At 33.7% G+C, this 72,089-nt stretch overlaps 6 protein-coding genes across 7 annotated transcripts; 1 reads left to right on the forward strand and 5 right to left on the reverse strand.

Annotated features, from left to right (window-relative positions):
- Positions 1-12,718: 12,718 nt before the first annotated feature.
- On the reverse strand, positions 12,719-17,834 carry LOC131594297 (casein kinase 1-like protein 3). Of its 2 annotated transcripts, XR_009281327.1 has the most exons (18): positions 17,575-17,834; positions 17,438-17,478; positions 17,257-17,326; positions 16,524-16,672; positions 16,251-16,346; positions 16,072-16,142; positions 15,774-15,835; positions 15,625-15,688; positions 15,425-15,509; positions 15,208-15,334; positions 14,651-14,733; positions 14,504-14,561; positions 14,302-14,417; positions 14,008-14,196; positions 13,802-13,896; positions 13,277-13,370; positions 12,986-13,041; positions 12,719-12,891 (listed from the first exon to the last, which is right to left on the reverse strand). XR_009281327.1 is itself a non-coding variant. In XM_058866387.1 (15 exons), the coding sequence occupies exons 1-14, from the start codon at positions 17,648-17,650 to the stop codon at positions 14,020-14,022; spliced, it is 1,275 nt and encodes a 424-aa protein (XP_058722370.1). In that variant the 5' UTR covers positions 17,651-17,834; the 3' UTR covers positions 13,489-13,896; positions 14,008-14,019. The 2 variants fall into 2 exon arrangements, 1 of the variants encoding a protein (XP_058722370.1); XM_058866387.1 differs by lacking the exons at positions 12,719-12,891; positions 12,986-13,041; positions 13,277-13,370 and having other exon boundaries at positions 13,489-13,896.
- A 12,590-nt stretch (positions 17,835-30,424) lies between these two features.
- On the reverse strand, positions 30,425-32,319 carry LOC131598688 (probable xyloglucan endotransglucosylase/hydrolase protein 26). The gene is made up of 4 exons (XM_058871274.1): positions 32,157-32,319; positions 31,724-31,824; positions 31,388-31,581; positions 30,425-30,833 (listed from the first exon to the last, which is right to left on the reverse strand). The coding sequence occupies exons 1-4, from the start codon at positions 32,317-32,319 to the stop codon at positions 30,425-30,427; spliced, it is 867 nt and encodes a 288-aa protein (XP_058727257.1).
- Positions 32,320-36,108: 3,789 nt separating this feature from the next.
- LOC131598689 (probable xyloglucan endotransglucosylase/hydrolase protein 26) lies at positions 36,109-38,126 on the reverse strand. The gene is made up of 4 exons (XM_058871275.1): positions 37,964-38,126; positions 37,416-37,516; positions 37,081-37,274; positions 36,109-36,517 (listed from the first exon to the last, which is right to left on the reverse strand). The coding sequence occupies exons 1-4, from the start codon at positions 38,124-38,126 to the stop codon at positions 36,109-36,111; spliced, it is 867 nt and encodes a 288-aa protein (XP_058727258.1).
- A 1,539-nt stretch (positions 38,127-39,665) lies between these two features.
- LOC131594689 (uncharacterized) lies at positions 39,666-40,364 on the forward strand. Its single transcript, XM_058866880.1, has one exon. It carries the CDS (start codon positions 39,666-39,668, stop codon positions 40,362-40,364), a length of 699 nt encoding a protein of 232 aa, XP_058722863.1.
- A 692-nt stretch (positions 40,365-41,056) lies between these two features.
- LOC131598690 (probable xyloglucan endotransglucosylase/hydrolase protein 26) lies at positions 41,057-43,355 on the reverse strand. Its single transcript, XM_058871276.1, has 4 exons — positions 43,140-43,355; positions 42,449-42,549; positions 42,155-42,348; positions 41,057-41,546 (listed from the first exon to the last, which is right to left on the reverse strand). Exons 1-4 carry the CDS (start codon positions 43,303-43,305, stop codon positions 41,138-41,140), a joined length of 870 nt encoding a protein of 289 aa, XP_058727259.1. The 5' UTR covers positions 43,306-43,355; the 3' UTR covers positions 41,057-41,137.
- A 2,942-nt stretch (positions 43,356-46,297) lies between these two features.
- LOC131598691 (aldehyde oxidase GLOX1-like) lies at positions 46,298-49,118 on the reverse strand. Its single transcript, XM_058871277.1, has 4 exons — positions 48,555-49,118; positions 48,276-48,448; positions 47,478-47,936; positions 46,298-47,387 (listed from the first exon to the last, which is right to left on the reverse strand). The coding sequence occupies exons 1-4, from the start codon at positions 48,954-48,956 to the stop codon at positions 46,658-46,660; spliced, it is 1,764 nt and encodes a 587-aa protein (XP_058727260.1). The 5' UTR covers positions 48,957-49,118; the 3' UTR covers positions 46,298-46,657.
- Between the last annotated feature and the right edge of the window lie 22,971 nt (positions 49,119-72,089).

Genomic DNA, 72,089 nt, shown 5'->3' on the forward strand with positions numbered 1-72,089 from the left:
AAGGATTTGATTTTTCATATTCTCGAGGTTATTATTAATTATTCTAAGAAGAGTAATTAGTGCTTTTGATTGTGTGTGAGTTTAGACAAAACGACTGTGGTTGAGTTTTTCTAACACATTTTCATTATTGGAATTTTAACAGATTTTATGGAGATAATTTATTTTGTTTCTTTATTTGTTTAAAAGATGATTAGAGCATAAAGGATTTTCAATTAGAAGTTAAGATATAGAGGCAACATTGATAAACACATTACTACAAACCTAGACTTAACTAATACTTCTTCCACTTGAGTCCGAGATTAAGCACCTTGTGTGACTCAATCAGAATTTCTGAGTGAATTTCTCCGTAAGAGAAATTAGTCCTCGAGTTCTTCAATCTTTTTCACCGGGTCACACCTTTCTTAATGTTTGATTTCATATCTGAGCCGGTTTCTGATGTAGTCAGTGTACCCTTTTTCTGATGAATCCTGTATAGGACTTATAGTATCTGCACACTAAATGAAACCATTAGTAATAAAATTGTTACTCACAAAAAATATGCTTGTTATCATCAAATCCAGATTCTGAACATAGATTCTCAATCTTGTTCTAGCACACGTTTTTGGAAAAGGGAAATATGTTTCTAGAAATTGCATATGATAATTCATGTTTTTGGAAAACGTAAATAAATTCTAGAAATTGCATATGATGGTCCATGTTATGGAGAAGGGAAAAAATTTGAAGAAACTGCATATGATATACTACGTTTTTGGAGAAGGGAAAGAAATTCCTGAAATTGCATATGATAGTCCATGTTTTTGGAGAAGGGATAGAAACTTGCAGAATTTGCATATGATAGACCACGTTTTTGAAGAAAGGAAAGAAATTCCTGAAAATGAATATGATAGTCCACGTTTTTGGAGAAGGAAAATAAATTCCAAAAATTGAATATGATAGTCCACGTTTTTAGAGAAGGGAAAGAAATTCCAGAAATTCCATACGATAGTCCATGTTTTTGGAGAAGGGAAAGAAATTCCTAAAATTGCATATGATAGTCCACGTTTTTGGATAAGAGAAAATAAATTCCAAAAATCGCATATGATAGTCCATGTTTTTAGAGAAGGGGAAGAAATACCAGAAATTGCATATGAAAGTCCACGTTTTTGGATAAGGGAAAGAAATTTCAGGAATTGCATATGATAGACCATATTTTTTGGAAAAGTCAAAGAAATTTTAGAAATTGCATATGATAGTCCACGTTATTGGAGAAGGGAAAGAAATTTGTAGAAATTGCATATGATAGACCACATTTTTTAGAGAAGGGAAAGAAATTCTAGAAATTGCATATGATAGTTAACGTTTTTGGAGAAGGGAAAGAAATTCCATAAATCACATATGATAGACCATGTTTTTTGAGAAGGGAAAGAAATTCCTGAAATTGCATATGATAGTCCACATTTTTTGAGAAGGGGAAAAATTCCATAAATTGCATATGATAGTCCTCGTTTTTGGAAAAGGGAAAGGAATTCCTGAAATAGCATATGATAGTCCACATTTTTGGAGAAGGGAAAATAAATTCCAGAAATCGCATATGATAGTCCATGTTTTTAGAGAAGGGAAAGAAATTCCACAAATTGCATATGAAAGTCCACGTTTGTAATACCCCAGTTCTCCGACACCGGATAGTATCAATTGAATTGGTTAAACGGGGACTAAAGAACACTTTACTCTTGTTCCAACTAAATGAGTAGCATGTATATCTATAAGCTAAGAATGATTGAAAAGGGAGTTAGTGGAGTAATTGGAATAAAAGTTACTAGTTGGAATTGGACAAGATGGCAAACTAGTAATATTGGTTTAGTTGAAGGATATTTTGGACCTTAAAAACAAGTTGCATGTACTTTAAGCCATGTTTGGTGGTTGGACTTTGCATAACCCGAATTTGGAGAAGGGGTGACTTAGAAGCAAAGGAAATGAAGGAAGAACTCATCTTCATGTTTCCATTTTCGCAACATTGATACAGCCTTCACTAAACAGGTCATAACTTTCTGCTCATAACTCGGATTTAAGAAATTCTCGAAGTTATGGAATCTACACGATATTCCCTTCAATTTTCACATAAATTTTGTGTCAGGGAGGTCTATATTGAAGGAGATAGACATGTTTGAAGATGAAGAGCTCATGCTGATTTTTAGGAAAAACATGCATACGGGTTTGACACTTTTGGTGGTAGAGTTTTGATCAAAGGAGATCCTTGAGAGCACCATTATCATCCTCTTAACCTCTTCAAGTCAGAATCTTCAAGCTTGAGGTGAGTTCCATTAGATAGAACTTGGGTAGGAAGTTGAGAACTATTGCATGTTGGGATTGGGTTGAGTTTGATGGTTTGCACGCTTGATCAATTGATATAAATGTGTTCTTATGATGCTTCCTTATGCCTTAGATGATTAGTATAAGCCTTGGGCCGTCATTGTATGTTAGGGTTTCATTTGGGGTGGATTGGGATGCAAAGAATAGATGTTATAACCCAAATTTCGTATTCTGCACTGTCAGGTTCGCTACAGTGAACTCTGTGTTTGCTGCTGCAAATGCCTGCATACTGCATAATTGTGTTTTCACTAAAACGGCCATAACTTGAGTTCTACAACTCGAAATGGAGCGCCGTCAGAAGCGTTGGAAAGGTCTTTCAATGTTCTATGTGATATTTCTTAGATAACATGCTTTTGATGCATATATAAATTATGGCACATGATTAGTTGTTGCTTGGTATTAGAATGAGCACAATTAGCCTTGAGTTTATGTCAATAAGATGTTATCCTTGTGATGAACTTAGACCAGGATGTTACCTTAACTATTAGACTGTATAATGTCATCCTAAACTGAGCATTGAACCCTTGGTCGCAATTTAGGATTTAGACGAACTATAGAAATTCTGGCTTTTCCTTGAGTTGAGAACTTTGCTGTAGCGAACTTTGGCACGTTGTAGTGAACTAATAGCGAATAAGTCTGAGAGTTGAGTTGATTTGCTCGCTGGAGCTCGCTACTGGTCGTTGTAGCGAATCGGGGCTTCGCTGGCAGTTCGCGTAACGAACTGGCTTGATGCAGAATTTATATTTTTCCCTATTGAGTGCAGTTTCGTTCCGAATTGGGAACCGAAAGCCTCTTGTTTTGGATTGAGAATTATCATGGAATTGTTTGAGTAAATATGTGTTTCTATGATGATTAAACGCATGATTACACAATGGTTATGATATTGATATGCATGTTTGATGAGTTATGAATCACATGTAATGTTATGTATGATTATGCATTGTTTTCCGTTTGTTCCGGTTGAACATTCGGATGTGATTGCCTGTGTGATGGCTGATACTGTGCTGTGTGTTCTCGGTGATGTGTATATGGCTTTTTGAGCATGATGTTATGTATGCTTGAATCGGAGTAAGCTTAAGCTACTAGGTGGTAAGTCCTGTTTATGTACTTAGTTCCATCATTACCGTTGCGATGTGCTTGTGAGGGCCTACGGGGCGTATCCTACTCGACGTTAACTCATCTGCATTCTCGGTATGTTTTGCACACCTCAGCTACCATTGCGATATGCTTGTGAGGTCCTACGGGGCGTATCCCACTCGACGTTAATATATCAGCGTGCTTGGTATGGTGGAGAAGTAATGCCACGTAGGTAATATTACTTCTGATTCACCTGTAGTGATGCCACGTAGGCAAGATCACTAGGCTTTCGCCCGGTGGGCTCGTATTGTCAAGATGGCGTATTTGCACTCGATGTTAACTCATCTGCGTATGGATAGTGATGGGGTCGGACGCCACTTAGGCAATGTCACGGTTGTAACTCATCTCGGATGGATTCCATTTAGGAAGAGTATCCGATTAGTCTTGCGATGTGCTTGTGCAAGTCTCTTGATGCGATGTACGGGTGTAACTCACCGAGGGTATGGTTTGGCAGCCTAGGTAGACAGGAAGATTCTACTCCTGGATTCATCGTACACGGGTACGGGTCTGCATACTTGTTTGTGATGGCGATGAGCCTGTTGTTGTTTGTTGTTGTTGCCTCATTGGATAGTTATAGGACTTCTAATGATGGTGTACCCTTGTTTGTACTTGTACTTAGCCGTGAGGTAACCCGGATTCTCAGTGAATCCGTTTTATTGCATGTTCCCTGTAGAACCGAACGAACCCATAAGATAGGGGAACTCACTGAGATTTAGTAATCTCACCCCAATCCTCTTAATATTTTCAAGAACAGGTTAGAAGTAGACGGATTGCTTTGAAGACGGTGAACAAGCAGTTGGCAGGAATACCTCGTCAAACGTTATTTTTCCGCTGTGCATTGTTGAAGACAAGCCGATTGTATAAATCTTAGTTGCAAACTTGAATTGTATATGATTTTAATTTCTTCTCTTTACCGCTTATGTATGTTTCTTGTACCATTTATAGCATCACTACATATTATTCTAGACATATATGTATAGGGTGTTACAACGTTTTTGGAGAAGGGAAAGAAATTTCAAAAATTGCATATGATAGACCATATTTTTTTCGAAAAGGGAAAGAAATTCTAGAAATTGCATAGGATAGTCCGCGTTTTTGAAGAAGGGAAAGAAATTTGTAGAAATTGCATATGATAGACCATATTATTTAGAAATGAAAAGAAGTTCTAGAAATAGCATATGATAGTCCACGTTTTATGAGAAGGGAAAGATATTTCTGGAAATTTTATATGATAGACCACGTTTTTGGAAACGGGAAAGAAATTCTAGAAATTTCATATAATAGTCCATGTTTTTTGAGAAGGGGATGAAATTTGCATAAATTGCATATGATAGGTCACGTTTTTTAAGAAAGGAAAGAAATTCCTAAAATTGTATATGATAGTCCACGTTTTTGGAGAAGGGAAAAAATTCCATAAATTGCATATGATAGTCCTCATTATTTGGGAAGGGAAGGTAATTCTAGAAATTGCATATTATAGTTCATGTTTTTTAAGAAATGAAAAAATTCCTGAAATTGTATATGATAGTCCACGTTTTCTGAGAAGGGAAATAAATTCCAGAAATTGCATATGATAGTCCATGTTTTTAGAGAAGGGAAAGAAATTCCAAAAATTACATATAATAGTCCACGTTTTTGGAGAAGGGAAAGAAATTTCATAAATTGCATATGATAGACCATATCCTTTGGAAAAGGGAACGAAATTCCAGAAATTGCATATGATTGTCCACGTTTTTGGAGAAGGGAACGAAATTTGCAAATGATAGACCACGTTTTTGGTGAAGGGGAAAATTCTAGAAATTGAATAGTATAGTACATGTTTTTGGAGAAGGGAAAGAAATTTGTAGAAATTGCATATGATAGACCGCGTTTTTTTATAAGGGAAAGAAATCAAAAAAATTGCATAGGATAGTCCACGTTTTTGGAGAATGGAAAGAAATTTGTAGAAATTGCATATGATAGACCATGTTTTTTGGAAAAGAGAAAGAAACTATAGAAATTGCATTTGATAGTCCTCGTTGTTGGAAAAGAGAAAGCAATTCTTGAAATTGCATATGATAGTCCATGTTTTTTGAGAAGGGGAAGAAATTTGCATAAATTGCATATGCTAGACCACGTTTTTTGAAGAAGGGGTAGAATTTCCAGAAATTGCATATGATAGTCCATGTTTTTACAGAAAGGAAAAAAATTCTTAAAATTGTATATGATAGTCCATGTTTTTGAAGAAAGGAAAGAAATTCATAAAATTGTATATGATAGTCCACTTTTATGGAGAAGGGTAATAAATTACAGAAATTGCATATGATAGTCCTCGTTATTGGAGAAGGGAAAAGAAGTCCTGAAATTACATATGTTAGTTTACGTTTTTTGAGAAGGGAAAGAAATTTGCAGAAATTGCATATGCTAAACCACGTTTTTGGATAAGGGAGAGAAATTTCTGAAATTATATATGATAGTCCACGTTTTTGGAGAAAGGAAATAAATTCCATAAATTGCATATGATAGTCCACGTTTTTAGAGAAGGGGAAGAAATTCCAGAAATTACATATAATAGTCCACATTTTTGGAGAAGGGATAGAAATTTGCAGAATTTGCAAATGATAGACCACATTTTCTAAGAAAGGAAAGAAATTCCTGAAATTGTATATGATAGTCCACATTTTTGGAGAAGGGAAATAAATTCCATAAATTGAATATGATAATCCACGTTTTTAGAGAATGGAAAGAATTTCCTGAAATTGCATATGATAGTCCATGTTTTTGGAGAAGGGAAAGAAATTTCAAACATCGCATATGATAAACCATACTTTTTGGAAAACGGAAAAAATTCCAGAAATTGCATATGATAGTCCACGTTTTTGGAAAAGGGAAAGATATTTCTAGAAATTGCATATGATAGTTCACGTTTTTGGAAAACGAAAATAAATTCTAGAAATTGCATATGATAGTCCTGTTTTTGGAAAAGGGAAAGAAATTTGAAGAAATTGCATATGATAGACCATGTATTTATAGAAAGGAAATAAATTCCTAAAAATGCATATGATAGTCCACGTTTTTCAAGAATGGGAAAAATTCCAAAAATTGCATATGATAGTCCTCGTTTTTGGAGAAGGGAAACGAATTCGTGAAATAATATATGATAGTCCACATTTTTGGAGAAGGGGAAATAAATTCCAGAAATCGCATATGATAGTCCATGTTTTTAGAGAAGGGAAAGAAATTTCACAAAATGCATATGAAAGTCCATGTTTTTTGGAGAAGAGAAAGAAATTTCACATGATAGACCATATTTTTTGGAAAAGGAAAAGAAATTGCGGAAATTGCAAATGATAGTCCACGTTTTTGGAGAAGGGAAAGAAATTTGTAGGGATTGCATATGAGAGACCACATTTTTTGGAGAACGGAAAGAAATTCTAGAAATTGCATATGAAAGTCCACGTTTTAGGAGAAGGGAAAGATATTCCAAATATTGCATATGATAGTCCACGTTTTTGGAGAAGGGAAAGAAATTTCAGAAATTTACGTATGATACACCATATTTTTTGGAAAAGGGAAAGAAATTCTAGCACTTGCATATGGTAGTCCAGGTTTTTGGAGAAGGGAAAGAAATTTGTAGAAATTGCATATGATAGACCACTTTTTGGAGAAGGGAAAGGATTCCTGAAAATGCATATGATAGGCAAAAAAAATTGAAAAAGGGAAATAAATTCTAGATATCGCATATGATAGTCCATGTTTTTGGAGAAGGAAAAGAAATTCCAGAAATTGCATATGATAGACCATGTTTTTGAAAAAGGCAAAGATATTTCTAGAAATTGCATATGATAGGCCACGTTTTTGGAGAAGGGAAAGAAATTTGCAGAAATTTAAATATGATAGGCCATGTTTTTGGAGAAGGGAAAAAATTTATAAATTGCATCGTATAGTACATGTTTTTGGAGAAGGGAAAATAATTTGTAGAAATTGCATATGATAGTCCACGTTATTTAATAAGGGAAAGAAATTTAAAAAATTGCATATGATAGTCCACGTTTTTGGAGAAGAGAAAGAAATTTTAGAAATTGCATATTATAGACCATATTTTTTGGAAAAAGGGAAAGAAATTCTAGATATTGCATATAATAGTCCACGTTTATGGAGAAGCGAAAGAAATTTGTAGAAATTGCATATTATAGACCATGTTTTCTGTAGAAGGGAAAGAAATTATAGAAACTGCATTTGATAGTCCTCGTTATTGGAAAAGGGAATGCAATTCCTGAAACTGCATATGACAGTCCATGTTTTTTGAGATGGGAAACAAATTTGCAGAAATTGCATATGCTAGACCACGTTTTTATAGAAGGGAAAGAAATTCAGGAAATTGCATATGATAGTCCATGTTTTTGCAGAAAGGAAAGAAATTCCTAAAATTGTATATGATAGTCCATGTCTTTGAAGTAAGGAAAAAATTCCTGAAATTCTATATAATTGTCCACTTTTTTGGAGAAGGGAAATAAATTCTAAAAATTGCATATGATAGTCCTCGTTATTGGAGAAAGGAAAGGAATTCCTGAAATTAAATATGATAGTTTACGTTTTTTGAGATGGGACAGCGATTTGCAGAAATTGCATATGCTAGACCACGTTTTTGGAGAAGGGAAAGAAATTCATGAAATTGTATATCATAGTCAACATTTTTTAGAAGGGAAATAAATTCCATAAATTGCATATGATAGTCCATACTTTTAGAGAAAGGAAAAAATTCCAGAAATTGCATATGATATACCATACTTTTGGAAAAGGGAAAAAAATTCCAGAAATTGCATATGATAGTCCACGTTTTTGGAAAAGGGAAAGATATTTCTAGAAATTGCATATGATAATTCATGTTATTGCAAAATGAAAATAAATTCTAGAAATTGCATATGATATCCACATTTTTGGAGAATGGAAAGAAATTTGAAGAAATTGCATATGATAGATCACGTTTTCGGAGAAGGGAAAGGAATTTCTAAAATTGCCAATGATAGTCCACATTTATGGAGAAGGGGAAATAAATTCCATAAATCACATATGATAGTCCATGTTTTTAGAGAAGGGAAAGAGATTCCAGAAATTGCATATGATTGTCCACGTTTTTGGAGAAGGGAAAGAAATTTTAGAAATTGAATATGATAGACCATTTTTTTGGAAAAAGGAAAGAAATTCAATAAATTGTATATGATAGTCCACGTTTTTGGAGAAGGGAAAGAAATTTCTAGAAATTGCATATGATAGACCATATTTTTTGGAAAAGGGAAAGAAATTCTAGATATTGCATATTATAGTCCACGTTTTTGGAGAAGGGAGAGATATTTCTTGAAATTGCATATGATAGACCACGTATTTTAAAACGGGAAAGAAATTGGAGAAATTTCATATGATAGTCCACGTTTTTTGAGAAGGGAGAGAAATTCGCAGAAATTGCATATGATAGACCACGTATTAGAAACTGCATATGATAGACCACGTTTTTGGAGACGGAAAAAAATTCCAGAAATTGCATATGATAGTCCTTATTATTGGAGAAGGAAATGGACTTCCGAAAATTGCATATGATAGTTCATGTTTTTGAAGAAATGAAAAAAGTTCATGAAATTGTATATGAAAGTCCACGTTTTCTGAGAAGGGAAATAAATTCCAGAAATTGCATATGATTGTGCATGCTTTTAGAGAAGGGAAAGAAATTCCAAAAATTACATATAATAGTCCATTTTTTTGGAGGGAAAGAAATTTCAAAAATTGCATATGATAGACCATATTCTTTGGAAAAGGGGACGTAATTCTTGAAATTGCATATGATAGTCCACGTTTTTGGAGAAGGGAAAGAAATTTGCAGAAATTTGCATATGATAGACCACATTTTTAGAGAAGGGGAAAAATTCTAGAAATTGCATAGTATAGTACATGTTTTTGGAGAAGGGAAAGAAATTTGTAGAAATTGCATATGATCGACCATATTTTTTAAGATGGGAAAGAAATTTAAAAAATTGCAAATGATAGTCCACGTTTTTTTAGAAGGGAAAGAAATTTCAAAAATTGCATATGATAGACCATATTTTTTCGAAAAGGGAAAGAAATTTTAGAAATTGCATATGATAGTCCGCGTTTTTGAAGAAGGAAAAGAAATGTGTAGAAATTGCATATAATAGACCACGTTTTTGGAGAAGAAAAAAAATTCCAGAAATTTCTTATGATAGTTATGGTTTTTGGAGAAGGGAAAGGACTTCCTGAATTTGCATATGATAGTCAACATTTTTTTAAGAATGGAAATAAATTCCTGATATCGCATATGATAGTCCATGTTTATAGAGAAGGGAAATAAATTCCAAAAATTGCACGTTTTGTAAGAAGTGAAGGAAATTTTAAAAATTGCATATGATACACCATATTTTTTGGAAAAGGGAAAGAAATTCTAGAAATTGCATATCATAGTCCACGTTTTTGGAGAAGGGAAAGAAATTTGCATATGATAGACCATGTTTTTGGAAAAGGGAAAAAATTCTAGAAATTGCATAGTATAGTCCATATTTTTGGAGAAGGGGAAGAAATTTGTAGAAATTGCATATGATAGACCACATTTTTTGGAGAAGGGAAGAAATTCCAAAAATTGCATATGATAGTCCACGTTTTTGGAGAAGGGAAAGAAATTTCATATGATAGACCATATATTTTTTAAAAATGGGAAGGAAATTTGTAGAAATTGCATATGATAGACCATGTTTTTGAAGATAGGAAAGAAATTCATAAAATTGTATATGATAGTCCACATTTTTTCAAAAGGGAAAAAATTCCAGAAATTGCATATGATAATCCTCGTTATTAGTGAATTGAAAGGAATTCCTGAAATTGCATATGATAGTCCATATTTTTGGAGAAGGGAAAAAAATTCCAGAAATTGCATATGATAGTCCATGTTTTTGAAGAAAGGAAAGAAATTGTTGAAATTGTATATGATAGTCCACGTTTTTGGAAAAGGGATGGAAATTCCAGAAATTGCATATGATAGTCCACGTTTTTGGAGAAGGGAAAGAAATTTTAGAAATTGTATATGAAGGATTATATTTTTTGGAAAAGGGAAAGAAATTCTAGAAATTGCATATGATAGTCCATGTTTTTGGGAAAGGGAAAGATATTTCTAGAAATTGCATATGATAGATCACGTTTTTTGAAAACGGAAATAAATTCCAGGAATTGCATATGATAGTCCATATTCTTAGAGAAGGGAAAGAAATTTGAAGAAATTGCATATGATAATCAATGTTGTAACGCCCTATACTACTTTCGGGATGATCGACTGGCCCCACAAATCAACACGGGTCTTTTCTGCATGCTTTGACCGCACTCACACGCTAGATGGGAAACTTCCTAGAAGCCATCCCATAATTTTTCCAAGTCGAGCACGCTTAACTGTGGAGTTCTTGTAGAACGGGCTACCGAAAAGAAGATGCATCTTGTTGGTATAGGTAGTACCCATCAATCCTTATAAGCTTTCCTTCAACAATGCAGTCTCATACCTGCACGGCCTTAGGATCCCTCTCATTCTGATGTGGCGACCACTCCTTGCCATATTCATCCTCGAGTCTTACATGCGGTGTAACCACCCATCGCCCTCTTCGGCCTCGGGTGTTACAGCAAGTACAAGATAGTAAGAGTATGAATATTGAATACTTGACCCTCTAGTGAAAGAGGGTGTTTATAGCCCCCAACGATGCGCCAAGGTCTCCGTATTAGACTGGATGTGCAAGCCCAAGTTGGAGATTGCTAGGGTCTACGTGTGTAGTGGAGACTAGCATGTTGTCTCCAACCGGTTTCAATTGCCCTGAAATATCTGGAAGTGGAAGACGCGGTCTTTTCGGGGTAGGATGACTTCGTAACGTTCGGAGAGGCGTTGCGACAAACCCTACAAGGAGGTGTTGTCATCGGCACGTGCGAGGAATGTAGTTGTTCGAGAGGCACGAGACACTGCCTTCGTGTGACAGCTGTTGTTCGAATAACCTCATTGTCTTCGTCTGTCAGACAGGTGTTCTTTGGGCCTTTCACCCAGTAGCTTCGGACTGGAGCTTAGATTATGATTGGGCCAAGTGTAGGCCCAGTCCAGAACAAGTTTTGATATTTACATATTAAAATTTTTTTTAAAAATGGCTAATTTGATGGAATTTTTTTTAACCGGGCAGTTTTATAAAACCGACTCTGGTTTTATGATTCGAATGATTTCGGGCGATTCAATTCGATTTTTCTAGTTCTACTCTAGTTTTTACCCACTAGCAGTTTTGAAAGATTGACCCAACCGAATTCATCTCTGGTTCACGGTCCAACTGAATGAACCGGCCGGTTCAATTCGATTTTTAAAACATTGATTAAAACTTACGATTTTGATTCAAAAATATTTTGGTTCGAGTGTGGCAAAAACTTTTTCTTTTTTTCGAAAAAGTGTGACACAAACTTGTCTCATTTTAATGTTTTTATTCATTATTTTGATTCAGGCATATAAAAAGAGTCAATTATTTTGATTCAAGCATATGAAAAGAAAGATTCAATTAGTTTGATTCAAGCATATGAAAAGATTCCAGTATTTTGATTCAAGCATACGAAAAGATTCAATTATTTTGAATCAATTACATGTTGTCTCATTTTAATGTTTATATTCAATTGTTATAATAAAATGTGCTATGGAATAAATTGCATCAAGTATTACTTTTTCTAGTTCACAAAAAGAAAAAGACTGGAGCACCCCTTCTTTTTCATAAATTTCTGTTTTTAAATTTTCTTTTTTCCGATTATACCCTAATTCAAATACAGGTTTAAATTTGGTGACTCTTACTCAATTTTATCACAACAATTCACAATAATTAATTTATGATTTAATTTTAAATTAATTAGCATTACTTTTCATCTACGTATGTTACTAAAACAATGTTTTTAACAATTTTAAAAGATAAAGTACATCTTAAAGTTAGTAAAATAATATTACCCTACCTAGTCTATCAAAATTAACACAATCCTTTTTACTTTTTATATAAGGTTGTATCTTTAATATTCTTAATGATATCTAATTATGATCCTAAGTGGTAAATATTCTTAAAAATATATACCATTAAATAATCATATTCACAAATTTATAACAGGTTAAAGTAAGAAAATTGACTTAATGTTGGTCAAAATTCTAGTGATCAATGAGATCAAACATTAGAGTTATGACAATCATCTATATGTAGAAGTGTGTTCAATTGATGGCATTCAAAGAAATGTCTTTTACTCTTTCATTCTTAACTCATAGATTTTATAAAAAAAAATCCTGAAACAAGACAATGTTGGTAGCATCCATATTAATGCTAATAGGCCACATATTTCATCCTTCAGCCAATAGAGATTAAAAGAGAGACCCTGCAAAATAAAAATGTAAACCAATAGTGGCATCACTCATTTGGAATTAATTTTACTAAGGAACATCATCAAATGTATTGCAGTTTGTCCACACCTTGATAACATTGAAATATAACCAGATGGAATCTGGCTGTCTTTCAAATAGAAAACCTACAGATCAAGAAATGTTTGAAGATCAAGGTCAAACTAAAAAATTAAACAAAACATTGATATAATTTACATATTTTATTTTTGTCCTAACTACAAATTCAATAAAATTTGAAATTGGAAGGACACTGAAAATGCTTCTTGAATAACTAAGATTTAAATCTAAAGTTAAAATATGAAGATTGAAAACTTCATGTTGGAATTTTTGGAAGGGTTGAAAAGATACCACCAAAACTACCTTTGATGTCTGATGAAACCGTTATTTTGGGAGTCATTCGCCAAAACTTTTGCTTCTGATTCGGACAAGCTGCTTACCATTTCATAGACGGATGCTTCAAAACATGATATATACACAAACATAACTACAAGTGCACTATTTCTTATGTAGGCAGTCAAAATACAACAAGATAAAATAAATAAGCGACAAAAATGCTAAGTTGTGATCAAATGTATCTTAACAACTGAAAACGCACCTGCAATTTGTAATATTATCAAACAATTTAAAACAAACTATGTTACCACTTATTATACGGGACAAATCACAAGTGGCAAAAGGGGCAAATGCTGCCACACCACACATTAATTTTACATAAAAACATAGATACACAAGATTATTGTGTGCCATATTTGAAATTTATCTACAGTGAAGAAGCCAATCCTGTGAAGTCTGTATTTTATACCAAACAATCATTTGCAGAGTCACCTTAGGGAGGAATGAGCAACATAAATTGGCCTCAAAAGAGGAGCTAAGAAATTTATCAACCTTGTAGTACATTTGTAATATCTCCATTGGCAGCAATACTCCATAAATATGCAGGCTCCATGTGTGTATGTAGGGCATCTCGATCACATTCACACCTAGAAACATAGCACAACATAAACAGTGGTCAATGATATGAGTGGGCCATATATAGACATTAGACAATAGTACTCAATGCAGCATACACTCAATACAAACCAGAAAATTACCATATTAGGCATTCACTTAGCAGAACTTAAGTGCAGAACATTCATCCGACTACTTGAAGGACCAATTTTACTACTCCCTTGCCCATGTCTATGGTTTGCAGCTTCAGTGGATGGGGAAGGCTTCAAGGAGTTCCTTCTTGATGCCTCGAAAGAGTATGAAGTAGAAGGGACGGTTGCTTCACCAAAAATCTACAAAAATAATAAACAGATTAAACATTGCTCATTAAACACTAGTCTATTTCACAAGTTTGAAACATAGTCAATAGCAAAGAATGAGAACTTAAAACGACTTACATTTTTGCCAAGAGGGTTTTCAGAAGCTACATTTTTACCAACGGATGATTTAAATTGAAACTTAACGCCAGAAGTAGTAGCATTGTCGGATTTAATTTGCTCGGCTGAGACATCCCCTGAATATTAATCATTGTCTATTAGTAATAGTGAACAACACATTTTATTATGTCGAACAACAAAATGGTGTTCAAGAAGCACCAACCTTGTCGGTTATCAACATCCATGGGCATTGCCCGATTGTTGCTCGTTACAGGAACCGGCTGCAATATGACAAAACATGAATATTTTCAGATGCAAGGGAAAGACCCAAATCCCAATCTTCTTACAAAAATATAGAAGATATACTTACAGATATGTGGGACTGGACTCTACTCTTTTGAGACTGCTGGTACTTTAAAATTGTCCAATCAAATACATAATCAAATTTGTAACCTGTCATACACAAAAGGGAAGAAATGTATGGGGAAGTTACATGTAAGCATAGATATGAAAACAAGGACAAATATAGCTAACTTTACCACAACGAAATATAAATTTTGCATAATGGAGGACGTATATTAATTTTTAAAAATGTCCACATAACACCAGATTTTTTTATGATTTGGCCTTGATTTATAAAATAAAATTTAGGTGAGTTGAGTCCTAGAGGCTCATCAGTCATCAGGGTCATAGAAATCTCCAAGACTCGAAGAGCTTACAGAAGAACTACAGCTTCCATATTACCCACCAACAAAGTTCTTATATCAGAAGTGTAGGATTCGAATCCCCATCTTTGTGAAATGAATTATCAACTGAGCCAACCTTTGGTTGCTTATGATTCGGACATTGAACATGGCTAGTGTTGCACAACACTAAACATGCAAATAAGTAGAATATAAAGACAACTTAATGAACATTTATAATCACCTTCACGAGCAAATAACTCTCGAAATAGGCGTCTCAAGAATCCATAATCAGGTCGCTGATCAAAGGTCAAAGAATGGCAGTAATGAAAGTATGAAGCAAACTCTACAGGATGAGATTTGCATAAAACCTACATAAAACAGCAGACAAATTTGATGGTGATAAAAAATAAAAAATAAAAAATAAAACCATAAGAATAGATATATGGGCAAATTTTTACCTCAATAGGAGTTGATACTTTCTTTTCACATATTTTATCATACTTTTGCTTCTTTGTTGCAGCCTTTAGATTTTGCCAAGGAAGGCTAAACACAAATATTTAGTAAGACAGAAGTCAGAACATAGAATTATGTTGCTCTCAATAGGTAAATGCAAAAACTATTTCTGGAGGCAAAATAGCTATAGATAAGAGTGACATACCTTCCTCTGAGGAAGTACAAAAGCACATACCCTAGCGACTCCAAATCATCCCGCCGGCTTTGCTCTACAAATAAAATAGACAGTAAACATAAAGAAAATAATTGCATTTAGTTTGTTGTGAAAGGTTAAAATAATTTCTTCCGACTTACCAATGCCAAGATGAGTATTGCAGCTTGCATACCGTGCAGTACCTGTTAAGTTTTTGTTCTCCCTGTGTGGTACAGTTAAGTATTAATTTTGGGTATCTCTAGGGAATGAGAAGAAAAGAGATAAAGGAGAGATATCCATACACAAAATATAATGTGTTAATTTAAACTGATTACAAATCTGGTTGGAATATGATAATAACTCAGAATCAGAAGAAATAAATTTTCAACATAAATATCAAACCCAGTAAAAAAGAAGGAAACAAAGAGAATGAATTAACAATGGTAGAAAGTTAAAAACCTGTAGGGGATGTGGCGATTGGTTGTGGAGTCCCGATATCGTTTTGCAAGACCAAAATCAATTACATAAACCTGACATGTACAAAATAATCACTTCAGTTTGATGCAACAAATAGTTTGGGGAATGACAGGATCAGTCAACTCTAAATGTAGGGAAACCATTAAAAACAGGATATTCACCAGGTTTGCCTTCCGACCAAGTCCCATGAGAAAGTTATCCGGTTTGATATCCCTATGTAGGAATCCTTTAGAATGCACATACTCTATTCTGGTCATCTGCACCCGAATAAAAAACATGTAACCATTACAAATGCACACTTCCCTCACTTGGCATCATAACCCCGCAAGACATAAAACGCAGAGGCACCAATAACATATTCTCTGTGGGACAGACAAAACTAAGAAACATCTGAAAGAAACAAAAAATCTGGAACTAAAAGTGATGAGGGTTACCATTTGATCAGCCAACATCAAGACAGTTTTGAGAGAGAACTTCCTCCCACAGTAAACAAAAAGATCCTCTAGACTAGGCCCCAATAAATCCATAACAAGCACATTATCTTCCCCGTCTACACCACTCCATCTTATGCTTGGAATACCACCTGCATTAAACAAAATTCCAACATGTTCAATTTAAGTCTCCCCAATATCATAACAATACCAATTCACCCACTCCCTCCTAACAACAAAGGCGAGAATAAACATATCACTTAAAGTTGTTATTAAAACACAAACACCATTGGAGTAATACTCAAACAGGTCTCCTTTAAACCACAGAGACCTATTTGATGCTACAATAATACCTCATATATAGATCAAATTAATACTTGACACAAACTAAATATCCCAAAAAAACTAATTTGACTGATAATCAAGATATTGTAGCATCAAACTAACACTTTTCACTTCTCCAAAACCAAATATATCACCGTGTTATATCTCCAAAAACCAAATATATCACTGTGTTATATCTCAATGACAAGTTCAAACCTATACAATACTCTTATATGGCTATAATAATCTATGTAGCACTGACACCGACACTTGCAAATTACCTTTAATTTATTATTTTTTCAAATTATTATCAGTGTCTACGTGTCAATGTCAGTGTTGATATGTCAGTGTCGTGTTGCTTCATACATATTGATACACACAAAAAATGAAGAAAAAAACACAGGAACCATACTTCCTCCTTGAAGAATATTATACAGTTTGGCTTCATAGAGCAACTGCGGATGCTTCGTTTTACCAGTCTCCTACAATAAACACAACCAGCAAACAACGAATTCAACAACCAAATCCAAAACTACAAACACTTCAATTTATTCATCAAATTCAAAAAAAAAAAATGTTTAAATCAAACGTACGATCTTCACAGCGACGATCTCGAACGTATCAATATGAGTAGCTACAGAATCAAATCGAATCAAAATCAGAACAAGTAGTAATAACAACAAAAACAAAAACAGTTTGAAAATCGATTGGATTGAAGAAAAGGACGCACCGAGATAGATTTCACCGAAGGATCCGCTTCCGATCTTACGACCTAGCTTGAACTTGTCGCCGATGATTCGATCCATTATCGGAATTCTGAATGAATCTGATGATAGTGTGTTGCTTACAAACAGAATGAAACCCTAAGCTATAGTTACATAGATAGATACAGAAGAATATAGATACAACAAGAAGAAGAAACGCTAAACCAAGTAGCCGGTAGCCACCGCAAATGGAACTATGAATTCAACACGCGGACTAGTTTTGTCTCTTTATCAATCTCTTATTACATCTTCTTCCTTTTTCTTTTCTTTTTTTTTTTACTTTATTTTATTTAATTAAAAGTAAAATTAAATATTTATTTGGTCATATTAAAAAAAATTAAATATACTTTTAATTTTTTTACTTTTTTAAAAAAATCAATTTTTTGGTCTCCCTTATTTATGTTTCTTTTTTTTTTTTTGTGGTCCTCGATCATACAATCGACTTTTAATGACGTGTCAAACACACTATTATGTGTTACATATATTATATACTCCCTCCGTTTTTTATTATAAGTCGTTTTAGACTTTTCACACAGTTTAAGAAAAATAATAATTGTTGTATGAAAATAAGAAATTATGAAAGTTTTTACAAAATTATCATTCATTAATGACATATGGAAGATAAATTTATATAACTGAAAGGAGAGAATAATAAATATTTAAGGATATAATAGGAAAAGTAGCATTAATTATTCATTGGAATTGTAAAGCGACTTATATTTAAATACAATTTGTTTTTCAAAACGACTTATAATAAAAAACGGAGGGAGTATGATATAATAATGTAATGTCATGTTATTATTTATTATTATTAATTGGAATTTGATAAATATTTTTATGAATAAAAAATACATTGAATTAATTCAATGTTTCATTTTGCATAAGAATCCTAATTTCTTACATTGTTGATCAGAGGGTGAAGTATCGGTTTCTTCTAATTTCTCAACCTCGTTCTTTTATTAATTAATGTCGTTCTTTAGTTCGAAGCATAATCACCTTTTTTTCGTCTCGCTTGCAGTGACACATTTCTCAAATGAAGAACAACCCACGACATTCATGGAAAAGAGACAAAGAGGTTAAGTTTTGTCTTAGGTATGTGTATCATTCTTCCCTCTTTTAGATACCTAGGTAACTGTTATTGTTTCTTAATATGGTCCATATGCAAGAACCTTAATTTTCTGTCAGTTGTATGTGGTCCAAACGATATTTCCCATTTTTCGTATTTGTTTAATCTAAGATGTTGACCATATGGTTAGCTAGTGGGCCCTTGATTTCCCGTGTAGTGGACCCATGTGTTTAATCTAATATGCATGCTAAAAATGATTTACAGGCCAGCAGATATTCACAGTATTAGATTAAGATTACATCACAGGGGTGAACTTGTACACTTCTCTATTAAATGGTATATGGGTGGGGTAGTGACATAAATGAGTTGGAAGACGGATGTTGACTATATATCATATATGGATTTGGAGTATTTGATTAAAAGTGAGGATTATTTTAACATGAAATGTTTATGGTATATTGGAACTATAGGTTTAGCTATAGTAAATGACTTAGACCCCTAAAATGTGATGTCGGTGCGTTGAAACTCATAGAAGATCTTAGTGGATTCGACTTGGTTGATCTGTGTGTGGAACACAAGGTTGATAACCCTGACATAATATATGAGGCTAAGGCAATCCATGGATTTGATGTTGATGATGATGTTGAAGTTAACAATGATAAGGAGGATAATGTTGAAGTTGATAATGATGTTTGAAGTTAACAATGATAAGGAGGATAATGTTGAAGTTGATGATGATCTTGAAGTTAACAATGATAAGGAGGATAATGTTATAGTTGAAGATGATATTTAAGTTAACAATGATAAGGATGATAATGTTGTAGTTCATGATGATGTTGAAGTTAACAATGATAAGGAAGATAGCGATGGTACAAATGTTGACTATGTTGGAAGTGAAGGTTCATCTGAAAGTGATATTTGATATCAATGAAGATTCTATTGAATTGGTGTTAAGTTCCAAAATGTAGTTATTTTGTGTTTGTAAATAGTGGCACTTATCGATACTTTTTGTTAATATCGTTGAATAATTCCCCATTTTGTGCATAAATACGTATTATTTGTGAATAGATATATTTTCATACACTTTTATACTTTTTGATAGTTTTCTACTCTTTTTGTAGGTATTCTTGCGTATTTGGAGCATGAGCACTAACGTGTCGAAGATACGGCTTCAAACGCTCGATTTTGAGCGGCGGAATCAATTCATTCGGCGAATAAAGCTCAAAACCAAAGAATAATAAATCACCAATTTGGTTGATATGTTGTCATTGTTAGATGGGAAATTGAATAAGCTTTCCAACGCTTCGAACCGGGCGCAAATCGGAGTTACGGTTCTCAAGTTACGCCATTTTTACTAAAAGTTGTTTTTTTCAATTCAGCAGGTTGGGCGCGATGCGCGCTCCTGCGCGCGACGCACGCTGTACCAGATCCAGAATTGTATAAATAGGCGGAAATCAGATATTTTAGGGCATGGTTGGATATTTTAGAGCTCCAATCCATCCAATAGCATTTTTTGAGTGGAAAGATGCTAGAAAAGACATTGGAGTTGTCAAATGGATGATCCGGGGTTGAATCCTTCATCAATCGGAGCCGAAAAACCGTGAGATTTTTGAGTTTTTCTTCTTCTCTTCTCTTTGTGGTTTCATTTGTGGGTTTTATATATATATATATATATATATATATATATATATATATATATATATATATATATATATACTTTGATCTCATGTATATTTGTCGCCCATGGCGTTGTATAAAGTTGCTTTACAATATAAACTTGTTGTTTTTCCTGATTTTTTACATCTTGATGTTTGGGTTATGTTTGGTGGGTTGTTTTGCATCTTGATGTTAGGGGTTTGTGTTGTTGTAGAGATAGACCTCACAAATCTTGATTAGGAGAGATAATCATTAGCTTCTTGATTGTAGAGATATATGAAGAGTTAATGTTCACTTTGTGTTGGTTCGTAATGCTACCGGGTTGTTCGATCGGTGGAGACATCGTCGATCGAGCAATATTTTAATTTAACACGGTAAGCTACCGTATGTTTGATTGATGGAGAAATCGTCAACTAAGCATACGATAGAACTCGTGGAGGTGTTTGGATATGAATGCCGACAACGGGCAACACGTGAATGGTTTAAGGAGTATAGTAGACTGAGTGCAACTGGTCGATAAGTTTAAGTTTGTGAAGAGTACATTATATGCAATACTTGATAGTTTCTTCTATTTGAAGAATGTATTCTTTTTGTGTTGATATTTACTTTTCCATTTCATATTTAAATTCATTCAAAACCAAACTCATAACTAAGAATCCGTCGAACGACAGTTCAGTAGCACTAATCTCTGTGGACACAATAAATTCCCGGATAAATATTTCCAAAACTTTTGTTGCTTGCCGCTTTACCGCTCCAACAATTTGGCGTCGTTGCCGGGGATTGGTGTTTCTATTGAATTCGCATTGCGATAGTTTCTTTGTTTTTGAGTTTTGTGAATATCGTATATTTGTGAATTTCCTTATACTTGTATACTTTTGTATAGTGGATTGTATAGATACATGTTCTAATTTTGTTTGGTGGACTTATTAAACAAGTTGAGCTCGGATAGTTCTTTAATTTCAAATCTTCACTTTTCAACTTGTTTAGTTAATTTCACCAAACTTTTGTAAAAATTATGTTTTTACTTATCGTTACGTGTTTGTTAATACATGTTGTTTACGTATTGTTGTATATTCTCTTGTTTCGTAATGTTTGTTCGTGTCTGGTTAGGATACTTTCTTTAGGTTCGCGTTGGGTGAAAGCGTTGGCGTGTCGTGGAGAAAGCTACTACCCGAGCACACTAAAGGCGTCGAGCTTACGACGTAAAACAAGCGCTTGTTGGGAGGCACCCCAACGGTTTTGACTTTTGTAAATTCTGTTAGTTGTGTAAAAGGAGATGTGTAGGTGTTAAGTGGAGGCTACACCAGTTGTGCAGTCTTCTGGACTGGTTTTTGCTTTTTTGGTGTAGCGCGTGTCGCGCACAAAGAGGGCGCGTCGCGCGGCCTGGGAGCTGAAGATCTTGGTTTGGCAGAACATAGCGCGCGTCGTGCGGTGTTGAGGGCGCGTCGCGCGCCTTGTAACTTTTGGCCAATGAATTCTTTTTAATGGTTCACTTGGCTAGCCTTTTTCCCACTTACACCAAGGCTTTATAGTATAGTATTTTATAGTTTTATTTTTTATTTCTTTTGTTGTTGTTTAGACTCAAATTTTGGCCCGATTACTTGGAGTCGCATTTGGTAATTCTCCGATTGTGATAGATTCAACATGCTGGTTGTGCGGTAATGATTGCTCAAATTTGTACGTCGCAAGGTACTCGTTTATCGCTTTCTATAGCATAGCATGTTTATGAGACTTTTCATTAGTACACATTTCATATTACTCATTCTTTTTGCATAACTTGCTCATGACTTGAATCACAAATAGTTTTCCCTTTTTACCATAAATGTGAGGTGGCTTTCCATTGTGTATATATGCGAGAGACCGACATTTCTTGTTCTAACTGAATATTATTATGTTTAATCTTTCGTTTGTATTGTTTTTGTGAATGCACGAAAGTGATCAAGGCACTTGTTTGATTTTGAGCACAACTACCATAACTAAATATTCAATTCACCTTGTGAGTGTGTGATCATTAGTATCCCTTTTGAGCCTTTTTGTCAATGTCCATGTTGTTTTTGCTAAATGCTTGTCTATGAGTATGTGGTTCTCATTTTTGTATGGATGTTGATTCTTTGTTTTCTTGAACCTTCAACCATGATTTTTGGTTTGAATTTTTACCTTGCCTTAGAAAGTAGGGAGTATTCACTTTATGTTATGGTTGAATTCAAGTTGGGGAGAGAATGTTTGCCTCTTTATGATGTGATTGGTATGAGGTTATGAAAAGAAAAAGAAAGAAAAAAAATGTGACCAAGAAAGAAAGGAAAAAGAAAGAAAAAAGAGAAAAAGTTTGAAAAAGAACATAACAAAAAAGAGTTTGGAATAAAGATTTGTGTTAATAAGTTTTGTGTTTGGTGTGAAACTTGTGATGAAGAAGAGAGTTGGATTGAAATTATATTGTTTGAAACTTTGTGGAAGTAATTACTCTCTTAGGTTTAGGCAAGTTTTTGTTTCGATTAGCTTTAGGACTTATCACTTGTTTGTTAACCGAGCCACATTACAACTTTGAAATCCCTTGTGATTCGTGTCATTGCATTTTCAATACTATTTTTAGATGAACGCATAATTTTGTCTATTGTTTGCAAGATTGTTGGATGAGTGTTCAAAGTCCTCACCTTTCGGTGTTTTTCCATCTACCGATGAGTTTTTGCTAGGCGTGATTCGTGATTGAGCTTGTTTTGTTTTAGAATGTTTTGTATGATTTTTGTACTTAGGATTCGTTTCATTTTCATGTTCGTTGTAGGATTGTGGTAAGTATTTACTTTGTTCGTACGTTTTTGTTTGAACCATACAATTGTTTCGTTTTTCTAAACGTTGTTGATTCTTGATTCTTTGGATTTTTACTTTTGCGATTTGAGTGTTTGGCCTTGTTTGAGGACAAACAAATTCAAGTTGGGGAGAGTTGTTAAGTGCCAAAATGTAGTTATTTTGTGTTTGTAAATAGTGACACTTATCGATACTTTTTGTTAATATCGTTGAATAATTCCCCGTTTTGTGCATAAATACGTATACTTTGTGAATAGATATATTTTCATACACTTTTATACTTTTTGATAGTTTTTTACTCTTTTTGTAGGTATTCTTGTGTATTTGGAGCATGAGCAATAACGTGTCGAAGACACGGCTTCAAACGCTCGATTTTGAGCGGCGGAATCAATTCATTCGACGAATAAAGCTCAAAACCAAAGAATAATAAATCACCAATTTAGTTGATATATTGTCATTGTTAGATGGGAAATTGAATAAGCTTTCCAACGCTTCGAACCGGGCGCAAATCGGAGTTACGGTTCTCAAGTTACGCCATTTTTACTAAAAGTTGTTTTTTCCAATTCAACAGGTTGGGCGCGATGCGCGCTCCTGCGCGCGACGCTCGCTGTACTAGATCCAGAATTGTATAAATAGGCGGAAATCAGATATTTTAGGGCATGGTTGGATATTTTAGAGCTCCAATCCATCCAATAGCATTTTTTGAGTGGAAAGATGCTAGAAAACACATTGGAGTTGTCAAATGGATGATCCGGGGTTGAATCCTTCATCAATCGGAGCCGACAAACCGTGAGATTTTTGGGTTTTTCTTCTTTTCTTCTCTTTGTGGTTTCATTTGTGGGTTTTGTATATATATACTTTGATCTCATGTATATTTGTCGCCCATGGCGTTGTATAAAGTTGCTTTACAATATAAACTTGTTGTTTTTCCTGATTTTTTACATCTTGATGTTTGGGTTATGTTTGGTGGGTTGTTTTGCATCTTGATGTTAGGGATTTATGTTGTTGTAGAGATAGACCTCACAAATCTTGATTAGGAGAGATAATCATTAGCTTCTTGATTGTAGAGATAGATGAAGAGTTAATTTTCACTTTGTGTTAGTTCGTAATGCTACCGGGTTGTTCGATCGGTGGAGACATCGTCGATCGAGCAATATTTTAATTTAACACGGTAAGCTACCGTATGTTTGATTGGTGGAGAAATCGTCAACTAAGCATACGATAGAACTCGTGGAGGTGTTTGGATACGAATGCCGACAACGGGCAACACGTGAATGGTTTAAGGAGTATAGTAGACTGAGTGCAACTGGTCGATAAGCTTAAGTTTGTGAAGAGTAGATTATATACAATACTTGATAGTTTCTTCTATTTGAAGAATGTATTCTTTTTGTGCTGATATTTACTTTTCCATTTCATATTTAAATTCATTCAAAACCAAACTCATAACTAAGAATCCGTCGAACGGCAGTTCAGTAGCACTAATCTCTGTGGACACGATAAATTCCCGGATAAATATTTCCAAAACTTTTGTTGCTTGCCGCTTTACCGCTCCAACAATTGGATTGGGCAACAGTCTTACATGCTAAAACTTAAACAACCCAGGCATAATGTGAGAAATCTCAAGCTAAGTTTGAACAAAATCATGGTGAGGATTCTAATCAATTGTATCCACCTGCTGAAAGGGAAGATGAGCAAGAGTAAAAGACTTTTCTAAGTTATAAAAGTGGTGGGGCTATCAAATTCCAATTGGGTATGGTTTTTAATATTAAAAAGTTTATAAGGGATATTATAAAGAAATATGCCAAAGAGAGTAAGAAAAATGTGTTCTTGAAGAAGAATGATGGAAAAAGGATTGTGGTTAAGTGTATGGTTTGCTGTAAATTCTATATGAGGTTAAGTAAAAGGGTTGGAAACCAATTATGGCAAGTAGTTAGTCTAATTAATGATCATACATGTTACAGGAAACCTAAAAATAGACAAGAAAAACTGAATGGCTAACCAAGGAATTTGCCCATATTTTAAGACATAATCCTGACATTAAACCTCTTGGACTACAAGCTGAAGCAATGGATAGATGGGGAGTTAAATGTCCTCTGACCAAGCATATAAAGCTGAAATAAAATCAATAGAATTGATATAGGGGGCTGGTGGGGATTAATTCACTCATCTAAGGAGTTATGCACAAGAATTACTAAACTCAAACCCAAACAGTACTATTGTGATCTAGTGCTCTGATTCTTATAGTGGTTCTGTCTTTGAAAGGATTTACATCTATTTTGAAGCTTGCAGAGTTGGGTTTGCAATGACGTGTAGGCCACTAATTGAGCTAGATGTCTGTTTCTTAAAAGGATATTATGAGGGTCAGTTAATGGAAGCTATATAAAGGGATGGAAATCATCAAATATTTCTAATTGCCTATATTGTTGTATAGGATGGGACTAAAATTTCCTGGGAATGGTTCATTAAACTTCTAATTAAATACTTGCAGGCATTCAATCAAAGAGCATATTCATCCATATCTAATCAGCAAAAGGTAAAATACATTGTCCTTTCATATTTGTGAATTGCTTTGTCCTTTCATATTTTTATGCATTATACCTTTCATATTTGTGTATTATAATGTTGGGATTAGTTCCAGCAGTTCAAGGTATTAGTGATAATGTGAAGCAAAGGTTATGTGTGAAGCACCTGTGTTTTAAATTTTAAAAAGTACCCATAGCTTGGATTTAAAAGAAACCATATGGGCTGGAGCTAGGGCTACAACAATTGCAGGATAAATGTTAAGGATGAAAACTTTGAATGAGGCTGCATGGAAGGAAATGAATGATGTCCCTCTCAAGTTCTGGAGCTGTTCACACTTAAATACCTTTTCCAAGTGTGATTTGCAGGTAAACAATATGTGTGAAGCATTTAATAGAGTTGTTTTAGAACACACTGACAAACCTATAATCATCTTATTAGAAAGGATTAAACACTATCTAACAAGGAGGATTACTACTCAGAAGGAGATGATGTTTAAGTATGCTAGAGAAATTTCTCCAAGGATTCAATTGATACTTGAGAAGAACAAGAAAGATGCGGGGGGCTGGTCACCTACATGACACATGGATGATGATTTAGCCATTTTTTAGTAACAAATGGCATTGAAACATATTGTGTCAACCTCTTGTTGACGCGGTAAAGCGGCAAGCAAAAGATTTGAAAGTATTACTCTAGGGTTTATCGTGTCCATAGAGAATGGTCCGGTTAGAATACCATTCAACGGTTTCTATGTTTTCGAGCTTGATTTTAAATGATATAAAAGTAAAAAAGTTATAAATAGGTAAATAAATACATTCTTAGGAGAAAATAACCTATCAGGCATGAATATACACTACTCCTCACAAAATTAAATCTATTTATTAGTTGCACTCAACCTACGATACTCGTCATTACCATCACGTATCTCTCACATCAATGTTCATCTCTGAAGAACCAATAAGACGTATCACAATCAAGGTAATCTCTAACGTAAAGTTGAGAGAATATTCGTGTTCTCGTGTTGGCGATCTCTCGTGCGCAACTCAAACACAGAAGCATTAAGCTTCGATACAAAGTGATTGTTAGCACTAAATCCATCTCTAGAGTCTAGAGGCTAACAAAAATCTATCCCTAACCAGAAGTCATGAAGTATATTTCTATAGCAACACAAATCCAAACATAAATGCAAAAAGATTAAGGAAGATAACAATAATGATTTGTAAAGTAAGTTTTATACAACACCATGAGCGATAAATATACATATGTTCATAGTAAATGTACAAACAAAACCCAACAAAATAGATATACACAAAGAGGAGAATATATAAACCAAACATCTCACAGGTTGTCAGCTACAATTGATGAGCAATCCACCTCCGATCATCCAAATGCACAACCCAATGTTGTTTTCTAAGTTAATCCTGAAAGTATAATGCAAAACTTAAGAATTTGACAAAACCTGGAAGTATAATGGAAAATGATTCAGATATGGAAGATGTTACAACATGGAATCTAAAGGTTGTAGGGTTTGACTACAGTTCCATGAACAAAAAGGTCAAAGTCCTCACTTAGACGTTTGTCTCTCTTGAGAAGAAAATTGAGTTCCTAATGAAGGACCACATGTCCTAGGACTCTACTCAACATGTGTACCCTCACAATAGAGGCAACAAGAAATCATCTTGGAAGTGTCACCATTGTGTAAGATATGGCCATATAAGACACTTTTTCTATAGATTTTACGGATATCCTAGGTTTTATAGTCATTCAAGGCCCAAAGGAAAGAAAGGGAAGAAAAGTCAAACAAATAATTAGTGGAAACCCAAGGAAAATGTCACTTGTCTTATAGCTTATACATCTCTCAAAGTTTCCTAAAGAGAAGATTGGTATTTTGATAGTGGATGTTCAAGGCACATGACTTGTGAAAAGAGTTATTTTGAAGAATTGAAGTCGTGCTCAGATAATTATGTTACCTTTGGTGATGGAGCAAGAAGAAAAATCAAGGTCAAGTGCAAACTGGTCTATCCAAGTCTTCCTGAACTTAATGATATGTTTCTGGTAGAAGAATTGATTACAAACTTGATCAATATAAATCAACAATGTGATCAAACTTTCTCATTATCTTCAATCTTTTTCTATGCCTACACACAACAATTACATATAATCTTTTTTGCTGGGTGTCATCTAGATACAAGATTGAAAAGGTCCAATTTAGGATTGATGTAAATTGAATTGGGTTAAAATTCTTTGGGGGTTTCATTGAGAAAACCAGTTAATATTTTTCCTCCAAGATCATTGGTAATTTGGGGGGTTTTGCACAAGTCTTTACAATTTGGATTCATCCGAGTGAAAATTTTGAAGAACGAAGATTATGTCAAAGGAGTAATGCTAAACAGAGGATCAATTTAAAGACTTGGGACAAGATTTCGCAATTTGGATTCAGCCGAGTAAAAGCTTTAAAGAAATGAGCTTTGTCAAAGGAATATCGGTAAATTGAGGATCAATTGGAGATCTTGGGACACTTGATCCAACTCAAATCAAGGGAAGAGAAGAAGATAAAATCAACATCTAACATAGGGTTTTGAGAGTTGGATTGCTATTTGTTCTCTTGTTTACAACATTTGTAAAGGTTAATTGACTATCTTAATTCCATTTGGAATTAGGGGGAGACATACCCATATAGAGGTCGATTAGGGAACTGCCTACTCTCTCTCTCTCTCTCTCTCTCACACACACACACACACACACTCCCAACAATTTGACAATTTTCTTAGTGTAAAATTTCATATACTGATAATTTTGTTTGTGTTGAAGCATTTTAAACAACTTTGTACAATAATCACAATCTATACAAATTGCAATTGGTTTTTCATATCTTTAACACAAAGGAAATTCAGCTTGGTATTTATTAGTCACAAAGTGTTTGATAAATTGTTTTAGTCAGTTTTTGTGTTCTAATTCATTGGAAATTGATTATCAAAGTGAAAAAGTATTGAAATGTATTTTAGAAAAACAGATTGATTTGTTTTCTCATCATTTATGATACGTTTAAATCACATCATTATGGTTTAATATGCATATCTGATTATTTCGATAACGATTCAAAATAGACGAGTGTCATCCAAAATAACTTTCGCTTGCCATAGAAAATATATTTTTTAAATAGAATTTAAATCAGAAAATTTTATTAGGGATATATTCACCCACTCTAGATCGTTGCCTTCATCTAACAAGTATTTTTTGTCTTACAATCCTTCCAAGAGAAAAGATATTTACGACTATGGAACAATTGTATATGAGTTAGGTTTAGAATAAAATTTAGTGAATGAATCCTTTTATAGTTAAATATGTGTATCATACCCCTCGGTTATTAGCAAAACCAAAAAAAATACATTATTTAATAATTAAATAAAAAAGAAAGACGATACTTTTAAAGAAATAAAAACATAAGTTGTAGTTGTTGGAATTCGAAGCATGTACCCTGAATTAGTTTACCTTTCGGTTCCCTCCTACAATCGAGAGAATAAATGGTACTTTTTTTGGAAAAAAAGCGTGGCGTGTCCAGAAATTATACCTCGGCTTTTTTATTAGGTGAGATAAAAGTGTTGTCATAAAATGTATTATTTGTAATAGTGGCACCATCTAATTCAGAATAATAATTGGTCACCTCTTGTCACATCTCATCCAATTCTTCAATCCAATTCCCTTTCACTCGAAGAGCCAAAATATCATCAAGCTTTTAACACACGCATGAAAAAATTTAGTGTTGGCATCCATTTCCTTCAACCATTTACTCTTGAACCTTTGAAACAAAAGAGAATCATTAGTCTCGAGTAAATACGATAGATCCACAATTGCTCTAGTCCTAGTAGAAATCTCATCACAGTGAAGCACACCAAGATCAACTCTAAGATCCAAAACATAATCTCCTTTCTCAAAGCATCCAAACAAAAGTTCACATTACCAAACACCTCTATTCTCACACTTTCAAAAGTATATTTCAAAGACTTGAGATATTCTCTTTAAGAACAAAGGATTTCCAATTCAAAGAAATGGTACTAGACTAACTAGACTGGACCTCCCTCAAATTAGAATGCCTAAGCCAATGATCATTATTAGATTTTGGTCCCCAAAAATTATTTTCATAATGAAGGGTGAGTAAAGAGTGATCATATACATCTCTCAAGATAGTCCACTGATACATGATACCCTACTAATTACACTAATCATCAGAAACAAAAAATATATATCCAACCTACTAGTTGCCCTCATTAGGTTGAAACATTCTAATTTTTGTTTTATTATTTATCATTATCAACTTGATTAAATTATTTTTATAATTCAAAAAAACCAAATAGATGAATCAAATTTATAAAATATTTAAATATCTACTATAATAACTAATATAAAAAGTATTCAAATATCTATAATCTACTTAATATAAATTTAAGATTGTCATAATAACAATCCTAGACAAAACCCTACTTAATATAATTGTAACAAAATAGAAACTAAAATAAACACTACTTGATAGACAACCCGTCAAAATTATCTATTACAATATACTCAATAAACAAGACACAACTTGATAGTTCTATTCAAATGCAAACTATAATCAATAAACAAGTCACAACAATTAAACAGTAAAATCACATTAAAATAAAAATACAGACAATAATAAAATAAATAACTGTTGTAGAAGACAAATAAGTATGAATTATTATTAATTTATTAAAAAACACCCTTTCAAGTTAGCTTGACATTAATTCTCATGTTTAGAATTGTGCCTTGTAACATTCGGGAGGCATTTGTCCATTATATCTATTAGTATCATGACAATAATCATAGATCATATGATTATCTCTAACCCAATTCAATTGTCCCATTTGAGCATGACTCAATTGTTTGTATATTGGAGAAGTCCACCAATTTTCAGCTATATTTAAAGCACACTCGTTAATACTCACATCTCCTTTCCACTTGCAAGCCCTTGCTCTAAAATGATTAAATTTGACAGTGAATGGTGCATAATTCCAATCTATCTTAACAAGTCCACCACTAGTGGCCCAGTTATCTCCATTCCATATACTTGTGTAAACCCTCATTCCTTGTTTATTTGGGTATGGAATGCCATCTCTTTCATAATTTCTGTATACCCTAATTGGGATGCTGTCAATATAAAACCTGTTGTAATAAATAATATAGATTAGGGTATATAATAAAATTCAAAATCAAATGAAGTTGTCCTAGCTTAATAATTTTGATATTTGTTAGTTAAGCTAAAACTTACACACAATATAAATTTAAAAATAATATAAAAATTTAATTGATTTACTCTAATTAAAAATATAACTATACTTTACAATGTGAATTAATTAGTCACAAATAATTTATAAGCCCTTTTTGAAATACTATCTATGTCTTTAATTATATATTTATTTTTAAATTTAAATTTAGTGACTCTATTAGTCTAGTAGTTTAACAACTTTTTTCGAGTGAAATTTTTATTCGATGTTGTGAAGCGTCAATCTCCACTATTAAAATTTCATTTTAATGTTTTTGATTGATATGCAGGGAATAAAACAAATGATCTAGATTCCCTATATCAAATTTCCACATGAGAGTTAAATATATGAAAATTTTACAATAAATTGACATATAACTCTTTTTTACAATTATAATGTATTAAAATTAATATCGATAAATAATGAAATCAATTTAATTTATTATCAACTTACACAATTTCAGTGGGATTCCAATGAATAGTATAGTTGTGAAAATCAGTAGTAGGATCAAACCAAAGATAAAATTGTTGTTCTCTGTTTCCATTTCCTTCTGTGTAAATGTTTGTATGAATAATATAAGGTTGTCCCGAAACATTTCCTAAGAATTCAAAATCTATTTCATCACGTTGACTTCCTATGGAAGATAACTGCACAACATTTTGTCAAATGGAACATCAACATTTTAAACTTAAGTAATATGTATATAAAAATAAATTCATTGTTTCTAATGCGATTTATTTTTGTTTAATGAAAAAATAGAACTTTATTAGATCTTTTAGTTGAACTTACATAGTAGGATATAACTGATCCTGCAGAATTACCAGGCACAAATTTGATTCGTGATTCAATATTTCCAAATAAAAATGGTATCTTTGTTCGAGCCCCTGATCCTGTAATTCAAATGTGACACTTAACATTTTAATTCAAATATGTCAATCAAAACATACATAATTTTTCATAAATTAAAAATTGATTAAACAAATAGATATCAGTAAACAAGTTAATTCAAAAAAATATATTATACTAATTATTTTTAATAGTTATATTAATATTCACTTACTATATATATATATATATATATATATATATATATATATATATATATATATATATATATATATATATAGTAAGATGCATCACACTCATAATTAAAAATTATTCTATTTATAATAAAATTATAGAAGTGTTTTTATTAACAAAGACAAACATAATATAATTTCACCTGTGATTTTATCCAACGAAAGTTGGAGATTATCATCCCAAAGTAATGCATTTTGGGCACCCCATTCAATACGCATGCTTTTTATAAAATTTGCATCTATTTGAATAATGTTAGGTATAACAACAAAGAAGAACAAAGTAACCAATTTTTTGAATTTTGCCATATTAACTCCGTGATGTTTTAGGAACTTGAAAACTTGCAATTGCATACTTTTTCTTTTGGTTTTTAATGTCTTTATATAGGATTAGTGTGACAATATTATAAATATTCAAAAATTATTATGATTATTTGAAAATGAGTCATAAAATTTATGTCAACTACATTGATTTTTTTATTGTAATAGTTTATTTTAAATGGAAACCGCATTTTTACATGAACAGATCAGAAAACAAGTTCAAATGGAAAGTGCATGGTCCAATTTTTATGCTCAAATGGAAAGTGTATGGTAAATTAAAAATATCTTGTAACTTATAAAAAATTAACAATCATTATTATATTATAAAATAATTCTATGAATTTGTGTTGGCTATTACTATAATGGCAAACAGATTATCAATTAAACGCTAGGATGGAAATGTTGGTAATAGCGTAACCACTAGTAATAACAAGGAAGACAATAATTTTATATATTTGAATTATTAAGTAAAATAATTTATCATCATTATTATTATTATTATTATTATTATTAATATTAATAATAATAATATTATTATTATTATTATTATTATTATTATTATTATTATTATTTTTATTATTATTATTGTTGTTGTTGTTGTTGCTGCTGCTGCTGCTATTTCTTGATAATTGATTTTATCAATTGTATATTTGGTATATGGTTATGTTGTTTAATTTTAACATTTATTTATCTATTTATTCAAATATGACTTGTGTATCATAAATTATTTCAATTTTAAATAAAATATATGTGTGGTGATGAAAATTGATTTTGAATAAATTGATTATTAAAGTTGATTTTGGTTAAAAAAACTTGAATGTAATGTAATTTATTTTTGAATATATTTATGTAAAAGTGAGTCGAACAATAAATTTGAATGTAAAAATCAATTATAGTCCCAAAAGCTATAATTTTTACTTTCAAATACAATTAATTCTAGAGGTAAAATAAATTTTATTTTATAGAGTCAAACACATTAAAATTAATTCTACACTAACTAACCTATTGAGGGGGAGGGGGGGATAAAACACTAATTAAAATACTATTTATTTTTTTAATCATAATACGAGAATGAATAATTGAGTCTAGTATTGCTCAGTTTATTAAGAATGACCAGTTTAGTGGGAGTGAAAAATCATGTAAATAAGACGGATATCATGGAGAACCGTGATGAATTCAAATAAAGAATTTTTTTCAGGTTGTTGTTGTTAGAACAAGATTTGGTTCTACATTTTATCTCTAAGTTTTGATGATAACAACACATATATTTCATATGTAAACAATTTTGTTTCTAATATTTTCTTGAGTGTGCAAGTTAGAAGCTCTGTAAGATTTATGACTGTTGTCTAAAGAATCCTCAGATATGTTGTCGTCAGAAAGTCTATTCGCTTCACTTTTGAAGAAACATCAGTAATTCTATGGAATGCTGAATGATAATCAGAATGAGATCTACTGTGTACTTCTCAACAAGCTTCAGTACAACGGTCTGCTCAACAAAGTTCTATTCCTATTGGTTATGATGTTCTCATGCTATCTTAACAAAGTAGTTTCTAAACTACTCACCAGATACATCATCAGAAGAACAAAGAAAAAAAATGATCTTTTCCAAGTTTACTACTTCAGAATCAGAAGTACATCATTTGAAGATAAGATCAATAAACTTTATCAAGAAGATTCAGTACAACGGTCTGCTCAACAACTCACATTTATCAAGACGTTCGTACTATTCAAAAGTTTCTTTCACGCCATCATGTCAAAGCTGCAAGCTATTGACTAAGGAAATAACGTGTTCTACGAGGACCAACACCTACACTTAAGGGACCACTAACAGAATTGATCAATATTCTGGTTGTTAGTCACCGATAATTGGCACGTGCAATTATAATCATTTCTATGATTAGTGGATTAAATATTGCAAACCATTGATGTAAGAACTAAAACAAGAAAATCTTAAAATGTTAAGGATGAAATCTAATTTTTTTTTATAGGAAATTTTTAAAAGTTAGTCCATATGACATGAGACAAAATGCCTATCAACCCTACAATATAATATATACTTATATTTAAATTCAATATGAGAGAATGAAATTCACAAACTGTGTTTGAAGTATATAATTAATTAAAATATATTTTAAGAAGGACCAAACAAGAGAATCTTGAAATGCTAAAAATGAAATTTAGTTTTTTTATAGGAAATTGTTCAAAGGTAACATATATAACAAGGGATAAAATAACTATTAACCCTAGAATATAATATATATTATATTTAAATTCAATATGACGAAATAAAAGTCATAATTGTGTTCTAAGTATATCAAATAGTAAACAAAAATATTATATTAAACTAATAAATTGTATTAACAAAATTTAAAAAAATTTATAAATTAAAATAATACATCTTACTAAAATAAAAATATAAAATATAAAATATGTATGCGGTTTGGTTTGACTCATTAAATTCAATTATAATTTTTTTTCGATTCGAGTGGTTTTCACAAAAGCAACATCCAAACACATAACACAATATTCAAATTTGTACAGTTTTAATTTTTCTTAATTGTTTTTCAATTTTAATTTGCTTTGGTTTGATTTGAACACCCTTAATTTATATACCGTCGTCCAATTTTTGTTTAGTTTTTCAGCATTATTATTTGAATTTGCGCACTTTATTAATTTTAAAGTCATATGGTGGGAGTAAAAATACCACATGTTATGTTGTAGAATTCAATTAGTTAACTAAACATAATGTTAATAGCAAGGAATAAAGTTGTTAGCACAAAATAAATAGAAGACGAAAATTTAAAATATTTTTAAGGATAAAAATAAAAATAATTATAATTAAAGACCTTATTTAAACCTATATAATATATGAATTCTTAGTACTTATATGGTAAACAGTGACTTCTTTTCCTTCAATATTGCATATGGAATGATCTTCCTTTTTGCCCAAGGCTTAAACTTTAATCATCTATTTTTCTAGTTTTTTTAGATGCAATTTTAGGTCATTGCAATTGTTTTCATCATATTCATGATGCCGTTATCTTAGGTTTGTCGAGTTATTCTTATTCATTTGTATGGACGCCTCAATCCTATTTAATACACATTTACAAACTCTTCTAATTTCATAACAAAGAATATGAACATCAAGGTTACATTGTAACATGAAGAATAAAGAACATTGATGTCCTATTGTATACACATTTGCAAATATTTGTAATTTTATGAAAAAGAAGATGAATCTTAAGTTTACATTGTAAAAGAAAAAAATGAGTATACCGTTTTTGACATTATTTTGCCAATCTTATTGAAATGTATAAATATAAATGAAGAAAGTGACATAATTTTTTATTTTAAAAACTGAACAAGAGCAAATATGTTTTAAATTTATTTTCGTAAGTAAATAAAATCTCATTGAACTATCAATAGAGACTAAAATAAAATAATTGAATATTATAAACTACAATAGACAAACAAATATATTACACTGTTCACATTTAAAAAAATAAGAATAAAATCAAATCACAAATTTATAATACTAAACAATTATGTAAAAAAACAAGGGTTAATAGTAGTTTACCCCCTGTAATATGAGCGTGTTTTGGTTTACCCCCACCGTTGCTAAATGCAGGTTTTGGCAACTGTTTTTTTTGAAAAAACCGTTGTCAAAAGGTAGGGAGAGGGGAAAAACAAAATTCGCTAACATTATAGGGGATGAATTACTATTAACCCAAAAAACAAACATACCCATCCAACCTAGTATGTCATTCCTTCTCAATTTTAGTATTGCGCCTTAAAACATTCAGGAGGCATTTGTCCTTTATATCTTTGAGTATCAAGACAGTAATCATAGATCATATGATTGCTTCTAACCCAATTCAATTGACCCATTTGAGCATAACTTAATTGTCTGTATACAGGAGAAGTCCACCAATTTGCAGGTATATTTGAAGCACATTCGTAAATACTCACTTCTCCATTCCACTTGCAAGCTCTTGCTCTAAAATGATTAAATTTGGCTGTAAATGGTGCATTACTCCAATCTACCTTAACAAGTCCACCTTTAGTGGCCCAATTTTCTGCCCTATGTAAACTTATGTAAACCCTCATTCCTTTTTTGTTTGGGTATGCAATGCCATCTGTTTCATAGTTTCTGAATATCCTAATTGGGATGCTATCAATATAGAATCTGTGGTAACAAATAAAATAAATCAAGGTATATAAAATTAGAAAGGTGTAACCATCATATTTTATATGTAGACGAAATGATAATTATCACTAAAACTCATCACATGCACAACTACGACGTTTCGTATTTAAATTACGATGAATGTGCCTAAGTTTAACGATTTTGATATTGGCTAGTTGAGCTAAATTTTTTGGATGATATAAACTTAAAAATAATATTAAAAAATTGATATTTCCCAACTAGCAATATAACTATATGTTATAATGTCAACTAGCTAATCACAAATAATTTTATGAACAATTCTTAAAGTACTATCTATGTATCTTATTATAAATTTGTCTTCTAAATTTAAATTCAGTGTTTCTATATGTCTGGTCGTTTAGCAACCTTTTGAAAATCAATTTCTTAATCGATCAGAAACTCATTTAGTGATTTAAAGATTGATTAAGCGATCAATTAAAAACTTGATTGTTAAATTAGTTGTTACAAATACTAAAATATTTTATTCACTAGATCGGTTGTTAAATAAAAAGTTTTAATAGGTTTTTTTTAACTTAACTTACACAATTTCAGCGGGGTTCCAATGGATAGTATAATTGTGAAAATCAATAGTAGGATCAAACCAAAGATAAAATTGTTGTTCTTTGCTTCCACTTCCATGTGTGTAAATGTTTGTATGAACAATGTAAGGTTGTCCTGAAATGTTTCCTATGAACTCAAAATCTATTAGATCACGTTCGTTTCCTGTTGACGATAGCTGCACATTTTTTCCAAACGAAATATTAATATTTTTAGCTTAAGTAATATGTATATCAAAATTAAATTCTTTGTTTCTTGTGGATTTTATTTTTGTTTGGTAAAAACAAGATAATTTTGTTGTTATTTTATTTTAACTTACATAGTAGGATGTAGCTATTCCTGCCGAATTACCAGACACGAGTTTGATTCGAGTTTCAATGGTTCCAAATAAAAACGATCTCTTTGATTTAACCCCAGATCCTTCAATTCAAACATAATATTAATCAGTTAAGTTTAAATATGTCAATATAAACTTACAATTTTTTTCATAAATTAAAAAAAATATTAAAGTGATAGAAAAATTGATTGAACAAGCACATATAAGAAAATAAGTTCAAATAAGTCGGTTTTAAAAATATATAATAATAATAATAATAATAATAATAATAATTTTTAGTAGATATATATATATATATATATATATATATATATATATATATATATATATATATATATATATATATATATATATATATATATATATATATATATATATATATATATATATATATATATATTGAAAGAGGCATCATGCTCCGAACTAAAAACTATTATCTTTATTGTAAAATGAAAGATTTTTTTCTTCTATTAGCAAAGATATATATAATTAAATTTAAAACAAGCTATAAGTTCATAATTTAATTCTACCTGAAGTTTCATCTAACATAAGTTGGAGATCATCATCCTGAAGTAATGCATGTCGAGCACCCCACGTAATATGCATGCTTTTGAAAAAATTTGCATTTACGTGAATAATGTTAGGTATAACAATAACGAAGAACAAAGGAAATAATTTTTCAAAAATTTTCATATTAACTCCTTTGGTCCTAGTTTCTCTTGTAAAAATTTGATATTTTATGAAATTGAAAACATGCAATTGGATACTTTTTCTTTTGTTTTGTAATGTCTTTATATAGGACTAGCGTGTGACAATGTTATAAAAAGTCACTCCTTGTTAAATATTTATAAATATTTAATAAATTGAGTGTAAAATATGTTGATCTTTATTTAGAATTTAAATTCAAAAATTAATATTATATGAAAGTGAGAACCCTAAAATTCTATGTTACTGATGTTGAACTTTTTAGGATATTAGTTTGTTTTATATTTTGACAAACTAAAAACTTTTGAAATAGATAAAAATATTCAAATGAAAATCGTATGGTCCAATATTTATGGTAAAATGGAAAGTGCATGATAAGTTAGGAATTTCACCACGCATGAGTGCGGTCATATGAATACATCTAACATGAGAAATAAGAGTGTTATATCACAAGTTGGTAGAGCGATACACAAAGTGTGTCTTTTTGTAGAAAATAACATTTCCTGTATTATTAAAGATGGTCAAGATACAATATTCTTGAAAGAAAATTAAATGCCTATAAACTCCTCACTAACGAGGAATGTTGATAATTCATGTCCTAGATGTAATGTTGTACCATATTCCATCATGCATGTTGTTCGAGATTACCATGATGTGAAACCTTTTTGGCATAGCATCATAAAACTTGAATATAATAACAATTTTTCAGTTTAGGTACTCTTGGATGGTTGATATCAAACCTATTATGCAACAATATGGGTAACATTGTTTGGCTAGTGGATCTTATTTTCGGAGTTATTGAAATTATCTTTGGAGAGAACTCGATTCTCTCATATTCTTGCATCAATTGGATATGGATCATACTCTTTGGTCTAGAATCCTAAATCAAAGTTGATGACAATCATAGTTCTTTGGATGGACACTGAAATATAAAAGATAGTACAACTACTAGTGTTAGTGTTAAGGGATAAATGTCAAAGTGTAGTTATTTTTTTATATAGTTTTATCGCACTTATCATCTCTTTTTCCTCAACTTGTGAGTGAATGCGTACGGCTATGAGACCAATGTAGAACGCTTTATTTCTTGCTTTCAAAACCAACAATCTTCTGCAACACACACCAACATTTGTCTTCAATGGAGTTTCTATATTAGGGTAAAAGATGAAGGGCGAAAAGGGAGTTGGCAATTATCTCTTTTTAAGTTCAAAATGTTTTTTATTTCTGATGTGGCATTAGTGATTACAGGTGTTACTAAAGAAAATTAAAAATAAAAAGATATTTGCCACCTAACATGCTACATAAGATCCTTGGCTGAACCTTCTTACTAAAAGGTTTAAACGAACGAAATTTTCAAGTGGCAAGGGTCAAAACGACTACGAAGGCTCCAACGGTCTGTCTGTTTCTGATTTATTTCTTTGCAGGGTCAAAAATGGATCTACATTGTCCTTCTGGTTCAGCAAGTGGGTGGGGAATCAAACCTTGTCGGAAGCGTATCCGGAGCTGTATGATGAAGCTGCAAACTATTTCATGTCAGTAGCTAAGGCTTTCCATTGGGAGGAAGAGGTTTGGAACTGGAATTGGGATTGCTGGTTGCAAGAAACAGAAGCAGAATATGTGGAATTGTTGAGCTCGATGCATCAACAATTGCCACTGGTCAGCAGCCAGAATTCCGGCAGAGATGAGGTCGTTTGGATGGCGGACGAGCAAAAAGGATTCTCTGCTAAAGGTTGTGCCAAGGAAATCAGTAGTCACGATCATGGTCCAGGGCTGCAATCTATTCAATTAAGGAGAATCAGATTTGTGTGGAAGATTAAAGTTCCTTTTAAGGTGGGTATATTCGGTTGGAGGTTCGTTTTGGGTAGACTACCGACGAGAGAACAATTGAAAATTAGAGGGATTATAGTTGATGATATAGATTGTTGTTGTGTTTTCTGTTTTCAAGAAATGGAAACCTCTTCTCATCTTTTTGACAGTTGCCCATTTACTAGAAGAATTTGGAATAAAGTGGGACAATGGATAGGGGATAACGTGAATTTGCAGAATGAGGATCTGAGGAATTTCTTGGATCATTTTGATAAGATTAAGGCGGTAGAAGAACGATTAACTGTGGGAGTAATTTGGATAGCGTTCATGTGGAATCTGTGGATGATAAGAAATGCTATTCTCTTCAAAGGTAGCATTTTTAATTTCGACGAGTGTTTCTCCGCTATCGTCCTTAGTTCCTGAAAATGATTTAGAGTAATTAATGATTTTTCTACGACTTGTAACTTTCACGTTTGGAACACTTATCCTCTTCTCTGTATAAAGAGGTAACGTGATTTCCTTTGTAATTTTGATCCTTTTGTGAATAATACCATTACTCATTGAAAAAAAAAAAAGAGATAGTTAGTTGTAACTAACTTTTCTTGAATATGGTAACAAATGACATAATTGTTTGTGCATTATCTTCTGGTTCTTTCAAAACTACATATGAAATACTTAATTTTTCATTTTTCTTAAGATTATTCAATTTCATTAAGTCTTAAAACTTAATCATCTTTTTTCTAACTTTTTAGATACAATTTTAGATCTTTACAATTGTTTTCACGATGATACATCAAATTATGTGTAAAAAAACCAACCTTAAAATTATATTGTAAAAGAAAGAAGGATTAACTATTATCATGTTAATGATAACATTTAACCAAATTTATTAATGTTTGTAAATATAAATGATAACAATTGTCATATAATTCTTTTAAAAAAAGAGTTATATTTTTGCTTTAACTTATTCTCTCTATTAAATAAGATCCTATTAAAACATCAATAAAGACAACAATAAAATAACTTAATATTTTAAATTGCAATAAACAAATAAATACATCTTATTATTCATTTCTTGAAAAACAAAAATTAAATCAAATCACAAATTTGTAACATCAAATAAATAAGAAAAAGCAAAAAAACAACAAAGACAAAAGACACCCCCTTCAAGCTAGCTTATGATTCCTTCTCAAAATTTAGAATTGTGCCTTGAAACATTCAGGAGGCATTTGTCCATTAAATCTTTTGGTATCACCACAATAATCATAGATCATATAATTTTTCCTTACCCAATTCATTTGGCCTAATTGAGCATAGCCCAATTGTTTATATGTTGGAGACATCCACCAATTTGTAGCTATATTTGAAGAACATTGACTAATACTCATTGCTCCATTCCACTTGCAAGCTCTTGCTCTAAAATGATTAAATTTGGCTGTAAATGGTGCATTACTCCAATTTGTCTTAACTAGTCCACCTCTAGTGGCCCAATCATCTGCATTCCATAAACTTGTGTAAACTTTCATTCCTTGTTTGTTAGGGTATGCAATGCCTTCATTTTCATAGTTTCTGAATACCCTAATTGGAATACTATCAATATACCACCTGTGTAAAAAAAATATAAACATGGTATACAAAATTAAAAAAGGGTAACCAAATTATAAACTAGAAAATATTATACATTTTAATTAACATGCATAATAATAATAACAATGTCAACAAACTAATCACAAATAATTTTGAGTGAATTTTAAAGTACTATCTATATTACAAGACTTTTTAATATTTTTATTTAGCGTCTCTTTGTATTAAAAATCACAAAAAATAGTAAATATTATTCCTTACTATTTGCGGCGAATTTTCTTTTTGTCAAATATTACTTAAGTTTGAAAACTAAAAAGTGTTATATTTTAAAGGTAGAATCACAATAAGAGTTTCTGAAAAATTTAAAATTCACCCAATTGGCCAAGTAAAGAACATTTTAAATTATTATAATAATATATAATAATTTAAAATAGGATTTATATTTAAAGAAAAACTATTTTCAAGATGTAGCTTATATTTATAAAAAGAGGTAGAAATTATGATCAAAGTCAATAATCTTAATGTATAAAATTTTACAATAAATTGAAGCATAATAAATATTTTTAATCATAGTGCATCAAAATTAAACACAATTAATAATGAATAATTTAAGTTTATTATCATCTTACACAATTTCAGTAGGGTTCCAATGGATAGTATAGTTGTGAAAGTCAGTAGAAGGGTTAAACCAAAGATGAAATTGTTGTTCTTTGCTTCCATTTCCTTGCGTGTATACATTTGTATGGATTGTATAAGGTTGTCCTGAAATATTTCCTAAAAACTCAAAATCTATCTCATCATGTTGGTTTCCTGTGGAAGAGAGCTGCACAATTTTTTGTCAAATAAAATATTAGCATTTTTATTTTATATAAAATTTGATTTTCAATTTAATGCAATTTTTTTATTTTTATTTTTTAACTTACATAATAAGCTGTAACTGTTCCTGCTGAATTATTAGGCACTAGTTTAATTCTTGATTCAATAGTTCCGAATAAGAATGGTATCTTTGTTTGTGCTGCTGATCCTGAAATTAATTTTCTTTAACAAATATGAAAAAGATAAAAACTAATTGAATGCGTAACATGGTTAAATTGTAGTTCAAGTATAATTCAATTTGGTGTTCAACTTGACTATAGAACAATTGAAATAAACTAACATACAAACTCGTTGATTTGCAACTCAAACCGATTGAATTGACAGGTCCAAATTGATTTTTAAATTATCGGTGATATAGATTTGTTATAAATCTTGTCTAAAACTAAACCAAGAGCTAGGATTGTAATGGTTCGGAGTGGCAACTCAAACGGATTGAATTGACGATTTCAAAAATGATTTTATAAATCATCGGTTGATATAGATTTCGGCACAAAATCTTCAAGTCTCAAATTGCAAACTAATTTAAATGCAGTCTAAAATACAATTCAATTAAATACTAAACAAATTTCAAATACAAACTAATTAAATGACTTGATGTAGTCCACATAACTAACTAAATAAACAAATTTCAAATACAAACTAATTTTTGGTTTGGTTTGATTTTTCCATTTCATTGATTCTTACACCCCCTAACTAATTAAATACCATTCAAATTATTCATACATAATTAAATTATACCTGAAGTTTTATCCAACACAAGTTGGAGATCATCACCTTGAAGTGATGCATGTTGAGCACCCCATGTAATATACATGCTTTTAGAAAAAGTTGCATCTACTTGGGCAATGCTGTTGGGTATAATTGCAAGTAAGAACAAAGCAAACAATTTTTCAAACATTGCCATGTTAACTCCCTTAATTAATTATAACTTATCTTCTTGTATGGATTTGTTGTTCTATCACTTGCAATTGGATACTTTTTTCTTTTGGTTTTTGATGCCTTTATATAGGACAAATTTAACAACATTATATGAACTACGCGTTAAATATTTATAAATTTAATTTAATAGTTGTCAAGTATATTGACCTTTTTATGGAATTTCTATGAAATTATTGTTATTTGGGAGAGCCATTGAAATATATGTCAACTATATCATGAATAAATTTAGCTTGATTTCATATTTGAAGCCACAATAATTTATTTTGAAGATAAAATTAATTTTAACATATTTTATTAATTTAGAGTAAAGTTGAATTTGCATTCATAATAAATTCTAATTTTAAAATAAAATTTATGATTTATTCACTAAAATTTATTATACTCTTGAATAAAATTAATTTAAAATTAATTTTTTTTAGATATTAATAATTTTTGTTGTTGAAAAACCGAATGTACTAAATTAATTGAAATTGAAATATACTTGGCTGGAACGCGGATAGAGAAATTGGAATGTCATGGGTAGGACTAATCTTCTTCTTTACAGCTTTTTATTTTTTGAGTGGTAAGTGATTATTAGAAATAAGGAATTCCTCCACCAAACGTGCACACCTCATTGAGGAACAAAAATACCTTGGGCTAGTTAGTTGTGCCTTCATAATTAATTAAGGCCACTTTCTTTCTCTTCTGTTTTTCCACTTTCAACATGACCATGTTGCTACATTAGCCATACAATTAATATATGTTCATAATTGAAATTTATATAAATTTTTTGTTGGCTTAAATATTTTCTGTTGCAGTCATAGGCCATAGGCCCAATTGTCTTTCAATATTTTTAAACCACCGCATGAGCAAGAGTAAAAAAAATACGATTCTATTCATAATTCACTTTATCCCTTTATTTACAAAGTGATTTGGACGTTAGAGTGCTATTCTTACATGTTTATCTCGCACATCTGCAACGGAGTAGCTTGCACCATCACATCAAGAACATGCATTAACAATTTTGGTCTCCAAACAGAACGGTGACATCGTCTTTCGAAATTGATTTCACGATCAGATCTCTCGTGATTCAATCCGATCTTTACTTATTCAATCAAATCTCCTCTGGTTCAAACCTTAATTGATTTAACACATACATTAGATGTAAGCAACTTTGAAATTCATTCCTATAGAATTTACAAAATCCTCTAAATAAAAGCTCATATTTATTCTTCACTAGAGACATGATCGATAGAGATTCGTTCAAGTAGGAAGAATCTCTATCGCAAGGATATCTTAAATCAACATCTCTAAGTGAGAAGTAGAAAGACGATAGACCAATCTTAGAGTTTTAAGACTACGTGAAGGTGGACGGGGTTCTGAATCAGGGTCGGTCCTTTGAATTTGGATGCTTTTGACGAATCAAAAGAGTGGTGTCCCAAATTTTTTTGTTAACAATAAATACATAAGGATAAAAGAAATAATTGGATAAAGACACATTTTCATTTGACATTGTGCAAAAAGAATACAAGTATGAACTTTGAATCAATATTTATACTACATCAAAACATAAACCACTACAAATAGTCTTCTTCTTCTTCTTGATCCGATCTTTTTCCTATAAAAAATTGACCAAACCTTTAAAATTATTTAAATATCATCCACTTAGCATTTTTTTTTTTGCAAAATCATTAATAATTTGTTCATAATCAAGATTCTTCAAAAAATTATTTTCAATTGAAATCAACGCAAGAACCCATGAGTCGTGATGATGGTGATAAGCCAACGTCACACTACCTTCTTGAATACCTTCCATTGCAACATACATTGAGCAATGGGTGTTGTTTGCTTACTCTTCTGATGCCTCCTTCGTAAAAAGAAGAGTCATTTCGTATTCTTTGATTGAAGGAACGCTGGTTATATCGAAGGTGACTCTTAATCCCTTGATGAAGTTCATAGAAAAAGAAGTAGTCTACGCTATCGCGGAAGTGCATGAAGGAATAATTGGGCAACATTTAGGTGCTCGTGGTCTGACCAAAAATGTTCTCGAAGTTGAGTACTATTGGCTGAGTATAGTTTATGATGCTAAAAAGTATGTGAAAAGATGTCACCAGTGCTAAAGACACTAAGACATTCACAATCCTCCCTTGCTTTTTATTTTATTTTGTTACAGTGGGAGGGGAATATTCTTGACTCCTTCCCTTAAGCGCCAGAACAACTCAAGTTTTTTTGATCGTAACAGTAGATTATTTCCCCAAATGAGTTAAAATAGAAGTGCTAGCAAAGATCACAACGTCAAACGCCTTGAAATTCTTTAAGAGGAACATCTTAGTCATGGACGGGGTTCCTCGGGCCGCCATGACAAACATCAGGACAGAATTCACAAATAAGAACTTCAAGAAACTTTTTGAAGACTTGAAGGTCAACCAGCATAGCACACCCGCCTCGGCCACTCTCTATGAAACCAGGCTGCAACAGAACACACGATTAAAACACACTATGCCTCAAATGTTAAATACTCTCTATTAAGTGCTGGACTTATACTAGGCTAGGCACTGTATCCACTATGAATTCTATGTCCTGCAGCAGGAAAACAAGGACTAACCTCACTACTCGCTTTAAGAATCCGCAACTATTACTCAACCACAGAATAGCACCTTTATATGCAAGCAGTGCAGTGCCAATCGATCTCAAGACAGATTAACTATGACTCTCAATGATTAGGCCATTCTTAAGATTACCAAGGATTTGTTTCTTTTCAAGATCAATGGGCTAATTTCCTTAAAGTTATGATAACCATTGAGCACACTTATGCTAAAAGTTGGTTAAAGCTTTGGATCAAAAGTGTTTCGATCCTGATAGTTTTCGTTCATTCGCCTGTGCTTTTTATCCTCCGGTTCGAGTTTGTGCAGAAAAAGGAATACTAAACAATTCATTCTAAACTAACAAGTAAACATATATTAAAAATTGAGAGACAATTTGTAGGAAAAAATTTCATCTATGCTTTCTTGCAATACAATTTACATTATTTACATTACACAAAAACTAAATCTTGTGCAACAAGTTAACTTTTACATTACTAATAATAACATCACTATTTCCCTCCTTATTTTGTACATAAAACTTCAACTACAATTCAACTACATAAAAGTATACATGAATAATCCAAAACTACTAACAAACCCTATTTGTTAGTATGCACAAATTGACTGAATATCACATGCTTAAGATACCACAATAGAGAATCATTAGATTAACGAGAGAAAAAAATTAAAATTTTTCTCTTAAATCTGACGACTCTCCATTGTACTATGTATAATCTTTTCACTCTGAGAGCCCTACTCGATGTGGACCCATATTCCCTCGCTAGGCACGCTGCGATGAACAACATAGAGCAAATAGTATCCGGGAGGAGCAATTTCACCAGAAGGCGGCGCCAACGCCATAATACTATAAAGTCCTTGGCGATCTGTAGACATAGACCTAAGATTGAGCATTAAAAGCCTTTGGCTCATACTATATCCATGAGTAGTAAAAGGTGGGAAATACATAGTAACCTTAATATCACCCTTATTCAAGTCATTGTTAGCCGGATCTTTCGGCATTTTAAATTGTATCTCAAATTTATGACCATACTTCAAATTTTTTCCTGTAAATTCTGAAACAATTGTTGGTCTATGCTTGTCAAGAGCTGGATCCAAATAAGGAGGAGAAAAGCCTTCAACTCTTGTCTCAGTTGGGAACTTATCTACATCTTTGTATGTATCATGAGTGTTACTTCCAGCTACCCAAATTTTTCCATTAGGTAACACTGCTGATGTTGAATGATACATTCTTGATATTTTTGTTGGAGCCATTTGCTTGAACCTCTCACCATTCTTTTCTTCTGGATAATACAATGCTGGAATTAGGTTTGGTGAATCAGCATCCCACCATCCAGCTGTTCCTTTTTGTGCACCATTGATAAACAAAAGTTGTCCATTAGGAAGGTTTAGACAATCTCCCATTGTTCTACTTGAAGGCATTTGTTCGGTTTCCCATTTCGGGACTTTATCAGTGATTACCATCCTATATATGAATCAGATCAGATACATCAGTTATTCAGCGAACCTAAAAAGTAATTTTCTTTTGCTTATAATAGTGACCAGAGAGTAATACCTGTTACAATCTTTGAGACAAGGATTGAATGCTTTCTTTGTTTCGGCAATATAGAAAGCGTCGTGAGAGTTACCACCACAAATAATGACTTCTGCTTTGTAAGGACCCATATTGTCTTGGAGAGATAGATCTATAGGAAGGAGGGCAGAAGTACCGGAAGCCGGATAATTCCGGGCACCTCCGGGGAGGACGGGATAGGTCCGAACAACTTTGTTGGTTTTAGGGTTAAGGAGAAGAGAGCGGTTGTTGGAGAAGATGAAGAGGTTACCATCAGGTGTGAGATGAGTGAATGGATAAAGATTGTTTTCATCAATGTCTGAAGTTTCATAGAGGAATGGGAAGAAGTAGACTTTTTCAGTTTTTAGGCCTTCTTGTTTTGGAAGGTACTCATAGCTAAATGATCTACGTCCTCCTACTATAATGAAGCTTCCATCAGCAAGGATTGTTTGAGTTCCATACCTAATTGAACAACAATAAAGCAATGAAAATCATCGTATAACGTACGAGCCAAGAAACCGAACCAAACTAAATTGAACCATAACAAAAATTCAAAAGTATAACAATTTGACTAAGAAAACAATACTACTAATTACAGTCCAGTTCGGTTCGGTTTGAAATTTAGAACTAATATATCAAACAAATATTTTTGTTCAATTTAGTTTGAGAATAACTTAAACGGTTTGATCCGCTTCTTCAAATTTTTTATTATGATTCAGTTCATTTCAATTTGATTTTCCGTCTTAACCCTAACATGAAGAACCCTAACCCTAGTATTTATGTAAAATTGATTATTCATACCATCTATCCTCTTGCAATGTATTCTTATATTCTCTCCAATCACAATCATTGCCTTTGCAAGCAGGACCACCAATGTGTCTAATGGTTCTTGTTCCATCTTGAAAACCACCAGCACTTATTAGGGTTCCATCAGGTGCAAGACCTCCACATGAGCACCATGGATCTTGTGTCACCTGCACCAAACATTTAATCAAATTCTAACATTTTTATTCTCTAATTATATAAAACACAATTTAAAAAAAAATGAAAAATACATTTGAGCTATATAATGACACTTACCTTGAGTGGCCTAACTAAATTTGTTTCAATATCATATTCCATAGAATGAGCATAACAATCAATTTTATTTTGTAGAGTCCTATCATCTTTGAAAGGAACACACGGTACTCCTTTCTGATATTTAAGTCTAGAGAGACGATAAATCGTTGCATCATAAACAACAATCTTGTTGGTTGGCATCAAATTAACCTGCATGGCAGAAACACCTGAATTTTCAGAAAGTATCTCCCATTGTCCAACTGAATTTGTGGTAAAATCAGGCTTTGCTGTTGCTAGACCTCCTCCATAGATTGGAAAAGGTACTTGAAGTTTTTGTTTCTTTTGTTTAGCATCGACGACAAAGAATGTCAATGTTAGAGTCAAAATTGTTAGAATCACGATGATCGTAGTTAAAGTTGCCATATTTGATGGTTTTTTTGTTGCTGGTAATGTTGTTGTTGTTGTTGTTGGATTGGTTGAATCAATGATGACGAGTCTCGATCGATTAAAAGAATTATAGTTAGAAAGTTTTAGAAGGCTTCATAAGGCCTAAGGATTTTGGGAGTTTTTACTTTGTGTTAAGTTGTTTGGTGTGGTTTATATTTATGAAAAAAGTTTACTTAGGCTTTAAGTTATCCATTGATTTTGTTAGACATTTGCTTAAATAGAAATTTGATATTATTAACTTGTTTGGAGGAGAGCAGCCCCTTGGAAACAGTAGCATCTTTAATTTTATGACAAAAAAATTTGCACCTTTCAATTCATATGTGGCATGTATGCATTACATGGGAACCTAATTTTGTTTTAGTAATTATTTTTGGGACATTGTTGATGGTTCTTTAATTTTGAGTGTATTAATAATACATAAAACTATAACTCATTTTGTTGGGCCAACATATGTGGAGGGCCAAAGTTAACACAAATTAATTTGTACACACGAATAAAAGAAGAAAATTTGTGTATCCATCTCTATATTACTTGTGAAAATTTCACTTTGTTGGTCTATTTCAATCTTAAATCTTCCTCAAGGTGAAACATATCAATCCCATCTTGTTGCTAGAATATATTATTACTTGTTCAACAAGAAATATACATATTACTATCCAATTTTTTTTCTAAAAATTAATTTATTTGAAAAAATTAAATGTCTAAGAGGAAAAGAAGCCTCGACAAGTCCTTAGAATGCCAAGGGAGATGACCATTGACAAGCAAGTGTTTACAACATGCATTATGAAAAAAATTTCAAAAAAGTTTCCTTGGATTAGGAAAGAAGTGACAACCATTAGAAAGACACATATTTAAGTAAGTTTCTTCAAAATCATAAGATTTTTTTATTGGATCCTAGAACAAAATAGACCATGATCCGATTAGATAAAAGGTGACTTGAAAGGTAAATAAAACAGAACGAATGGGCACGGTAAGGTGGGCCATAGATCACCCAATCAAAGCTTGGGTCATCTAATCCAAGTTCGTGTTTCTCACAAGCTAAATGCCTTAGTATGTGGCAAGTTAGGTGTTCCTGAAAGGACCGATTTTGGTCAAGGCTGTTGAAAAAACCGTTCCCCCAATTTAAGAGGGAGAAATGATATGCATATATGTATTAGCAAAGGATTTGAGGAAAGAACGCTTTCTTACCCACAATTCGGCCCAGAGACCAAGGCTATAAACATCCCAATCCCTGGGGTTGGGAAGATAGTCACTAATTCAGAGATTCAAATGCACAAACATTCTTGCTTTCTCCTACATAATATGGTTTATCATCTCATTGTATTTTCTTTAAGTACACTTAGTGCCCGTCGTGGGGCCTTGATAAAACTAACCGAGGCCACACTTACTCTGTACTTTCAGTTGCATCTGTCATCTTCCTCAATATGGTGACGTGAAAAGGCACCACAATAGTTAGTAGGAGTAGTACTAACGACAACGATGTTATAGCAGAGATTTGAGATGCTATGGAGAAGATGCACCGCCAAAACTAAATCCTAGAAGATAATGTGTTGCCTCTTTATATAACCTAATCGAAGACGCTAAAATCTTGGACCCTTAACCTCTCTCTAAAATCTGAGGCGCTCTAGTTTCGGAGAACTTCATGCCTTAATTGTTATATATGTTTAATAGAAATAACGACCCCTAGAAGCACGTCTTCGCCGTCAATACTCATATTGAGATGATTGGCATCATTTATTCCTTAAAATGAAAGTTATTGCCTAGTACTTTCAAAGAACCACCTCTGAGGTGGTATTTGAACATCCACACCTCCCGATTACTAGCTATTAGGATCCCGCGAAGAAATTAATTCATCAACTTTCAACGAGAAAGCATCAAAAGGTTTCATCGACCAACCTGTTTAATGTCCATCGAGGGCATTTTGTGTTCCAAAAGGAGTATCTCGCCCGATTCAATGAGGCAATAATAAAGGTGGTAGACATGAACTGTGAAATGTTTTTGGGAGCATTCCAAAATGGTTTGAAAGCAAGAAACTTAACGAGTCTCTCGCTTAAAACCCATCACATCTATGGTTGAGATCATGGAACAAGCAAAATCTACATCAAGGACGAAGAAGGCAATGAAGAAAAGAAAGCCTAGGATTCCAGGGAATGCAGCGAGGCCGAATCCTCGCATCAGCGAGGGATTAATACATGCATATGAATATTGTAAAGGGCCAGATATGATATGAAGTGAACCATACTTACAATATCACTCCTTATCCAACCCTGAAGTCAAAAGTGATGGGGAACAATCCCATAGAGTGTTGCAAATACCACAAGGTTAAATTTCACTACACAAATGAGTCTCACTAGTTAAAAAGGGAGATATAGAACCTCATCAAAGAGGGTGTCCTGAAGAAATAAGACTAAGGGAATTCCCAACACACATGGAAAAAGATCCCTCCTTCAAGGGCGGGAGCAACCCATAAGACCTCTATTTGGGAAAGATAAAGAACCAGATGGAAGACTAAAAAGATATACTAGTATAATTTTCCTTACACTTAATACCATCACTAGTGTCGGGGAGTCCAATCCTTCTCAAATGTGATATGCCTACTAGGTCATGATTGTTGAAGATCCGCGTCCTATGCTAAGATCAACCCTGGAACCTATGGTCACATTCTCTCATGAAGATGTTGCGGGGATCTTTCTCTGTGAAGATGAAAATATGGTGATAAGCATGAAATTAGATGTTTGGAAGGTGAAGCAAGTTTTAGTTGATCCTATGAGCTAAATTGATGTTTTTTATTGGGATGCCTTTGAGAGGTTAAGCTTGGAGCAAAAAAGAATTCAATCATTCAAAGTTTCCCTAGCGGCAAGTACTATTGAAGGTTCTCAAGCGAAAAGTACTATTGAAGGGTTACAAAACTCTTAAGACATTATTCATATTGAGATAGAACAACTGAATGATCAAAGACTTACTCTTGTCTTTTTACAAATTAGACTAATCACCATAAGATTCTAAGGATAGTGTTTGTTGGAACAAAATTGGTTTATATCATATCCCTTGAGTTTTGATGATATCAAAGTATTTGAAGAACAATTGGGTAGTCTAATGTGTGTTCAAGTGTGTAGGTACATAGATCAATATACGGATTAAAAGTCAGTTTTGAAACTGCACTAAACATTGGAAGAGAAGTTTTTAAGAGGCTGATTTTAAAGATCAGACTTTGAAGAATAAAATTCTAATCAAGATGATCTTAATCTGTTGTCTCCAGACTTTGAACAAGCCATCCTCTAAAGAGTAAAATTCTGAAAGATCATAAGCCAAGACTCATACAGTGAAGGACCAGAACCTGAACCCAATCAAAACTCAGGAACTGCGGAAATCATGACATGTCACTATCGCACTCTGAGGTCAATTTATCATGTTCTTGTCACGTGATAACTCAACAGAAAGTTGCAGAATCTTGAACGCTTGCAACTGATAATTCCTTTTGTAGCAAAGCAAGTTCAAATGAGCTTGCAACGACATTATGCATTTGAGGAGCTTTATGCTAGTATCATAGTTTTAGGATTGGCACAATTTTGCTAAAACATGGTTTACTGCAAAGATGTTATGGAAGATGTTCTAACATGTTGCTCAGGAAAGATGTCCCGACAGATGCTGTGACATGTTATACCATAACATTAGCACAGAATATTTTAAATCTTAACAAATTTGATTTGACTATGTGATATTTCTTTTGGATATATCTCATTATATTTCACAGGTTAATGAGATTTAACCTGGAACAAGTTTTTGTATCTCCAGCTGTATGCAAGTTGCCAAAATTGGATGTTTAGAAAATTTTGGAAACTTGATATTTGTGTTCCAAGATTTAAGGAGATTTATCTACACAATTGGTGCATCAATCAGCTTGTAGATGAATAAATATCTGAATGCAGATTTCGAAGCCCGTGGACTGCAGAGGTATATTTAAAGAGAAGACCTGACCTAATGTATTTTGAACTTTTCATTTTTTTGTAAATTAGGGGAAGTTTAGAGTTGCAGGTTTGGGAGTCTCTTGTGTAGTTTTAAGTCACCCTTGTATCATCTGATACTTATGGTAGACGTAATGGTCTCACTCATAAGAATTTAGGTAATAAGTTGATTGTTGTTCTCAATCTTGAAGCTTTTAAGCAAGAGAGTTGAGTTTTGTCTTGGAAGAATAATCTTCGTGTTGGGTTGTTCTTGATATAGTAACTAGGATTGGGACTGTTAGATATCAATGAGGTGATTTGGGAAGTGGGATGGTGATTTCCCATGTCTAGATGTCGATTTCTAGGTAGAAGTTGCACTGGGTAGTGATTAAGTGAGAAGTTGTAAACTGGGACTGTTTAGTGTAACACCCCAAATCTACCCCGCAATTAACAGGAAAATCAGAGTGCAAAAATCTTAAAGTAATACGAACAAAATGATTCGAGGGTCACATTTAAACCACTAATATCACATACACATATCATGCTCGTCAACATGGATACATAACACATATAAAGGAGGGCAATATCCAATGCATTAATCATCACTTCCAAAAGGTAACCACATTGCAGCGGAAATCAAATTTCAACCACAGTCTAAGTCATAAACATCAAGGCCAACATGGCACATTATATCCAACCAATCTCAACATAACATAATGACAAAATCCAACAAGGAATAAGCAACAATAAACAAGACATAAGCAAGTAATCCAACATCCCCCGAGTGCTACGTATCAGAGCATCGACACACCGACTCGAGCTATAAGGCACAAGACTACTCCTCGTCATTACCTGCACGTTACCAACAGAGGGTAACATTCAAACAGAAGGGGTAAGATATCATTCATTATAAAGAAATGTATGATAATATTCAAAGCGGAGAAATAATCATACATTGGTCGCCACTTCTCAACGTATATCACTTACTACTATTCACATCATTCAACATCTTACTAAAAACAATAATATCAATCTCAATTAAGGCATACATGTCATACCCCAAAATTTGCCCGGTCAATTCATGTTTGTTAATTCATCAAGGATCAAAATTAAGAATCATGGGGTTTGACATTCCTATTGTCAAACCTGTGTTCTTATAAAATATCCTGAGTTAAAATGAGGGTTAAGGTTAGAAGGTGTTTGAGCCCAGCCATCTATCCCGTTTTTGAGGTTTTCTAGTCTGTTTCACAATTGATCATATGCCTTATGATTTTTTGTTTGATTATTAATTTTAATATTTGGTTTGATCATTTTTCATTATTGTTAACTATTATTAATTAATTTTAATAGAATTATCATATTTATTAGTTTCAATTATTGTTATTTATCATTATTATTTTTTATTACTTGATTTCTTTTAGTTAAGTAAAAATATACTCTATTAGTATTTTAATGTTATTATTATTTTATTGTTACTATTAATTATTATGATTAAATATTATTAACTATTATTGTGGTGTTTTTTTAGTCAAAAGAAAAAAAATAAAAATAGACCAAAAGAAGAAACGTGTCCACTGTTCACCATCTCCAAATCAAATGATACTGCAAATCAAATCTCCATCAAATTGCAAATCCGCTTATAAACCGCACAGAATCAGTATACATCAAATCTTACCAAAAGGAAAATCATTGATAATTACATATCAAGACCCTAAGGTTTCACTATAGAAGGACAGTGCAAATGCATCAATGGGGTTTTTTTAGCGGCAGGAAGCCTTATCCCCAGGCTGCAGAAATCGTGAATCAAAAGGAGAAGGGGAACAAGACTATAGGCCGATATATGTCATGGTAAGCATCGGAATCGAATCGTCGTTGCCTCCTGGACGTAATCGAACAAACACCATTAGTCTGAACACACTCGAACAGGTCCTAGCGTTCACGTATTTGACTCAAAAAATCTTAATTCGAGTTCAAGCATACACCCATCATAAATCGAATTTGAATATATATTTGTGTTTATAATCTTGTTTAGAATTTCTCTGGGCTGTTTAATTGAAGTTTTGTTGCAGGATGAGAAAGCCACCATGGCTAGGTTTTTGAAGCTTTGATTTGGGTATTTTGCCTGGAAGTAAAATTAGTCCGAATTGATGATATCATTGCGCTCATATGAGGATTTCTAGTCGAACCATGTTTTGATTTTGAGTTTATATGGTGTATTCGTTAAGATAGACAATGGCAGGGCTTTAGCGACACATGAAAATCGTGCCAAAGATCTCCCAATTTCAGAAAAAAACGTGAGGAAGATGAAGGTTACTGGGCGCGATTTTTAAATTCATTCACGAAATATTAAGTGCTTATCTTAATCGCGCGGCAATTGAATATCAACAAGTGCGTATGGATCAGTTGGTTATAGCACGCTCGTGACATGCGTGAGGGCCTGGGTTCGAACCCTACCCTCACGCGTTATTTTTTAGTAGTTTGCATGTTTGGTTTGTTTGCAGATCCTACAGGCGCTGGTTCGTGGGGACATATGATGCACCTCTAATCTGGGCCATACGATTTCCATCAATACAGATCCAAAGCCCAAAGACTGAGGACTCACCATGGACTCTCGCTGGTCATACACAGGATCCTGTCCAGGTTTCTTTTATTTTATTTTTATATATTAGATAATTGTTTAATTATATATATATATATATATATATATATATATATATATATATATATATATTAATGTGTGTATAACTTATTTTTTAAATTAGGGTTATAATATTTAAATTAGGTTTAGGAATATAATTAACATTAGGATTGTCCCGATTATTCTCTCGATTATTTCCTCGATTAACTAGATTTAATTATTGTTTATTATTACAAAATCATAAAAACCCTAGATAGGATCCAAATATTAGGGTTTGCCCAATCCCACTGCCATTTGGCAAAAAACCTTAATTCTTATTTGATTAATTCGGGATTAATTAATTTTCTCCTCGATCCGACTAAACCTATTAGTCGCATTACCGAGAAATAATTTTAATTGATCCTTTGTTTAATTCTCTTCTCGACCTGACTAAATCTATTAGTCGCATTAGACAAGAGATAAAAAATTTAAATAAATTAAAATACACTTCATTTGTTGTCTGTGACGATCGAATCTATTGATCAGAGCAACCAGCAATACATTATCTAATCCGTTAACTATAATGATCAAACCCATTGATCATCGCAACTAACGGTAACATATTAAATCAAGGTTGTACGCCCAAATCTAAAACATTCAAAACACACTAAACCATGACACTACGGATTTTCATCTTTTCAATACTGCGATGTTCACAACTACGATAAGGTAATTCAAAATACCTTCAAACTTCGCATTTCAAAAACTGCGATAGGCCATTCAAAAAGCCTTCAAACCATATCAAATCAAATTCAAAGGCGTACAACCCTGGCCCCGAACTACGTAGACTCTGATCCTCCCTAAGGAGGTACGTAGGCACTTGGATAACCAAGGCGAGTCCCCTTCCATAAAATCTCATTTTTCCCCTATTCACTTCTTTAGCTATTAAACCTGAATATTTTAGCCATAAAATTTGACCTTATATTCAAAGCCATAGGAAAGGGTTGAGGGTGCCTAACACCTTCCCTCGACCTGATTACAATAATCTTACCCCGATCTCTTAACTGCGTAGGGTTTCCTATTCGCCCTTCAGAATAGGTGGCGACTCTAAATCTTAATTTTTAGGGCAGGTTGCTAAAGCTGGCGACTCTGCTGGGGATATACACTTTTGGTTAATTATTATGCTCCTAAGGCTTGAGAGGGTTTATGTTTTTGGCAAACTTTTTAGGTTTTTGCGAACTTTTTTTTAGGGTTTGGCTAATTTGCCAAATTTAGGGTTGCGGATTAGGATTTATGTTTATTCTTTTTTATTTAAATATTTAATTTAATTAATTTATTTATTTATTTACGGTTTTATTTACAGTAATTTTCTTTTACAGTAATTTTTAAATGTTTATTTAATTACCTGTTTTACTGTATTTTCTGGGATATTTAAATTGCGTTAAACCTAAGCGTGGGAATTATATTTAAGACCAGAGGGGAATTACATCGCCTACGAGTCTTATTATAATTCCACTCAGAGTGGGTTGAATATCCGGAAATGTCTGATACGAAGCTTGACTTTGTTGAGGGCAGGACTTGGTATTTAGCTGACCTCTCTGGGAACCTACCCCTAAAATTCGAACCTCATGGATAAATGAGTTGTTCTAAAATCCAAAGAGACAAAAAGTCTCGACGGCTACGAACGACCCCATGGGACCTTCTAAAACATACCAGTGGGAAGGGTAGGCACCCTAAGCCGTTACGTCGAACCAATGAACCTAGGGCTTATGTGCTTATATGCTTATTATGTGTTTACAATTTGTATACTGCGAGCGTCTTGCGTTTTAATTCAGCAGGTGTTCCTACGCGTTCCCTGGCCTGCAGGGACTCTATTTCCAAGACCATGTCCTTCCCACGAAGGACACCTCCATTTATGCACGTTGATTGGCCTCACGATGGCCATGAGACTTAGTGACTGTCATGAACAGTCACCCCGCGCCTGCATCTACGCACTCCCTAACTTGTAGGGAGTTTCCTTTTATATCTTTGTACTCTTACAACTATGTGTCCTTCCCACAAAGGACATCTTTGTTTACGCATGTCAATTGGCCTCTCGATGGCCATGCGATCTAGTGACTGTCTTGAACGGTCACCTCGTGCCTACATCTACGCATTCCCTAGCCTACAGGGATTCTAATTCCAAAATCGCATCCTTCGTACGAAGGACATCTTCGTTAGCATACGTCGATTGGCCTCTCGATGGCCATGAGATCCAGTGACTGTCTTGAACTGTCACCCCATGCTTACTCCTACGCACTCCCTAGTCTATAGGGATTCTCTTTTTCCGTTCATATGTCTTTACAACGACGTGTCCTTCCCCTGAAGGACGTCCTCCTTAACGCACGTCGATTGGCCTCTCGATGGCCATGAGATCTAGTGACTGTCTTGAACGGTCACCCCGTGCTTATTCCCGCGTGCCCTCTAACATGTAGGGTTTGGATTTCCATCTGTACATCTTTCATCCCTAGTCTATAGGGGTTTCTCTTCATCCGATATCGTCCTTAGATAGGTTGTGTTCCGCATAGAGAACCTTCCCACGACGGGCAACTTCATTGGTACACGTCAAACGACCTCTCGATGGCCATGAGACTTGGTGACTGTCTTGAACGGTCACCAGCCGCTACCTTCTGCATACTCCCTAATCTAAGGGATTCCCATTGGCGTATGTTATACCCCAAAATTTGCCCACATATTTTTCAAGAAAACTCCAATCTGAAAATTAAGGGTCTCATATAATCATGGATTTTTATTTCAACAAAAATCCTGACATATGAAATACTTAGCTTTTAGAATTTTTCTTATACAGTAATTTGGCTTGCAGTTGAATTTATTCTTACGCAAACGCCAAATACTGTTTATTACTTCACACATGCTATTTATTTATTTACAGATAAATAGTACTGACACAATTGGTACAGAGTTAAATCTTTTTGCAGGCGCAGAATCAGGAAACTCAGACTGTACTGGTAACAAGTAGATTATTATTATCTTTTGTTTCCCACTAATTTTTGTACTATATTCCATTATTTGCAAAAATCTTTTCAAATCTCTCTTTCAAAAATCAAATCTCTCCTTTTTCCAACACTATCATACTCTTTCTTTCAAATCTTACTTCCACTCAAATTTTCCTTTTGTACGGAATCACATCATTCCCCAACGTCTCTTTCCTTCTTTCCATTCTATAAATACCTCTCATTTTCTTCCATAAAATCTCACATCAAATTCCAACTCATCTTTCAAATTCCTACCTCATATCTATTTTCTCTTCTTCCCTGACAAGAATGGCAAAGTGGATAGAGACACTGTTTCTTACAGTCATCACCATTGCTACGGTGATCATGACTTCCTTCTGCCTGCATAGTCCTGAGGAGTGTGGACCTGCAATGGTTATGCTCCCAATCATCTACATGTTATTGTTCATAGCATGGGTTATCAATCGTCATTCTTAAAATTTGCCGTATTTCTTATTTCTTAAATGTACCGTTTATTCGTCGTACTGTTCAATATAGTATGTGATATTTGTACTGTCAGTATTAAATGTTGTACTATTTGTCATAATATTGCTTAATTACTAAGATAATATTCTGTGCATTAAATGATTTTCAGGGTTATTATCGGTAATTTTGCCCGCATACCGTAAATATTAGTTATTTATTATGTCTGTGTTTTTCTAACAAGTCATGTAAATAAACTTTCATTTTTCACATAAAACAAAAACAAAAAACAACAAAAAAGAAAATTAACTTTGACTGTTGATTTTTCACTCTAACTGCTACATCAATACCTGAACAGTCAGTTGACAGCCAAACTGCTGGCAGTACAATTCTCAGTGTTTTGTACCATCAATCAAATCAATCTTTCACAAATCAAAATTCCAAGATTTTTGTTCTAGAAGTCTTCTGAATATCACGCGATTAGCAGAGACTCAACACTGCACAAAAATCAGGTACGCTTAACTGTCTCCTACACAAACAGTCCCTAATCAGGGTTTTTCTTGTTTTTACAGGAGCAACAAGTTTTGAGAGCTCAAATGGATTTCATACACATCCATATATCTCAAAGTACCATCATACAAATTTTCAAACTTCAATTCACTCAGACGCACCGTCAGCAGCTCAAACAGTCAACAGACGACCCGTTTGACCAAAAAAGTCAACAGACAGTCAAAAATGATTTTTTTTGTCAAAGTCCATATTTTGTCAAAGGATTCATCATTTGATCATTGGATGATTATAATTCATCAAGGAAAGATCAAAAACCAACAAAACCCTAAGATTCAAAATTAGGGTTTTTGCCTGAAAAGTCAACTCAACTTTGACTGATCATAACTCTCTCATCCTTCATCCAAAAAATTCAAACCAAAGCTTGTTTTGAAGGAAATTCAATTATCTTTCAAATGCCATTGATCCCATGGTCATTGGATTCACCATTTGAAAAATATGACCAAAGACATTACAGGTCATTTTCAAAGTCAACAAAAAGACACTTTTTTCAAAAGGACACACAAGGAGCTTCAAAAATCATTTTGACATGAGACCAAAGACATTGGTTAGAGGACTCTTTGAGGTTTCTAAAAAGTGCAAGATCTCCTTCATATGACAAAAATTGAAGGATTTACACCTTGTTGAAGTTTGCTAAATTTTGGGAAAATACATGAAATCAACATTGTTCAAAATTGCATTTTTTCCAAATGGGGCCAAGTTTTCAGCATTCAAACATCATTTCCATGATGATATGGGCCTCCCACGACCAAGACTAAGCCCATACCTTTTTTATCCATTTTTTGCATGATTTTATCTTACTTTAAGATTAAAATTAAAAGGAAAATGCATGGATAAATGGTAGCTTACAATCTAAGCATGACTCACCCAAGGAACCTTCAATTTTCTGCAGAGGATTGGTGCACAAGGCAAGAGCATTGAATGGAGTCAAGACTTGGTCAAAAATTCAAGGTTTTTAATATTTAAAAACCAAGTTTTCAACAAAGGCAACTAGCTGCAAGTTAGCTTCAATTCTAAGCACACATAGCTTATAAATAAGCTATCATAGTTCAGCAAACAAAGGGAGACAAGTTCAGAAGCAAAGCTAAGCATAACACCTTTGTAATCACTTGAAAAAATTCAAAGAAAACTCAAATTCGAATTTGTAATTTCTGCTCATTTCAATACAAACTAAGCATTCATACACCTTCCTTGAACATCACTGAAACTATCTCAATCAATTACAAGCCTTGAAGCTCACTGAATCGAGCTACACAGGTCAAAAATTGTTCAAGCTAAAATCAATTCGTATCTGGCTATTCACACATGTTTAACAAGATGTAGACATACTATTGAGTTTGGTTTGAGGTGTAGATCATTTCTGGAGCTTTAATTAAGTTTTAGATGCGTATACACGAAACCACCATTTTAGGGTTCGTCATCCCAAAATTAGGGTTTTCTAAATTAGGCGAAATTACAGGTTCTGAATAGTACCATTGAGTTCGCATGAACAATACGAACTCAACCATACCATCGCGCCAAATTTATACTCACGTTTACTTGTATTCGCTATTATTACCAGGTGTAAAAGATTGGGTTTTTTACACCACCTGCAAATGAACGGTGTAAAAACCCATCTGAAGGTTGAAGATGATGCGTGGCGCCCTCTGATTCGCTGGGAGGCGCGCGTGTTTTTTTTAAACTGACTTGGAATTCAGTGTTTTGCAGGTGTTCCACGTGCTATGGTCCCTCACCATCTGGGCCTTCTGATCCATCCATCAACTCATCCAACGCCTCAGAACACGCACGCATATCATACTCCCTCATTTAATTTCCATACAGGATCAGTATCCTTTTATTTTTTATTTTATTTTCTATTTTGTTTTAATTTCTTTGTTAAATTAATTAAAAATAGTTTTAAAAATCCAAAAAATACACAAAAAAATATTTTTATACTTCTAAAATAATATACTATTTTATGAAATAAAAATATTTTATTTTTCTTCATAATTTCAATATTTTGCATAATTAATTAGTATATATTTATATATTTGCTTTTTAATTATTCTAACCAATCAAAAAAATCCTAAAAAATTGTTCTTTGTGTTAAATATTGTTTATATATTATAAACTAATTTTGTACATATTTTGAATAATTTTCTCTTTAAGTTTTAATTATTTGTATAATTATTTGTATAATTATGTATTAATTAGCTTAATCAATTTCCAATCAATTTCAAAAATTCCAAAAAAATTAGTTTTGTTTTAAAATTAATTAACAAATATTTTGTACATATTTTAAACTTAATTTCTAGGTTTAAATCTATTTTCATCATTTTTCTTCATTTTAATTTAATTAATCATGCATTAATTATAATTAAAACCAATCATAAAAATCCAAAAACATGCCTTTTATTTTTCTTGCAATTTAAAATTCCTAGATAAATGTATAGGATGTCAAATTCATGTAAATAGGCTAGTTTACATTTCCCACACAATCGATGTAATAGCGTAGATTTACTTTCCGCACTTTACATTTCCGCACTTTAATTTCCAGCAAATATAAACTGCGTGTATGTCAAAGATAAAATTGAACCGTTAGATCACTAACTTCAAAGATAAATATCTGAATCCAATCACAATCACACTTGCACCTCTTAAGGTAATCCCTTCTCATTCCTTTCAAAATCAAAGTCAAAATTCCACTGTTTTGAGTACAAAATCGAACCTTGCTTTTATATCCGATGAAAGGATAGATTTTTAAAGGAAATAGGATAAAGACCTTACAACTCAGGGTAGACCTCCTAGTTTGCTTGCTCAAATCAAAACAAACAAAATTCTCATACACTGTTGTTTTTTCAAAACTTTCAAAAAAGACAATGCTTTGTATACATCCAAACACGGGTTATTACAAAGTTAACGTTCTTTTCAAAACATCTTTCGAAAGATAAACAAGCATTTTGTATACATCCACACACGGATCATTGCAAAATTCAATTTACAAAGGTATTTGAAACCACATATGAGCAATTTCAGAGCAATTGAAAAGTGATCGAAAAACAAGTGAGCTAAGCAAACTTAAGAGCCCATGGATAACCATGGATACAAAGGGTGCTAACACCTTCCCTTTGTATAACCTACCCCCTTACCCAGAATTTCTTAAAGGTCTTTTTTCTGTGTCTTTTATAAACCTTTCCTTAATTGGATAAAATAAAAGGTCGGTGGCGACTCTGTGAATTTTCAAAAATGCGAAAGCATTAAGCGATAAAAAGAGTCAGGTCACGTATCTCTACAGATCAGAGGTATGGCCCGGTATTAAAAAAAAATCGGAGGTCCACAGAACTGGCGACTCTGCTGGGGAGTTACTTTCAAAAAACAAAATGTTTTCAAAAGGGGTTACCTTAAGAGAATAGGTCGATGTTTTCAATTGTTTGACTTGATTGCTCTATTTTTCAAAGGCTTGCTTGGGTATTTTGCTTGTGAAAGATTCTAACCCGAATCTCGAGATACCTTAAGTATATGACATTAGACCAAGGAAACTGTACGGCATGTACCGATACGGTTGATCTGGTAGTCATCGTTAGTGCGATACTTTGGTTTATACTGATGTCCCTTGAAAACGATCAAGGAGTATATTAGGCTTCCGAAATGTCATTAAACACTAATTTGTCTTAGAACCTTTTTAGTTGAACTTGACTTGTGGCCTATTAAGTGGCTAGCTTTGAAATTGATCGAAGTTAGTTATCCTCGAGGAATATTTTGATCGGCCGCTCGAGCGCCGTATTGAGATGTTACTTCCAAGGATCATAGAACCCGAATGCTATTCTAGGACAGGTTTTAACCAACTCAACTTCAGTGGGGAGGGTATCACCTATCAGCTCCATGCAAGCCTTTAAACCTAAGGCTATTGTTTGATTTGTTTTTGTGTGCCACATGTTCGCATCATAAGCATATCATTTTTGCACCAAACACTTCAAGGATCAAAGAGTTTACCTTTGTTTTTGCAGGTAATGGCTCCCGCCACCAAAGATTACATCCGAATCAACATCTCAACGGTACCGTCTGAACTAAAAGACTTAGTGTCAGAATTCCCCAGGAATGTTCAACTCACTGAAAAGCATGGTCACCTACTCCATTTGGTTACCTCAAAATTTGAAGAAGACATGATACGGGTCCTGTTCCAGTTCTTTGACCCTGAACATCATTGCTTTACCTTTCCTGATTACCAGTTGGTACCCACTTTGGAAGAATTCTCTGAACTAATGGGATTGCCTATTCGAAATCAATTGCCTTTCACTGGTTTAGAAAGGATTCCAAAACCTGAAGTCATTGCTGCTGCTTTACATCTGCGGAAATCAGAAATCGAGTCCAATTGGGAAACAAAGAGTGGAGTTAAGGGTTTACTTGCCAAGTTCTTATTGGAAAAGGCTCGACTACTGCTAGAAAACAAAAGTTATCCAGCTTTTGAGGAAGTTATGGCACTTTTGATCTATGGGTTGGTTTTATTCCCTAATCCCGACCAGTTCATAAGGGTACACATCATCAACCTTTTCCTAATCCGTAACCCGGGGTACCAACATTGCTGGGAGACATTCTACATTCTCTACACACTCGTACCATGAAGAAACGAGGAACTCTCATGTGCTGTATACCACTACTGGCTAGGTGGTTTATATTTCATCTTCCCCGATCAGTGTTGAGAAATGAACAAAGAATGCATTGGTCTCGCAGGATTATGTCTTTGTCTCATTCAGATATCCGGTGGAACAACTTCTTTCAAAGAGACATTACTATCATTGATCATTGTGGAGAGTACCCTAATGTGCCACTCCTTGGCATCAAAGGAGGTATCACTTACAATCCCTCTTTAGCTCTACGCCAATTCGGATATGCAAGGAGCAACGGTCCTCATGACATGATTATCCATGGCATTGTGTTTGATTACGAGAATGATTCTCATAGACACCGACGAAGGTTCATACATGCATGGGACAGTGTCTATAGAATAGAAAGCAAAACTCTGGGGCAATGGAATTCTATTCCTATGGAACCCTACCTCAGATGGGTCCGCACTCATGCTCAAAAACTCCTTATGCCATATCCTGCTGTTCTACCTGTGACTATTGAACCAGAGGTCGAAGGATATGAACCTCAAGTTATTCTACACCCGGACATGCCAACTGACCTAGAAGAGTTGCAAAAATCTTGGGTTCAACTCAAAGAGGAAAGAGACACCTTCAAATCATACTGTCAAGACTATGAGAGAAGGATATTGGAGCTCACCGGACAGCTTCAAGAAGAACAGCAGATCAACACATTCCTGGGGGCAAAAAGAAAGCATCCACGGGAGACCTGAAGGATCATTTATTTTATTTCTGTCTTGTAAGCCCAAATGAGGCAAAGAAAAAAGAAAAAAAAAAGAAAAAAAAAAGAAAAGAAAGAAATAAATTGATTAACTAACGTTTGTTTCTTCTTTAACAAATCTAAACTCTAAGATCCTTGAAACATTGCACACACATTTCACTTCATGCATTGCATATACATTTCATACATTGCATTCATATACATTGCATATACATTTCATACATTGCATACACATGGCATCCAGTCATACACATTTCATAACAGGTTCACATGACGGATTTCTCATCTTCTCGCTGTTTATTTCAGTCAGAAGAGATGGAATCCGAAATGAGCATCAAGAATCTCGAAGCACAGAATGCCCAAGTTCAAGTGGCAATTCTGGAACTGGCAAAGGGGCAGCAAGAACTGAAAGCCCTGATAATCAAGAAGAAAAAGAAGCCCAAAGGATCTGTAGGTGTGAGTCACCTGAGAAGAAAGATCCAAATTCCAGTCAAAAAGTTCACAAAGCCACCGATCCCTGAAACAGTCGGTGATGATGAACAAGAAGACAATCAAAGCAACCAGGGTTCTGCTAAACCCTCTCTCTCTTCAAATGAAGAAAATGATCATTCTGGGGACGAACCGGATAATGAAAAATACCAACAGCTGGAAGACCGTATGAAAGCTATGGAGATACAAAAAATACCTGGCCTAGATTTCAATGATCTGGGGCTCATCTCGGATGTTGTTATCCCTCCAAAATTCAAAGTTCCTGTCTTTGCAAAATATGATGGAGTTTCTTGCCCGAAACTACATCTGAGATCCTATGTGAGGAAGATACAACCTCATACAACAGATAACAAATTGTGGATTCACTTCTTCCAAGAAAGTCTGTCGGGTACACAACTCGAGTGGTACTACCAGCTGGAAAATACCAAGGTTCATACTTGGGAAGAATTAGCTGCTGCTTTTTACAAACAGTACCAATACAATGCTGATCTTGCACCAACCCGTACTCAACTAAGGGGCATGTCTATGGGACCAAAAGAAAGTTTTAAAGGATATGCACAAAAGTGGAGAGATATGGCTGGAAGGGTTCAACCACCCTTATCTGATCGCGAACTAGTTGACATGTTCATGGGCACTTTAACTGGCCCTTTCTATAGCCATTTGCTGGGAAGTTCATCATCAGGTTTCACTGACCTGATACTGACCGGAGAACGTGTCGAAAGTGGCATTCAAAATGGAAAAATTCAGATAGGTTCCACCTCTGGTACTACAAAAAGGCCCATCAGTGGGAGAAATGAGGTCAATACAACTCAAATTCAAAAAAGTCGCAAAAGTGAGCAGCATCAATCTGTAGGGGCAGTTCTGATCTCCGCATCTGCGCCTCAAAAAGATCAACAGCCAAAATATACGCATCGACCAGATGCACCAAGAAGAAATTTCACCAAAATCAACATGCCAATTTCTCAGGCATTGCAGCACTTGCTAAAAGCAGATCTGATCACCTTAAGAGGTCCTCCAAGGAATGTCAACACTTCCTCTCCGAATTATCGCCCTGATGCGACATGTGCCTATCACTCAAACTGTCCAGGACATGACGCAGATCACTGCTGGGCCCTGAAAAATAAAATAAAAGATATGATAGATGCTGGTGAAATTGAGTTCGATCCTCCAGAAACTCCAAATGTCATCACAGCACCTATGCCAAAGCATGACAAAACTGTCAACGCTATCCTGGACACTGTTTACATCTATGATGTGAACGAATTATCAACTCCACTCTGCGAAGTCAAAGGAAAGCTAATCCGAGCTGGTTACTTCCCAGGATGTGACCCCGACTGCTTTTACTGCTCTTGCCTGCCCAATGGTTGTGAAAATATGAGGATGGGAATTCAAAAATGGATGGATCGCCGTATCGTTATGTTTGAAAGGCTCCCTTCTATGGACGTGCTGTGCGAAGTCTTTACAAACGGGATGAGAATAGAGGATGCCTCGGTGATCTCCAGCTCACCATTCAAAATCTCTGCCAAGGTTCCATTCAAAATTTCTGCTACACTCAAAGTGGCATCAGTAGTCATTGCTAGTCCAACTCCATTTCCATACTCCTCAGACAAAGCTGTCCCATGGGGATATGACACTAATGTTTACATTCATGGAGTTAAGCAGGGTACCTCGACTGAAGAGACCACAAAGTTAACTACTCCAACCGTGGGTAATATTGTGGGTACCAGCAAAATCACGAGAAGTGGAAGAATCTTTTCACTAGAAATTTCTCCAAATGTTGCTGCTGGTTGTCATACCCCAAATTTGTCCTACCCCTAATTTATTTCTAACTGGCTTATGCTTTCCATTTCACATGCATATTTCCGCTAGGGCATTAACATGATTCATGCATCATTAATCAATAAATTGAAGTTGAGATCAAAGATCTTGAAAATTGAGGTTCCTACTACACCCAAGTGGGAGTCATCTGGGAATACCTGTGAGCGTGGATCAAAGGGTTATTGGTTACTATGGATTTCTTGGGCCTTCTTCATTGGTTAAAAGGAATGTGCTTAAAGTTGCTTAAATTGCAATACAATTAGGGTGTCGCTCATTGATTCCTAAAAATTCCCCTAATCAATCATGTTGCAAATTATCTCTTTGGCTCTCATACAAGGCTTGGATACAAACATGATAGTTGGCATCTTATCTTATGGTATCCACGCAAGTTAAGGAATGTCTGAGATGTGCATCTAAAGCTTAGAAAGGAAGAAACATCATTGGGAATTCAAGATCAACATTGATCACAAGTTCCATTCAATATCCATTACATTACACATGAAAATTACAACAAAAAATTTGTGGTTAACTTTTAGTCACAGTTGACTTTTTAGTCAACCTTTGACTTTTGTCAACTGTTGACTATTGACTGAGTTTGACCAGATTCTGGCCTTAGACTTTGACCTCTGACTCCTACAAAGACTTCTTCAAGAATCTTCCTAAACCTACCCTTCAAACATTGCACTTCATAAGCCTGCCATGCCTTTGATACACCAATGCCAAACATCATATCCATATACATTTCCAACCATATCCAAAAGGTCATATTCTACTACAAGTATCTACGAAAGCCATATTTATCAAAGTCATGCTGTTACTTTACATTTTGCTACATCATATGAAAAATTACAAATTACACAAAATCTGTTTCTAAACTTCATCTTCATCGTCCGCAAGCATCCACCAAGCCTGCTTTGCCATTCTATTGCAAGTGCGTGTCCTCCAAGCGTCATGCCATACATCAACCCAAACCTGCAAGCAGAAACAGAAGAAAAATAACGGTTCACCAAATGCTATACAGAATCTAAACCCACTTGTAGTTCCAACAATCGGACTGAACCGTGCCTCCGCCAATGTTGCCACTAAACCGAACCTGCGGAAACAATAAACCGGCATTCATCAAGCCTGCGAGAAAACAAACTGCAGCTTGCAATTTCAACAAAAATGCATCGGTTCAGAAAGTAAAATAAACCGCAACCTACACATTAATCCAGTCCTGCAACTTCGAGCCTTAGCAAAACCGTTTCCGCATCAGCATCATCACAGAACCGAGCTGCAAAATAAACCTTCACAATGAGAGCCAATTGATATTGCAGCAATATTAGGAAAATTAAATTGGTTCGATGAACCAGATGGAACTCAAAAGCCCATACCACAAAACGCAAGGGTCCATTTCAAAGGCCACCAGTGTTGGAAAATTCTACTGTCGGTTCAATGGAAGTCAGCTTAAAAGGCCCTGCAAAAACAATTCAAAGGTTATTACCAAATGCAGCAGAGGAACTCAATTCAAGTCGAAATGCTAGGTGTCAAAACATGATTCAATTATAAGGAAGTCTGAGGCGCATATCATCAAGACAAAATCATACACGCATATCCAGGCACATTCAGCATACTTCAGTTTCAGCATACTTCAGTTTCAAGATTGCGTCAACGGCAAAAAAATATATCCAGATTCAAACCAAGAAAAAGTATACAAATCCTACATTCAAAGAAAATCTAAAGCAATACCTTGTCGATTCGAGTTGGACAGAAGCAAGAACTATCGTTATATTCAGACTAGAACCATTCCCTGTTATCTTTACTCCGGTTCAGCCCATTGTAATAACGTGAAGACATTGATTCGGCATCGCTCCTCACCATACAATTCACTATAGTCCCGCAGCAGGTAAACGGCAAGACTCGGCATCTATTCAGTCTGAATCCAATATGCACCGACGCGCATCCGTTCAAGCTAACGTCTGATAGGAATTCTGCAGAAGGAAATTGCAAAAAAATTCAGAATAAAACTCCAGTGACATTGATAACCAACAGCTCACATTTAATAGAATTTTCAGTTTCAGCTATTAAACATCAAACCTATCCAATTAACTTTCAGTCCTCACTCAATTTCCAGCTTCAAACATCAGCACTCACTCATAACAACCTACCCTCACGCCTCACCAACAGCCTCTAACCGAATTCCAAACCCGCATAACTAACCTGTCGCACCTGTAACCATCCTAACTGTCCTAACAAAACCCTTCAACCAACCATTAACAGTTTTCCACCTATAATAGTTTTATAACAACCAAAACTAACTCAGTTTCAATAACAAACCTCTAACTGTTTTTGTAACTAACAATTAACAGAACCCAACTACCTTACCCTCCACATAACAAACTTTCAGAACTAAACAAACCTAACTGATTCAATAACAGTCAATAACAGAAAACAGAAAAAATAACTAACTCTCCAACCTATCTTCACTCTCACCTCTGATCCATAACTGAATTCTCAGCCCTCTCATTCTATATAAACCACCCTATCCCTCAGTTTCAGTTCTACACACTCATTCTCCACCATTTTCACTCTTCATCACTCTCACGCTCATTTCTACCCTTCACCATCACCATCACAGACCCACTCTCATCTTCAACCTCTCTCTCTAATCTTCACACACCATCGAACCTCTCATCATCCTCATCAATCTCACGCCGTTCAACCTCACCATTCACTCTGAATCTACGTTATCGCAACCTTATCATCTTATCTGCAGCTTCACCATCCTCCAATTCCTTCACACCATTCTCACACTTCGCCAAAGCTCATCACCAAAGTCGTTGGAGTTTCAACCTCTGAAACTCCTTCAACTGAGCTAAACCTCCATCGCACATCCTAGAATCAATCAGAACTCTCCCTGCACGTTCATCATCTATCGCACCTTACTCTTAACTCATCTCCACGACGACACAAGAATTTCAGAAAAAAGTATCAAAAAGAAGAGGAGAAGAAGAAAGCGAAGCATAATCACGAGCATATAAAGCCCTTACCTGAATTTCACGGTGGTCGGGAATCTCCGCCGCCGTACCGGAGATTCAGATCCTTCAAACAGGTTTTTTAAACGTATTTACAGCTCTTAAACTTTGTGTCTCCATCCTCTTATAGATCCTAATGCTCCAACTTCGCGAATCCATGCTCGTATGTTCGGAGTTCAATTTTTAGGGCTTCCGATTTCCTTCTTCGATCCCGTTGAGTGAGGGAGATTCATTGAAATCCAGATTCGCATTCGCGTTTAGGATCAGAAATAAAGTAGGATTCGTGTTTAGGTTTTGATGATTGGAAAAGTTAGGGACGGTGGTTCACGGTGGCGCTTCGTCGCCGGAGATCGTATATGAGGGAGAGAGTTTGGAATAAAGGAAGCTCAAGCGTCACAACGCTTTTAACCCTAGGCCCCTTTTGATTTTTTTTATTTTTATTATTTCTTTTCAATTAATTTTGTTATAAAATTCTGATGAAGAATAAAATCTGGAACAAACTTCTTTGGGCCTCATCACAAGTTGCTGTTCATCACCCCCCTAAGGCCCACGCGCTCCATTTTTGGTGTGCTAAAGAAGCTCTGAAAACAACCTTTGGGCCAAATTGCTCAGCGTACCCCCAGGCCCACGTTTTCTGAAAATTCTACAACTACAAAAACTCCCATGGGCCAAATCACCATAGGCCCTGCACCCAGTTTCTATTCACACTCCTATCTTCAATTCTAACCCCTGTTTACACTTTTATTTTAGATTTTAATTAGTTTTTACCATTTCTTTTAGTAATAAAATTGCTAATTTTTCTTACTAATTCCTAGACTTTAATACATGAATTTTTGACATATAAAAAAGAATGTTCATAAAAAATAGTAGCTTTAGGCTATTTTGTTTTGGTCTTTCACTTGACTTGCAATCCAATTTCTCTCATAAAAATCAATATAAAAAAATAGTTTTTTTAATTCATTTTCGTACTATGTTTTTGACTTGCTATTTCATGCTTGTGTATAACTTTGTACCATTGTAGCATTCTTCATTTTCGCTTCTAATTGTGACTTTATTTTCCACGTTTCTTTTATCCCTAACCTTAGGTAGAAACCATGATGACATTAGGTAGAAATTCCCTTCATACTTAGGCTAGTTTCTTTTTCTTTTCAACCTAAAACATCTAAAAATATTCAAATAAAATCCCCATAAAAAATACAAAGAAAATACTTAAAACATTAACAATCAAAGTGAAAATCTTAAAAAGGGAATGGAAGCTTGAACACCCCTTGCTTTAGGGAATGTTCGAGTGCTTGGACCTCCCTTGCTTTAGGGTTCCGTCCGGGCGTAAGTTCCCAAATTCTAAAAAACACAAACCAAAGAGTAATTCGAGTTTCCCTTGCTTTAGGGATTTCCTCGAAACACTCAAACTCTCTCTTCTTCTCTCCTTTCTTAAGGGCATTGTTATCTCCGCTCTATTGCATCCTAGGCTGTCCCCTTATGCAAGAGCGCGAGCGTTAACTCCGCCCAACTAAAAAACACAAAAACAAACGGAAAATCTTTAGCCGAGCTACGGTAACTCTGATTCCTGAAAAGGATACGTAGGCAGCGGGGTAGGGCCCGTGCGAGTACAATTCCTTATTTTCCCTACATTTTGCATTCATTTCGCATTTAGACATAGACATAGATACACACCCTTTAGATAGAAACAAACATAGGTGGATACCATCGAGTACGATGGGCGCGAGGGGTGCTAATACCTTCCCCTTGCGTAACCGACTCCCGTACCTAGATTCTCTGGTCGTAAGACCCTGTTCCTTCCTTTGTTAGGTTTTCTGATATTCCTTTCCCTTATGGGATAA

The sequence above is a fragment of the Vicia villosa genome, linkage group LG4 (assembly GCF_029867415.1).
Source record: "Vicia villosa cultivar HV-30 ecotype Madison, WI linkage group LG4, Vvil1.0, whole genome shotgun sequence".
NCBI lineage: Eukaryota > Viridiplantae > Streptophyta > Magnoliopsida > Fabales > Fabaceae > Vicia > Vicia villosa.

Excerpts from the sequence above, each read along its gene's own strand:
- LOC131598690 (XM_058871276.1), bottom strand. The coding sequence starts at position 43,305 with ATGGCAATGTTTGAAAAATTGTTTGCTTTGTTCTTACTTGCAATTATA. Across the intron at positions 42,349-42,448 it reads GAACAGTTACAGCTTATTAT|CTCTCTTCCACAGGAAACCA; the intron begins GTAAGTTAAAAA and ends AAAATTGTGCAG. Across the intron at positions 41,547-42,154 it reads TGGAACCCTACTGAAATTGT|GTGGTATATTGATAGTATTC; the intron begins GTAAGATGATAA and ends TTTTTTACACAG.
- LOC131594297 (XM_058866387.1), bottom strand. The coding sequence starts at position 17,650 with ATGGATCGAATCATCGGCGACAAGTTCAAGCTAGGTCGTAAGATCGGA. Across the intron at positions 15,836-16,071 it reads AATCGCCACATCCCCTACAG|GGAGAACAAAAACTTAACAG; the intron begins GTTTTTAACTTT and ends TGTACCACACAG. Across the intron at positions 15,335-15,424 it reads AAGTATCAACTCCTATTGAG|GTTTTATGCAAATCTCATCC; the intron begins GTAAAAATTTGC and ends TGTTTTATGTAG.
- LOC131598689 (XM_058871275.1), bottom strand. The coding sequence starts at position 38,126 with ATGAAAATTTTTGAAAAATTATTTCCTTTGTTCTTCGTTATTGTTATA. Across the intron at positions 37,517-37,963 it reads TATGTTAGATGAAACTTCAG|GATCTGGGGTTAAATCAAAG; the intron begins GTAGAATTAAAT and ends TTTGAATTGAAG. Across the intron at positions 37,275-37,415 it reads GAATAGCTACATCCTACTAT|CTATCGTCAACAGGAAACGA; the intron begins GTAAGTTAAAAT and ends AAAAATGTGCAG.
- LOC131598691 (XM_058871277.1), bottom strand. The coding sequence starts at position 48,956 with ATGGCAACTTTAACTACGATCATCGTGATTCTAACAATTTTGACTCTA. Across the intron at positions 48,449-48,554 it reads ATTTAGTTAGGCCACTCAAG|GTGACACAAGATCCATGGTG; the intron begins GTAAGTGTCATT and ends TGTTTGGTGCAG. Across the intron at positions 47,937-48,275 it reads ACATTGCAAGAGGATAGATG|GTATGGAACTCAAACAATCC; the intron begins GTATGAATAATC and ends TTGTTCAATTAG.
- LOC131594689 (XM_058866880.1), top strand. The coding sequence starts at position 39,666 with ATGTCAGTAGCTAAGGCTTTCCATTGGGAGGAAGAGGTTTGGAACTGG.
- LOC131598688 (XM_058871274.1), bottom strand. The coding sequence starts at position 32,319 with ATGGCAAAATTCAAAAAATTGGTTACTTTGTTCTTCTTTGTTGTTATA. Across the intron at positions 31,825-32,156 it reads TTCGTTGGATAAAATCACAG|GATCAGGGGCTCGAACAAAG; the intron begins GTGAAATTATAT and ends TTTGAATTACAG. Across the intron at positions 30,834-31,387 it reads TGGAATCCCACTGAAATTGT|GTTTTATATTGACAGCATCC; the intron begins GTAAGTTGATAA and ends TTATTACAACAG.